The following is a 62,460-nucleotide window of genomic DNA, read 5'->3' on the forward strand; positions in this document are numbered from 1 at the left end:
CAACAAAAAAACCCACAAACCAAAAACCTAGAAATAATCTAAATACCATCACCAGGATGGTAGAAATATAAATTGTCATTTTAGGGGGTGGTGCTGGGGATCAAACCCAGAGCTCCAGATACTCTCTTTCCCAGAGCTATATCATTTACTCCCTAAACTATATTTCTTTTTTCTTTTTTTTTTTGCCAGATACACTTACTTTTTTATTTTTATTTTAATATATACATGACAATAGAGTGTTTTTGACATGTTATGCATACATGGAATATAACTTATTCTAATTAAGATCCCATTCTTGTGGTTATAAATAACGTGGAATTTCACTGGTCATATATTCGTATGTGAACATAGTAAATTTATGTTTAATTCCTTCTTTCTTTCCTACCTTAAACTATATTTCAAAACAATATGAGTTGAAAAGAAAAAACAATAGAGTTACAAGTAATAGGATACTTGAAACTAGAAATACAAAACTGAAACTAAATACAAGTTGCAGAAGACTCATTATCAAAAGCTGGAAAACACTAGCAAAACTAAGCAATGTATTATTCGGGAAAGCATACACTTATGACAACATTATTCTTTCTAAGTGAGGAATGTTCAGGAATGAGGTTTCTTTGGGCAACAGGATGGAGGAAGGGCAGGAAAGGCCACAGAGGCAGGCTGTCCTACAGCATTGTGACGTGCTGGCTCTCCAGCCGGAGGGCGTTCAGAGTCACTTTAAAAAATAGTGCATTCACTGGGTTCGATTCTCAGCACCGCATATAAATAAATAAAATATAGGCCTGTTGACAACTAAAAAAATATTTTTAAAAAATGGTGCATTCATTCTTTGGAATTTTACAAATACAAAATATGGGAGAGCAGGACTCACTCCTAGGAAGAAAAGGCAGACTATCAACAAAAAATCTTCCTAGTTGGAATACAAAAAGCCAAGGGAGCAACATTTTTTCAAAGCACTGAAGGAAACGAACTTTGAAACTAGAATTTTTATCTCTAGCTATCCCGTCACTTAAAAAGTGGAATAAATATTTATTCACGGCCGAAAGTGTTGCCACATAAAGACCTTTGGAATCACTGCTAATGATAAATACAGAATAAGGAAATCACTTAATCCTGGAGGAAGCGGGGAGATACCTGGGGAGCGAAGGTGAACAGACCTCATGCATTCTATTCGTCCTCAGTGAACAGCCAATTTTCCTTTTCCCCCAAGCCTTACAGACTCAGAGCCCAAACCATCAGCTCGCACCTGCAGTCAGAGAAATGAAAATAGACACAACAAAGACAATATTGAATATCCACAATACTGCCCCCAATTCAGATTGCTGAGGAGGATGTGGGAGAAGCAAGATCTTCCACAAGTTGCTAATGCAGACATAAATTACATGTGCTTTTTCCCTGCCAGGCCTGTCGGCTGTATTTATTCAGGTGAAGCGTGCTTGTCTAAGCCTCCTAAGTTGTAGACCATCCCCGACACTAACCACTGGAAAACACACATCCCTAAAACAACTAGTCTCACACAGGTTCAAGAAAGTCCATCTCACGTTGCGTATGTAGTTGGAGCTGGAGGCACACTGTGTATCCACCCACCTCGGGGATGGGGAGGAAAAATGTGGCCCATGATGGAATGCCATGCTTTGGGCAGAAAAAATGAACTGCATCCAGCAATATAGTTAGTTTTTCAAAATAATATGTTCAGTAAGAAACAGAATATGTATCATTTCATTTCCCATTTATGTTAAATTTATAGGAATTTACAATGAATATGTAAGTGGAGAGAGTGGCAGGCAAAAAGAACTGTAGGTGCAAAAGTCCTGGGGTAGGAGTGTGTTTGGCATATTCCAGGAACATCAAGGAGGCCAGTATGTGAATGCAGTGAGTTGAGAAGGGAATCCCATGACCTTCTCCCTTCCTATAAATGCTTAGGATTTTGCTTGGAATGAAACAAGACTCCATTAGAGGCTTTTTAGCCAAGGAATGAAATGACATAGCTTATTTTCAGAGGATCAGCATGGTCACTGGGTAGAGGCTGGGAGAGCTGATAGGAGGACATCACTGATCCAGGACAATGGTGCCAGATGAGAAGAGAACTTGGAAAAAATAAATAGATAGATAGATAAAAGAAATATCTTTAAGGCCTGGGGATAGGGACTCCTTTAGACAAGATATTTTTTTAAAGAACTGATAGAGAGAAAGTATTTCATTCTAAAACAGAGCAGATGGTGATCGGTGAGTGTCCATGTGAGGGAACAGAGGAGGTCAGGGTGTTGCTGGGTTTTTGTCCTTAACAACCAACTGGCCGAAAGACGGAGTTGTTTCTGGAGAGCAGGAGAGAGGTGAGCAGGAGAGCCGGAGGAGTAGGTTTGGGGGGAAAGGAAGATCCCCAGGTGGGGACTCCCGCGCCTGCTGGGCATCGGTGCCTGGAATTCGCCCTTGCTGGAGGCGGAACCCAGCCCTCAGCGGCTGGGCGAGCGCTCTGCCCCCAGCTGCACCTCAGCACGGGTCTAGGCTTTAGAGGAGAGGTCTGCCACCCGACTGGGACTGTAGGATGGCATTTAAGTCACAGTAGATGAGGTCACCAAGGGATGAGTGCAGATAGTCAGGGAGCCGGAGGCCACACTCAGGGAGGGTCAGGGTGGAGGGGAGCCAAGGAGGTGCTTCCAAGGAGGCAGGAGGGGAAGGCTGTGCCCAGGTCGAAGCAGATGGAGTGGGTCGGGGTTAGGTGGGGGGGCAAGCATGGCTCCGTGCACGGCGGGGTGACAGCCACGTGGAGAGGGCTCCAGAGAGACAGGAAGGGGAAGCGGGCGCAGCACGTAGAGACCAGGTTTCTGAACAAGGTCCCTGTCCAGGAAAGCACAGAGGTGGGCAGAGCCCCCGGCCCTTCCTGGTCCAGGGAGAGTTTTATTTGCTTGTTTTGAATGTGTCACATGTAATGAGTCACAGGGCACAAGAACAACCATGTACTACGGTGACGCAGCCACTTCAGTGTTCACAGCGGCCAAATGATGGAAGGAGCCCAGATGCCCCTCAACAGATGGATGGGTTCAAGAAATGTGGCACGTACACACAACGGCGTCTTCTTCAGCCACCAGGAAGGGTGGAATCATGGCATTTGCCAGTAAATGGATGGAACCGGAGAACACCCAGTTAAGTGAAATAAGCCAGACTCAGAAAATCACTTGCAGAAGCTACAACAAAGTAAGGGGACAAGACGGGGGTGGAGTAACAGAGACACAGGGGGGATCAGCGGAGTAGAAGGGGACTGAGAGGGAGGGACTGGAGGGGAGGAAATGCGGAATGAACTGAACAAAATCACCCTGTGTGCACACAGAAATACGCCACAGGAGCCCCACTGGTATGTGCCTGTGCAGAGCACTGATCAAAATCAAATAAGTGGGGGCTGGGTGGTGGCTCAGGGGCAGAGCGCTTGCCTAGCACGGGTGAGGCTCTGGGTTCGATCCTCAGTACCGCATATAATAAATAAAATAAATATCCATCAACAACTAAAAAACATTATAAATAAATAATTAAATAGGTGGCCCCACCTGGTGGCGAACACATGTAATCCCAGCAGCTCAGGAGGCTGAGGCAGGAGGAGAGTCCTAAATTCAGAGTCAGCCTCAGCAACTTAGTGAGACCCTGTCTCAAAATAAAAATAAAAAGGGCTGGGGATGTGGCTCAGTGGTTAAGCACCCCTCAGTTCAATCCCTGGTACCATAAATAAATAAATAAATAGATGTAAGAGAGAAGGGAGGATCAACAGAGGGAGGAGAAGTGGGAGGAGGGGATGGGAGTGGGGGTGCTGGGGACAGAAAGCAGATCAAATTCCAGACAGAAAGCAGATCAAATTTCGTCAGGAGGAACCCCGCTATTACACTATTACTTGTAGCCATAAGGCTCTCACACAAAGACTTTAAAAATAGCCCATTTAGAAAACACAACTATAAAAGAAATCAGAGGGGTGTGTAGATGGTGGAGAAGGAGAGTGAGGGTTAAGGATGAGGTGGGAAATAATAAACCAAGAGAGGCACCACATGTCAAGGGGCCGGTGGGCCATGAACTGAAGACACTGGAAGAAACATCTCCCCCAGGGGCTGGGGAGTGGGTGGTGCACAACCCAGGGAGGAGATCCTTCCTTCTTATCATGCAGAGCAGCCTTCAAGGACCCTTCAATTCAAAGTTGAAAATACTCATATGTTAATCTCCTCCTCCTCCTCCCCCCCCCTCCTCCTCTTCCTCCTCCTCCTCCTCCTCCTCCTTCTCTTTCATTACCGTGCACCTCCGAGGGCAAGAATGGAAAACTTGGAAAAAATGAATTAATTGTTGTATTTCTCTGAGCCCCATGGAGGCAGGGTCGCATCCCATAAGAGCATCAGGGGCCCAGGTGAAATTCACCCAAGAGAAGGTCTCAGGGCCAGGGAGGGCCCCAGAGAGGGACCCTCCCCCTCCCTGATCATGCACAGAGGGGCTCAAGACACCAGAGACCCAAAGGCCAGCCTCGTTTCTACCTGCTGCTTACAAATGAGGACAGACTGTCACACCAGGACAGGAGTATCTTCGGAAAACCACAAGTTCGCTTCTCCACCAGGAAATTTTTTTTGTGGAGGGAATGGGTGTCCTGGGACAAAGGGCCATAGAGCAGAGACAATGGCCCCGCTGTGTGCCCCCTTCCAGTGGGCCCAAGAGGATTTCTGGAGACATTTTTGTTGGGTTACTGTACACCCACAAATAGCTACTTAGAAAAAGGAAAAGAACAAAACTTAACAATTAGAGGGCTATTTCCAACAGGCGTTCACAAACCAACAGATCCACGGATGAGCCTGTTACTTCTTGCAATAGACCCTCACTTGTTCTCCCTCCTCCGGCCTCTCCCACTCCAAGCCAGTCTGCACATTGTGTGATGGGACTGACCTCCTGAAAGCACAGATCTGATCTAGTCACTCCCCTGCTGAAGCACTTTCCGTGGCTCCCTATTACCTTTAAAACAGTCAAGCTTTGAAGGTCTTTCATACTGGAGTCTATTTTCCCAGCCCATTTCCCATTATCTCCTTCAAACTTGTGTCAAACTGAAGTTTCTCTGTCCTTCACTCTTCCTATGACTCACTCCTGCTCAATCATTTACTCTTAGTTTACTTGTTAGGTTTTGTTTGTTTGTTTGTTTGTTTTTGGTACCAGGCATTGAACTCAGGGGCACTCCACCACTGAGCCACATCCCCAGCCCTATTTTGTATTTTATTTAGAGACAGGCTCTCCTGAGTTGCTTAGTGCCTTGTTTTTGCTGAGGCTGGCTTTGAACTTGCGATCCTCCTGCCTCAGCCTCCTGAGCCGCTGGGATTATAGGCATGCTCCACCACATCCAGCTTTATTTGTTAGTTCTGAGGAGCTTTGCCTACTGTCCCCTCCCTTCCCATGACCCTCCAGGCGGAGCTAGATGCTTTAGCACTTATCACAAAAAGCTTGGTCTGTGTTGTACTGTTCATCTCTGTCCCTTCCTAGGTGGTAAGTTCAGAAGGGCCAGAGACCACGCTGTCCTGCCCCCTGTCTAACTCTGAGGCCTGGCTGCGGTTGGGAAGAAGGACCTCGCACAGGGAGCGTTTCTCCTTGACGCTGAGGACTTCCTCTACCTTCTCTTTCCCCATCTCTGCTGTAATTCCGGTCAGCGTGACTTCTTCCTAAACCGCACATCTACAGTCACTCCATTATGATACGATGACATTGCAGCACAGTCGGGGAAGGACACTGTTTTCAACAAGTGGTGCCGAGTCAAATGGATATCTACGTGGGAAAAAAAAGAAAAGAAACCATAACCCTCCCTCCCACACATACCAGGATCAATTTCATATGGATCATATATCCAGAGAGAAGAAAGGAAACAATGTGACTTTTGGGAGAAAACTTGGGAAAAGGGTGTGGTGGGGCGCACCTATAATCCCAGTGCCTCAGGAGGCTGAGGCAGGAGGATCTCAAGTTCCAGGCCAGCCTCGCAACTTAGCAAGACCCTGTCTCAAAAAAAAAAAAAAAATTAAAAGGGCTGGAGATATAGCACAGTGGTAGAGCTGCTCATATCTGAGTTCAATTTCTAGGACTGACCAAAAAAAAAAAAAAAAAGAAGACAAAGAAGAAGAAAGAAAACAGCAGAAAAATCTTCATAACCTTTAAGTAGGCAAAGATTTCTTAAGCAGGATACAAAGAGCATGGATGATAAAGAAAAACATGGATAAAACAACATTTAGATTGAAAACTTGTTTAAAAATGCCCTCAAAGGGCTGGGATTGTAGCTCGGTGGCAGAGTGGTTGCCTAGCATGTGTCAGGCTCTGGGTTCGATTCTCAGCAGCATATAAATAAATAAAAAGTAATAAAGATCCATCATCAAGTAAAAAAAATAATAAATAAATAAATAAAAATGCAGTTAGAAATTTAGAAAGTCAGACACAGTGTTAAAAAAAAAAGTAAAGAAAAATCAACAAAAAACAAAGTTGGGTCTTTGTAACAATAAAAAATATTTGACAGACCATTACGTGAATTAAACAAGGAAAATAAAACAGAATGAAAAGACTCAAATTACTAAAATCAGGAGTGAAAGTGGGAACATCACTACTGGCCTTTCAGAAATAAAAAGGATTGTAAAGGACTACTATGAAAATTGTATGTCAATGAACAAGGTAACTAAATAAAATGGACAGGTTCTTAAAAAGACATAAATTAACCAAACTGGCTTATGAAGAAATACAAAATCTGAATAGACCTATAAAACAGAGATTAAATTAGTATTTGGTGGGTTTTTTTGTTTTTTTGGTACTGGGGATTGAACTCAGGGGCACTTGACCACTGAGCCACATCCCCAGCCCCATTTTGTATTTTATTTAGAGACAGGTCTCACTGAGTTGCTTAGCACCTTGCAGTTGCTGAGGCTGGCTTTGAACTCTGGATGGTCCTGTCTCAGCCTCCCAAACTGGTGGGATTACAGGCATGCACCACCGCACCCAGCTTAAGTTAGTATTTGTAATTAAAACAAAAACAAAACAAACGAAAGAACCCCCCCCACCAAATTTCTCATAAAGAAAAGTCCAGACCCAGGGCTGGGATTGTGGCTCAGTGGTAGACTTTTTCACTGGTAAATTCTGCCAAATATTTAAAGACAAATTAACATCAGCTCTTAAAAAAAAAAAATAGAAAATGATGGAAACTTCCTAATTTATTGAAGTCAGTGTTACTCTGATATCAAACCAAAGATGTCAGAAGAGAATAAAGCTACAAACCAATGTATCTTCTGAATACAGATGTAAAAATCCTAAATATAATATAGCAAACAGAGTCCAGCAACATATAAAAGAAAATTTGCACCAGGAGTGAGTGAGATTTATCCCAGAAAAGCAAGGTTAATTTAACCTATGAAAATCAATCAGTGTAATATACCATTTCAAATGAATACAGGATAAAAGCCACATGATTATCTAGCAGATCAGAAGAACCATTTGACAAAACCCAGTACTGTTTCCTGATAAAAACACTTAAATGAGGAATAGAAATGAACATCCTGAATCCACTAAAAGCCATCTACGAGAAATTCAAACCTATCATTACATTTTATGGTGCATGATTGGTTGCTTCCCCCTGAAATCAGGAAGAAGACGAGATTGTCTGCTCTCCCAGCTTCTATTCAACAGAATACTAAAAGTTCTAACCAGAGAAAGCAGGCAAGAAAAAGAAATCAAGGGTATCTGGATTACAAAAGAAGAAACAAGACCATCCCCATGTGCAGAAGATGTGATCTTATATGTAGAAACTCTAAAGCGTCCAACAAACAAACAACAACAACAACAATAAACTCATCAAAACTGCAGGCCAGCCAGGCATAGTAGTGCATGTGTATAATCTCAGCGGCTCGGGAGGCTGAGGCAGGAGGATCCCTTGAGCCCTTAAGTTTGAGACCAGCCTGGGCAACATAGTGAGGCCCTGCCTTAAAAAAAAAGAGGTGAAGAGAAAAATCACAGTGAGATGCCACTTCATACCCATATAAGGGCTGTAATAAAAAGGATGGGTGATAACAGTGTTGTGAGGACATGGAGAAACTGGGACCCTCAGACATGACGGGCGGGGGTGTTCAATGGCGCAGCTGTTGGCACTTCCTCAAAAGGTTCTGCAGCTCAGAGTGTGCAGTTGGGCTCTTTGTCTGATGAACTTGAAGAATGAAATCCACAGACACAAGGTGACAACCAAGTAACAGGATTTATTACAGTGACAGAAAGGAAGAAAGCAGAGCTCCCAGAAAGGAGGGGTCCCCAGGGACGGATACCACAGTGGCTCTTGTCTGGGGCTTAGAGGAACCTACAGAGTTAAGGGACCCCACACACAACACCACCACCCAGCCCTGCTCAACCCGGGGTGAGTGGCTCAGTGTCCACCACCTCTTCATGAGTTCTTTGTCCACTCAGGTTACAGGGCCCCCTTTCTTTGACGGGGGTCCCCCAGGCAGCAGATGTCTCACTCTCAGTTTTTTCTGCTTACACAGGAGTCAGCCTGACCTTGATGAGGCCCTGCTTGTGTAGGTAGCTTCTCAGCCCCCTGTGAGCAGAAATCTGACCTTGAAAGACCAGAATTCCCTGCTGTCCTTTTTTTTGGTATCGGGGATTGGGCACTCAACCACTGAGCCACATCCCCAGCCCTATTTTGTATTTTATTTAGAGACAGCATCTCACTGAGTTGCTTAGTGCCTTGCTTTTGCTGAGGCTAGCTTTGAACTTGCAATCCTCCTGCCTCAGCCTCCCAAGCCACTGGGATTACAGGCACGTGCCATCACGCCCAGCCTCCTACCTGTCCATTTTAACCTTTTTCTCCTGTCTCAGTTTGACAAAGAATTATGTGGTGCAGCACGCCCAGGAGACTTCAAAATAAATGTTTAAAACTCATAATGTTCACAGCATCAGAATTCCTAATAGCCCTGCAAGTCAGAAAAAACCCAAATATCCTCCAACTGGTGAATGGATAAAAAAAAATGTGGTATGTCTATATAATGGAATATTATTCAGTCCTATAAAGGAAAGAAATACTGATTCACGCTGAAAATGTGCTAAACACAAGAAGCCAGTTACAAAATGTGACATTTGGTATGATTCCTTTTATATAGCATGTCCAGAATAGGTAAATCCACACAGAGCAAAGCGGACTAGTGGTTACCAAGGGCTGGGGAGGGGGCAATGGGAACTGATCGCTAATGGACGTGGGGTTCCTTTTTGGGATGATGCATTTGATTCTGGAGATGGTTTCACAATTCTTTGATGACATATACTAAACACCACTGAATTGTGCACTTTATTTATTTATTTATTTATTTGGCACTAGGAATTGAACTCAGGGGTACTTAGTCACTGAGCCACATTCCCAGCCCTTTTTAATATTTTATTTAGAGATAGGGTCTTGCGAAGTTTCTTAGGGCCTTGCTAAATTGCTAAGGTTGGCTTCAAACTTGCAATCCTCCTGCCTCAGCCTCCCAAGCCACTAGTATGACAGGCGTGCACTACCACACTTGGCTGAATTGTGTATTTTTAAAAAACTTTAAAATATTTTAAGTTGTAGATGGATCTTTTTTATTTATCCATTTGCATGTGGTGCTGAGAATCAAACCCAGTGCCTCGTACTTGCTAGGCAAGTGCTGTACCACTGAGCCACAACCCCAGCCCTGAATTGTGTACTTTAAAAGGTAAACTTTAGGGCTGGGGTTGTGACTCAATGGTAGAGTGCTCCCCTAGCATGCACGAGGCACTAGGTTCTATCCTCAGCATCACATAAATGTAAAATGAAGATATTGTGTCCACCTAAAACTTAAAAAATAAATATTAAAAAAGGTAAACTTTATGGATATGAATTATAGCTTACGCTGCTGTTCTTCAAAAGGCAAGCCATAGGATGACAAAGAACTTGCTTTATATACTTTGTGTATAAAACTCTTCCAAATCTATAATGAAAAGGGAAGACAGCAATATTTTAAAAACTGGGCTGAAAGATTGAAAAGTAACTGCACAAAAGAGGACATTAGTTCAATCCCCAGCCCTGCAAAGAAACCAAAGGAAACCAAAACAAAAGAAAAAGATGACATCCAGATGGCCAATAAACATATGGAAAAGCGATCAATTCAATTACGTATCAGGCTACACAAAGCCACAAGAAGCAATCATTGCACCCACTTCAGAAAGGCTCAAATTAAATATTCTGACAGTTCTCTAGCACTGGAGTGTTCTGCACATGTACCAATTGTGGGAATGTAAGTTAGCGAGGCTCCTTGGCACTGCTGATGAAGGCTGAATATACCCACACCCTACGACCCAGAAATTCCTCTACCTGAAATGTTCACGCATGCACGAGAGAGAGAGAGAGAGAGAGAGAGAGAGAGAGAGAGAGAGAGAGAGACTCTCTGTGTGTACATGATGAGAACCAAACCACCAAGTTGTTCACAATAGCACCTCTTGCTGTATGGACCCTCAACTGGAAACAACAATCTCTGTGTGTGCTTATTTGTGTCGTATTTCAATTAAAAAAAAAAACCAAAAAACAAAAAACCTGGGCACAGTGGTGCATGCCTGTAATCCCAGTGGCTTGGGAGGCTGAGGCAGGAGGATCATGAGTTAAAAGCCAGCCTCAGCAATTTAGTGAGGTGCTCAGCCACTTAATGAGACCCTGTCTCTAAATAAGATACAAAAAGGGCTGGGGATGTGGGTCCGTGGTTAAGTGCTCCTGGATTCAATCCCTGGTACCAAAACAACCAACAACAATTTTACTTACCAAAAAAATCCTACTATTCTTTCAGCCTCAGTGGTGCTGAGGATCGAACCCAGTGCCTCAGGCATGCCAGGCGAACGCTCTTCCACTGAGTCCCTGCCTCAGCCCTATTTTTAAATTTTTATTTGTTTCAACTAGTTATACATGACAGCAGAATGCAGCATAAATTTTCATTCTCTGGTTGTTCATGATGAGGAGTCACACCACTCGTGCAATCATACACCAACCAAGGGTAACGATGTCTGTCTCGTTCTACTATCTTTCCTACCCCTTGACCCCCTCTTCTCCCTTCACTCCCCTCTGTACAATCCAATGTTCCTCCACTCTTCCCTAGACACCCCCTCTCACATTGTGGGTCAGCATCCACATATCAGAGAAAATATTTGGCCTTTGGTTTTTTGGGATTGGCTTATTTCACTTAGCATGATAGTCTCCAGCTCCATCCATTTACCTGCAAATGCCATAATTTTTATCATCTTTTAAGGCTGAGTAATATTTCAGTGTGTGTGTGTTTGTGTGTGAGAGTGTGTGACATTTTCTTTTTTTTAATATTTATTTTTTAGTTGTAGTTGAACACAATACCTTTATTTTATTTATTTATGTTTATGTGGTGCTGAGAATTGTGCGAGGCGAGCCCTCTACTGCTGAGCCACAACCCCAGCCCCTATATGCCACAATTTCTTTATCCATTCATCTGTTAAAGGCATCTAGGTGGGTTCCACAGTTTAGCTATTATGAATTGAGCTGCTATAAACATTGATGTGGCTGTGTCACTGTAGTATGATGATTTTAAGTCCTTTGGGTATAAACCGAGGAGTGGGGGTTCCACGCCAAGTTTCTAAGGAATCTCCAGACTGCTTTCCACAGTGATTGTACCAATTTGCTGTCCCACCAGCAAAGAATGAGTGTCCCTTTTCCCCCACATCCTCGCCAACACTTATTGTTGTTTGTATTCATAATAGCTGCCATTCTGACTGGAGTGAGACGAAATCTTAGAGCAATTGTTTTGATTTGCATTTCTCTAATTACCTAGAGATGGTGAACACTTTTCCATATGTTTGTAGATTGACTGGATTTCTTCTTCTGTGAAGTGTCTGTTCAGTTCATTAGCCCATTTATTGATTGGGTTATTTGTGGGTTGTTGTTTTTTTGTGTGTGTGTGTATGTGTGTGTGTGTTTTGAGTTCTTTGTATATCCTGGAGATCGGTGCTGTATCTGATGTGAGTGTGATGAAGATTTTCTCCCACTCTGTAGGCTCTCTCTTCATGTTATTGATGGTTTCCTTTATTCAGGTTCTTTTAAAATGCCCTTTTATTAACATTCACAAAATCACAAGGTCTCTGGGATACCCGTAATCGAAGGTAACTCTATTTTTCTCTGATTTCACTTCCCTCTTTGGAATCAATCTTTCTTTCTTTCTCTCTCTCTCTCTCTCTCTCTCTCTCTCTCTGTCTCTCTTGTACTGGGGGTTGAACCTAGGATGCTCTACTCTGTGTTAGTCAGCTTTTTCACTGCTACGACTAAAAGACCCGACCTGCACAACTGTAGAGGAGTACAGTGTATTTAGCGGCTCACCGTTTCACAGGTCTCAGTTCATATTCAGCTGGCTCCATTCCATGGGGCCCAAGATGAGGCAGAACATCATGGTGGGTGAGCGTGGCAGAGGGAAGTGGCCCATGGGATGACCAGGATGCAGCGAGAGACACCACTTATCAGATACAAAATATATACCCCTAAGCCACGCCCCAATGCCCACCTCCTCCAGCCACACCCCACCCACCTTCAGTTACCACTCAGTTAACCCCCAGGGATTAATTCACTGATTGTATTAATGCTCTCATAACCCAATCATTTCTCCTCTATAGAAACCCTCTTGCATTGTCTCACACATGAGCTTTTGGGGGACACCTCCCATCCAAACCATAACAACCCCTGAGCTGCATCCCCAGCCCTTTCTATTTTTTAAATTTTGAGACAGGGTCTTGCTCAGATACTGAGGCTGTCCTTGAACTTTGATCCTCCTGCCTCAGTTTCCTGAGTCCCTGGGGTTATAGACCAGCTCCACGGGGCCTGGCTTTTGTGGACTCTTTTGATGACTTGACCTGGTTTAGGAACATCTATATGGGAAGAGCAAGAGATTGGAGACCAGCCACTTCCCAGGTGGGTGACCACGAACAGGTGTCCCCCAGTGATAGGGTTATTAGCTACATGCAGCAGGAATTGATTGTGTTGATTTAAGCAGAACCGGAGACCAGAGACCAGAGAAAAGCTTCAGAGCTCAGAGCCAGGTGTTGATGCCTAAACTCACTCTAAGGCACCGTCAGTACCTGCACCATTGCTGCTCTTGCTGGGCCCAGCCCACAGAGCCACCCCATGGACACGGGGTCTGGACCCTTGATAATGCTGCAGTGCGGCCACTGGAACTCCTGAAATAGTGCCACAAACCTGCCACCAGGGCAGATTCTGCACAGTTCCTGTCCCTTTGTGTGACCAGCTTTTAGATTCAACACTAGGACAGGAGTCCGGTTGGCAGAGCCTGTGCTACAGACCTCCTCTCTAGCTGGGAAAGTGAGTATCCGACCGTCTCAGCTTTTTTTTTTTTTTTTTTTTAGCAGAAGGTGACCTTGATGCGTAGAGGATTCCCCAAACAGGACAGTGGTCACCAAAGGCATGATAAGTGCCCACTGCATCACCCAAGGACAAGTTACCGCCCTAAGCCTGTTTCCTCATCCATAAATGGGGCTAATGGCGGATCCTACGGGTGGGACTGATAAAGGGGCAAAGGAACTGTTGGGTGTGAAAGGCCTCCCCTGTGTTTGGCACACAGCGGGACGTTATTTTATGGTAAATATCATTATTGGTGATTTGATTTTCTTTTCCTAATGTCCTATAGTCCCTGAGGTCCCCAAACTTTGGCATCTCGATGCCTCTGGTTTCTATCTGCAGGCTGTGAAATGGGGTTCCACTTGTCATATCTGAGCACATCGACACGTTTTGTGACTCACAGAAAGGTCTGTTGAAGGGGACTGCCTTTCCCCTCAGTGGTCAGAAGTCTGTGAAAGAGTCCAGAAGTTCCCCAAAAACCTGATTTACATTGTCAGGGAAAGGCGGTTTTTGGAAGAGACACTTGTTAGCTCTAAATATCATTGGAATTAACTCAACACATGTTGGATTTAAACTTTTTATTTATTTTTAATTTTTTTCTTTCAGCATTTAATACCTTTTCTTGACTCAGTAGCCAAATAAGGGAACATCTACTCAGTCAAGCAAGGCACCTCGTCAGAAAGGAAATCCAGAACGGTGATGCAGGGTCCCGGGTGACAGGGTGCTCCTAGCACCTGCAGAGCAGGGACCCCGCCTTTATGTACATGGTGGTACCTCAGCCTGTCCTCAGGAGCCCTTAAAGGATGCTTCCTGAGTCATTTGCATGAGTTAAAAACAAGACCCTCAAATCCTTTTATTTGCTTCCTCTTCACCACCCTGTCCCCCTTCTCTCCTCCATGTCCAAACCTCCATTTAGCGAAACACAGCGGGGTGCAGCTCAGGGGGAGCACTTGCCTAGCCTGTGCAGGCGCTGGTTCCACCCCAGGTGGCAATAACAGCAAAACCAGACCTGGAGGAGCCTGGCCCCAGGGAGACCCCACTGGGGAGAAGAGTAGGGTTTAGGCCTCAAACATTCCAAACCTTTTTTTTTTTTAGCAGAAAATGTTGAAGGGAGCATACCTGTTTGGGACTTGAGCCCTCCAAGAAATGACTTTGTCCTGGCTGGGTGTCCTTCCCCCCTGACCCTAGGGTCTCAGCAGTGAATGAAGCAGGAGGCCTGAGAGCTGGACGGCCTCAGAAAGGCTGTTGCCAAAACGGCTTTGCCCCTGCCTTCAGCTTGGAAGCTAGGCCCTGGGCTCCATGTAACCACAGACAAGCCTGTCCCCCGTTCAGCTTACAGAGGGATCTGTGCTTCTTTGGGTCGGGATGGCAGGTCAGAGTGCTATCACAGAGAGGGACCTGGTTTTGAGTCCTGTCTTTGCAACTCCGGCTGTGTGACTTTGGACAAATACTGATTATTTTTGAGTTGGAAATGTTCACGTGCAAATGGACAAAATAATACCTTCCAGGGCTTTTGGGAAAACTAAACCATATGGGCTGATTCATGTGAAAGCACATTACAGAGTACTTGGTACTGACAGATGTTGTGACATAGAAGGAAGAAAAGATGGTGGATAGTCTCCAGAGCTATTCAAAGGAGTATTTTTATAGGGAGATAAATGACCTGTGTGACCTGGGCCAGTCCTCTTACCCCATTGCCAGTCAATTTCAAAAGATAATTCTAACCCCAAGAGGGAGAGGAGACTCCTAGATCTTGAGGGTAAATGTCACACTATGTCACTTTGTATGACACAATATTTATTACCTTGTTTCCAAGATGTCATCAATTATAAGATGTATAATTGAGTCAAAAGGACAGAAAGAATAAAAAAAGAAATGGGGGACCCACCCACTGTAAGACATGTTCTGATTTCAGGATCATTAAAACATAACCAAACCTATGTTCGTACATCATTACCCAACACCATCAGTAATTATGCTGGTTCCCATTTGCTAATTGTCTACTGGGGGCCAGGCGCTGTACTCAGGCTGCTTTACTGGGTCTTTGACTCCCACCAGGCAATTATTTCCATTTCCACCCCGTTGAACAGAGAAAGGTGGTCACTTTTCCAAGGTCACCCACCCTAAAGTAGGACTTCTCAATCCCAAAATGTTGTCCCTAATATGCAGATTGTTCTCCCAGCTCAGGGTGAGAGATGAGCTCTCTACAGAGAAATGCTGTGTGAATGTGGAGCTCTGGATGTCTCAGTTCTCTGCAAGGTGACCAAGAAGGACGGAAGTAACAGAGTTGGAATCTAGTCCATCTCCAAATAAGGGTCGCTGGAGGGAAGGGGTTAACAGGACTGTCAGGGCTGTTTAGAATCCAGAGAAATGAGACAGTGTCGGGCCAGTCCCCCTGGAGCCCGAGGAAGAACCCTGACCAGCCACCAGGCTCATCCCAAGCCCAGGGACAATGGGACAACATTCACCTCTAATATTCCTCGAGGTCACCCTACTCCTTCTGCTGACGCTTTAATAACAAAGCAAAACTTTTGAGAAGAATTCTGTTTTCTTTTTAACTTTAAAGGGGGAAAATGTGCTGACCAATCATCATGAGCTAGCAGGCTAGCGGTCACCCAGTCCTGGAACAGGTTATAAATTAACAAGTTGGTTTTCTGGTTAGTTAGTCCAGGTTAGTTCCCCTGTGCCTGATGAGGGGATTCAGTGTTTTGCTCTGCAAAGCTGTGCCCAGGGCACTTCATCTGAGAAGACTCCGGGACACTCTCAGAAGCACTCCTTGACCCATAACTCCTGACCAGAAGAGTCAGGACTACATGTCTGCCTGTCTGTCTGTCTGTCTGTTTAGCTAACGTGTTTGTGGGCAGAACGCCAAACCCACATCCATGGGTTCTCAGTGTAGCGCCACCTCATCAGATGACACAAAAACGTTGCACAGCTTTTGGGAGAGCGGCAGTGGGGACGTGGGCGCAGGTGGGCTGGGTCAGGCCAGAATGAGGTTAAGGACCCCCTGAAGCCACAGGGATGCGTGGAAGATGCCTCTGTCCACCCGACCGGAGGGACTCGTGGCAAAGCCGCCGGAGAAGTGTGCTGCTGGGTCTCCACTCTGCAGAGAGCTCCCTGGGCAGGGGCAGAGACAGCGCAGGGCAGGGGTCACCGGGTCTCCACGTGGACATCAGCCGGGCCGAAGGTCACCGCTGTAGGCTGCTGGCTGCTGTTGCTGTGTGGGTCCAGGGCAGAAGGGGCAGCCGGCTTGGGGCCCTTGGGCTCCAGCTCCCGCCTGATCCTCATTTTCCTGTAAAGACAGGGGCACGTGTGGCAGGGTCTTCTCCCTCCTGCGGCGGGGAATGGGCTGTGACTAGGGTGCTGGTGAAAAGGTTAGTGCAGATCATCACGAAGTCACGCGGCTTAATTGCTGACCACAGAATTTCACAACTGGAAAGGACCTCAGACATCAGCTAGTCTGAACCTTCAATTTTTTTGTTCAACTTACTTATTTAGTTTTATTGGCTTATGTTAATGAATGAGTAAGGTGTCAGACGAGTGGCTATATTCACAACAAAATGAAGATGTTACCTGTCTTTTGTTCAGAGGTGTAGTGTGAATTAAACTCTGCAGCCTCATAGGCTTGCTAAGTTTATTGCTAGAAATATGTAAATGCTTATTTTTTTTTTGTATTAGAATTGAACCTGGAGTGCTTTACCACTGAGCTAAGTCTCTAGCCCTTTTTTTAATTTTTAATTTTGAGATGGGGTCTTACTAAGTTGCTGAGGCTAGCCTCCAATTTGCAATCCTCCTGCCTCAGCCTCCCGAGTTGCTGAGATAACAGGCAAGTGCCATTCACTGTTGGGCCAAACTTAAAAGCTTTTTATGTCATTGGGAATGTATTTAAGAGGTATATCCTATCTTCGCTTCCTATGCCATAAAAGTCAATAATTAACAATTAGGAATTCTAACATTTACATGATATTTTATCTTGTTGACATAAGTGTTTTTTAAAAGTTTATATCCTCAGTGAAGTTGCACAAATATTCTAATTAGTACCCCAATGCACTTCACTGATTTACCAATTGTTAAAAAGTTATCCCATTTGGTTTCTTCTCTGATCAGTCTTTTTTCTCTCTCTCTTTGCATGTGCTCAGAGTTCTTAAAAATCATGAGCCCGAGGTAGACTGATCACATGACTTCGGTCCTTTAGGCTCCTATAAAGAACAAGGGCCTTCTCCAATATGTTCCCAACTCAACCATCCCACTCTGAGATCCTTCCATTTTAAAGATCATGGAGTGGAGACACAGGTTTTGACAGCACGAAGATGCACCCAAGCCTCCATTTCCAGCCCACACAGCAGCAGGTGGGCAGCAGGTGGTGAGTTGGGGTGTCCAACCAATGTCAATCTGGGAGAGGGACCCAGAGCTCCAGCCACAAAGGAGAGGAAGGGAGGTCGACATCGGGGTTTGACTTGATGCCACTTCTTGGTTTGGGATAGACCCGATTTCTTCACTTCCTGTTATCGTTGCTATCGTTATGGTTTGGATATGAGGTGTCCCCCCAGAGTTCCTCTGTTGCTGCAGGAATCCCCAGAGGTGACACGGCTGGATCATGAGAGCTGAAGCTAATCGGTTCGCCCTGGTGTGACTAAACGGTGTGGTGGCTGTAGGCTGGCAGAGGCAGGTCACTGGACTGTGCCCTGGAAGGGTCATCATCCCTGCAGACCCTTCCCCCTGCTCTGCCTCCCAACTGCCAGGGGGTGAGCAGCTTCCCTCTGCCACGCCCCATGGACCCAGCTGACCACGCACTGGACTTCTGAAATTTATAAACTTGAAATAAACTTTTCCTGCTCTAAGTTGTCAGGTGTTTTGGTCACAGCAACAAAAAGCTAACAGTGGTTACCACATGTAACGGTGGGCACGTTCTCTCCAAAACCAGAAGGACAGGTTTGAATCCCCCCTGGGCCCCTGAGGGCTGAGCCACCTTGAGCATGTGATGGAGCCCAGCGCCTGTTCCCACACTGAAGGGGACAAAGCCCAGGGCCCCCGTACCTGTTGTACATCTTCAGCAGGATCAGAACCACGGTGAAGATGACGATGACAACCACCACAATGGCGGCCACAATGGCTCCAGAACCTGCAGAGGGGAGAGGAGCCAAGGGGGCCACTGGCGCTCAGTCAGACGAGCAGAGGGGGAGGCGCCCTCTGCGCCAGGGAAGGGGGACACGGTCCTTCAAACCCTGTTGGTGGGGAGGTGTGTGGCCACTCTCCATGTGGCTCTGCCCTGGGATCAACAGGGAGGGACCCCGACATCCCCCTCTCGCCTCCTTGCCTAGGACACCAATTTATATTTGAATTTAATGTAAACAAAGATAATATTTTAGTGTAGGTCTTTGCCAGGCAAAATTGGAGACTTACTTATACCAAATATTTGCTTATTATTTGTCCAAAGGTCTCATTTAAATGCGAATTCCAAAGTTTATCCAGTAACCCTACCACCAAAGGTCAGTTGGCAATGTTGGGCAGCTGTCACAACTTGGGAGCAGGGGACAGACGAAGGAATTGTGACTAGCACCTAGAGGGTGGAGGTCAGGAATAATGAGAACCATCTTACGAAGCACAAGACAGCTCCTCACAGCAGAGACTATCCAGCAGAGGTTGAAAACCTTAATGAAAGTCTCCACACGAGACTCCACAGGGAGGGGAGGGCCACGTTGTCCTGTGGAGGGTGGCTGGCCTGCTCCTCCTCAGTCCCCTTCTGCTCTTTCTTCCTATGAATATTTGTACATGATTTTTGCTTTGTTTTGACTTTAGTAAACCTTTTGGAAAAGCATGATGTACATTCACAAAAGTACAAATCATAAGCTGGGGGAATTTTCAGAGTACACACACGTGTGAAAAGAGCCACCCTGTCAAGACAGACCAGGATCCTGGGAGGCCTGGCGGATAGATTTTTCAGATATAGGATTACCAAGTTATTTTTAAAAATTAATGGAGATTTAATATGCACATACATGGTCTCATTGGTAATGTAGACACAGGGAGATGACCCGTGGTTCTTAGGTCAATGAGGTCTTTTTCCTCCTCCATTTTAGCTTGTATTTATAATTTCAAAATTATCTACAAAAAAAATCACATTACTTTTGTATTATTGAAACAAGGAGAGGGTGTTTTGCTGTCCGTATCACAGGAAATGTTTGAAGCTGTGCTGGGGCTTCTAAGAATACACTAAGGGGCTGGGGTTGTGGCTTAGAGTGTCAGAGCGCTTGCCTAGCATGTGTGAGGCGCTGGGTTCGATCCTCAGCACCACATAAAAATAAACAATAAAGGTATTGTGTCCACCTGCAACTAAAATATATATATTAACAACAACAACAACAAAAGAATAGACTTGGCTTTGGCAGAGTTTGGAGAAGAGACAGTGACGTTCTGGATCACTCCTTGGTGACCCCAGGGCAGAGTCATATTGCGAGTGGCCATGCCCCAATCCCCCCAGCCCCAACAAGGCTTGAAGGACCACGTCCTTTTAGTTAAGAAAAAACAGGAGCATGCCCATCTGACCTAGTGTCACTCTCTCTACTTCCCTTAGGGATTGTAGAGAGGGCTCGGCAGGCCTGCCCACCCAGCAAGTAGCAGGATAACTTGGGGGACCCCACCCTGAGAGCGACTCCTTCTGGGTCTCCAAGGAAGAGACGCAGCCTGTCATTCATCCAGCCGCCTGCAGGTACCACAGCCTGAAGCTGTCACTGGGGAAAACTGTACTTTTGTGTGGGGAAGGTTGTCCCTTAGGTGGAGGTGTGAACAGTTATACACACAGCCAACTGAGGTGGCTGAGAGGGTCCCCTGCTTCTCCTTATATAATCAGTTGGTTTTCTGAAAGAGCTATCTTCAAATTTTTCATTCTGGGGACCCCTTGTTCCTGGCAAGTATCTCCCCAAGTATGTCCTCCTCCATTAATTTACTCCCTTATGAGTTGATGGGATTTTTTGGTGGGGGTACCAGGGATTGTACTCAGGTTCATTCGATCACTGAGCCACATCCTAGCCCTATTTTGTAATTATTTAGAGACAAGGCCTCCTGAATTGCTTAGTGCCTTGCTTTTGCTGAGGCTGGCTTTGAACTTGCAATCCTCCTGTCTCAGCCTCCCGAGCTGTGGGGATTATAGGTGTATGCTATTGCACCAGAGGCTGTTCTAAACTTTTATGTGGATTATCTGTTTGAGTCCTTATAACACCCGTGTGTGGCAGCTTCATTAATATCCCCATCTTACTGATGAAACTAAGGCCCCAGTCAGAGGTTGTGTGCCCAGGTCACACAGCCGGCCAGGGGTAGGCAGGGACTGAGACCCGGCACTCCATCTCCAGAGCCCATGCTCTGGACTTCTGCACCAGGAGCTGGCCTGGCACTGGCCACCCAGCCCTCCCCAGCCTTCATGCCAAGGTGGCCTTACTCTTGTACAGGAAGTCTTCTCCCCTGGTGGTCATGTTCAAGAAGAAGGTGGCATCTCCCAGAGTGGTGGCTGTGGTCATCTCGATCCTGGTGAGAACAAAGAAGAAATTTTGCTTAAAACCCGAATAAGCCATATTATTTCTTTTAGTCTTTATCTGGGCGACTGTAGAATATTCCAGCATGCAGATTCTTTTTTGACAGCCAATGAACCCAGGGCACATCACTAGACACCCCCTGGGGGTGTTGAAAATGATACATAGGATTCCTAAAGAGTTTCATTCTTCCAAGAAGTTTCAATTCACTCAATGATGTTCATTCAACTCCTTCTGTGCTTCAAAATATCTAAATTGATCTTCTAGAAACCCTGTGAGGTAAATTATTGTTGCTATTTTACTGATGAAACTGAAGCCCTCATAGTTATATGGAGCCCAAATTTACCCAGTGGTATTGAACCTGGGGTGTCGACCTCCATTCCATCAGGCCTTTCTTCACCCCACAATAAGGACTGAAATGGTGCTTTTGCATTTAGGTTTTTTTTTTTTTTTTTTTTTTGGTACCAGGTTTTGAACCCAGGGTTGCTTAACCATTGAGCCACATCCTCAAAGTCCCCCCCTCCAACACACACTTTTTTTAACTTTTTATTTTTGTGATAGTATTGTGTTGGGTTGCTTAGGGCAATTAACTTGCTAAATTGCTGAAGCTGGCTTTGAACTTGAGATCCTCCTGCCTCAGCCTCTCGAGTCTCTGGATTATAGGTGTGTACCACCAGGCCTGACAGAAGTTTTAATACCTAAGGAAGAATAAAAGAAGAGAGGAAGAAAGGTGAAAACTTTAGCTCCGGTTAAGTTGTCAGTCATATAAACCATTGGCAGTGGAAAGCAATTTACTGGACAAGATGTATTTGAACAAGCCTTGAAGGCTGGCATAATTTGAGGACCAGAGGAGAAAGAATAAAGGTGAGAAAACCCTTAATGGGAAGAGAGAGATTGAATTTTGACCATCTGCCCTGCAAGAGTGTCTCTGTCTTCAGCACCTCTGAACACTCACTTACCCTCTCCATCACTGGGAAGCGGCTGTCCTCCACGTTTGGCTATGGAGCAAGGGGAGGCTCAGAGTGGTAAAATGATTTTGCCAAAGTCACACAGCGAGGAAGAGACAGAACTCAGACTTAAACATACTCTTGGAGTGTACAATGTATATTGTCCCCCCTCCCCCCCTTGACACCACAATGAATCAAAATTCACAATACTAAACCGGGCGTGGTGTTTGTGCATGTAACCTTACCACTCAGGGGGCTGCGGCTGCAGGGTCACTTGAGTCCAGGAGCTTGAGATCAGCCTGGACAACACAGAGAGGCCCTGTCTCAAAAATACGAACAAAGACTCATAATCCTGTCACACTGGAGGGGTGAATCCAGAGTGTGCAGTTAATTCGATGTAACGCCACCAGAAGAAGCAGGTGAGATTCTTGACCATGAAATACAGAGCCCACAATGATAATTACAAATAATTGCTCTGAACTATAGGAATTTTAAAAAAGGGGAGGAAATAAACCAGGGTTCTTCTTTTTTTTTTTTTTTGAGACAGGGTCCTGCTACGTTTCCCAAGCTGACCTTGAACTCCTGGGCTGAACCCCTTCCTGCCTCAGCCTCCTGAGTGGCTGAAACTGCAGGCGTATATCACTGTGCCCAGGTACACATCAGTTTGGTGTTTGTTTGTTTGTTTGTTTTTTTGGTACTGGGGATTGAACTCAACCACTGAACCACATCCCCAGTCTTATTTTGTATTTTATTTAGAGACAGGGTCTCTTGAGTTGCTTAGCACCTTGCTTTTGCTGAGGCTGGCTTTGAACTTGCAATCCTCCTGCCTCAGCCTCCTGAGCCACTGAGATTACAGGTGTGTGCAGCTGCACCCGGCTACAAATCAGTTTTTTTGTTTTATTTTTAAATATTTTTAGTTGTAGATGGACACAAAACCTTTATTTTATGTGTTTAGTTTTATGTGCTGCTGAGGCTCAAACCCAGTGCTCACATGTGCCAGGCAAATGCTCTACCACTGAGCCACAACCCCAGCTCCCCCATCTCTTTTTAAAAATTTTTATTTTGAGACAGGCTGGTGCCCACCTGGAGCTCCTCCTGCCTGGGAGTACAGATATGTGCCTCCACGCTGAGCAGAAGTATTTTCTAAATTACAAAGATTAATATAATAGGATCCCATGTACTCACCATTCAGATTTAACAAATATTTATAGTTCCCATTTTCTTCAGTTCTTTTCAGATTTCAACAAAATTGAGATGAAGTTGAAGTACCTTTTCTATCTCAATCTCATTTTCTCCTTTCCCCAAGAAACTGTGACCTTGACCATTAGGGATATTCCCATCAAAAAAGCATAGTGTTTTCCACCTACGTATCTATCCTTCACCATTCTGCACAGCAGGGCTCTGCACACTTACTAGATGAAGGTCAAGCACAGAAGCCACCATCTGAGCACCTCCACCTGCCGCTATGCCAGGAGCTGGGGAGACGCTAGTGAAATCCACTCCTTGCCTTGGGAAATTCAATCCTGGGCTGGGTGGGGAAGAGAGTGTCCGTTGGGTTTGCTTGGATCACTCTGGGCCTCAAGAAAAGACCTTCTGGTGGGGGGCTGTGGCTGTGGCTCAGTGGCAGAGCGCTTCCCTAGCACGCGTGAGGCCCTGGATTCGATCCTCAGCACCACATAGAAATAAATAAATAAAATAAAGGCATTGTGTCCAACTACAACTAAAAAATAAATATTAAAACAAAAAAAGGAAAGACCTTCCCACCTGCGCATGCACCTACACCTGGCACAGAAAGCACTTCTGGGCTTCCCATCCTATTTCCAGCTTCTTGGCTCTGACACCAGGCTCTGCTGAAGGGCTGTGACGGTGGAGATGCCATCAGTCACTGTGACAATGGACCACGCCATCTCCCTGGCATGGCTGGGCTGCTGTCCGGGGCTGGGCACCTCCGGCTCCCCCCATGCCCCACAGTGGGCCTCCCTGAGAATCCCGGCCACTGGGTGCCAGCTCCCCACTCTCCCAGCTCTGATGGAAACAGGGGTCAGCCTTCTACTGCCCGCATCCACTGGGTCAGGCCATTTGCTCCCAGCCTGGGGACTCTGGTGACTGTGGCCTGCCCTGGGGGCCTGGCAGCTTCACAATGGCCCCCTGCTGCCAGGCCCCCCAGATCCACAGGAAGGGTTCTGCCTTCACCTGCAAGTCCAGTCTGTCTGTCTGTCCCTCTCCTCGAGGACCTAATCCTCAGATGCCCACCAGGAAACCCCGAGGGGCTCTGCCTGGGCCCCACACCCACCAACCTGTCTTCCCACCTGGCCTTCTGGTCTCCCAGTGCCTTAAACAGGCCCAGCCAGCCATGCCCCGGGGCCAGCGCCCTGGGAGGACGCCCACCCCCAGAGCTGAGCAGCCCTGTCCTCTCCTCCCACAGCTGCGCTGCTCTGCGAGAACCACCTCCAAGCCTGTGTCGCAGTCGCTCGTCTTGCATCGCAGTGGACATTAGTAAATATCTGCTGAGCTAATTAAGATGGGGATCTGGAGCCCACCTCAGGGAGAGACCCGCTCTCACCGACAGCCGTCCACCCCAGCGGGCAAAGGGTGTTAGCGCGCATGTGCTAAACCTTCTGCTTCTACCCTCCACAGCATCAAGCAGAGAAGACTCGCCATTGATGCTTTCTTACAATTCCTTCCAAAAACAGAAATGCAAACAGGTGGCCCCTGATCAAGGGTCACTCTGGGAGAGAGACGTGGCACAATCACTGGATAACCCAAACTGTGCCTGTGGAAACATCCACGGGAAAACCAACACGCCACAAAGGACAGAAGCCACCACCTGAGCACCTGCCACAGCCAAGACCTTGTGCCAGGTGTTTCTTATCCATGCAGTAATTGTGAGAGCTGGGGATGGAGCCCCGGGCATCTACCACCAAGCTACACCCCTGGCCCTTTTAATTGTTTTTGAGATAGGGTCTCTCTAAGCTGTCCAGTCTGGCCATGGACTTGTGATCCTCCTGCCTCAGCATCTGGAGTTGCTGGAATTACAGGTGTGTACTACCACCCCTGGCCTTTCCCCTTGTTTCAGCTGAGGACCCCAAGACCCAGGGCTATAAAGCTTACTCTCCATGCTTATATAGTTTGGAAGCTGCAGAGCTGGGGTATGAACCTGGCCTTGCAAAGCCTGGGTCCCCCCACCACCCTGCCCCTGATATGCACACAGCGGGGTCCATTAGTAGTCACTGAATACACACACACACACACACACACACACACTGACCCGCAATGCAGCCTCCTAGGCCACAGGACAGAGACTCCTTTGCAGGTCCTTTAGGGGCGACCTCCTGGGCACCAACTTCCAGGTGCAGACTCTCTCTCGAATGGGCCCAGTTCCTCCTCTTTCTGGGAGAACAGTGAGCAATCCCGGAGCAGATCTTGCCTCATCTCGGGACCTAAGGCTCTCAATTACATCTCTGTTCCTGCCACATCAGAGAAGGTGGGAGGGGGGTGGTGGAACATCCATGGCCAAGGACGTGGGTGTTTTCATGTGTGGGACCTCAGCGACTGTTGCCAACCAAGTTAAGTCCAGCAGGGGAATTTTAGAATCAAGTGTGGCTGAGATCAGGGTCCATGGTCACAGAAAACAGGGAGGGGGAGGCCGTTTTCACTGACAGAGGCTAAGTTAATGATAATAATGTATTTATTATGTGACAGGTGCTACACCTTACATGCAAACTCTCATTTAATGCTCAAACCTATCCAGTAACGAGGGCACAATCATTGTGTTCCTGCTACAGATGGGGGCACTGAGGCTCAGTGCAGAGAAGATATCCCCCTAAGTCCACAAGGCTAATATGAAAGCCCTGGTGGGACTCAGGTGGGGTCTGATTTCGCAGCATCTTCTCCATCGATCCTCACTGGGCTGCCTCCGGGGAATGCATGAGGTAGAGATGCCCTGAATCAACGTGGGGCCTTGGCAAGAAAACCCCACTCAGGTTAGAGTTCAGCCAAGAGTCATGGCCCTTGTCCTGGGCCCCTGACCTTGACTATGACCTGACTGGAGCTGGTACTTGGCCACACTCTGGACTCTGCCTTCAGCTGAGCCTTAAGCACATTTACAGAATCTGCAAGGAACTCTTGTTCCGGGGGTTGTTGACAAATGGCCTTGTGTGGGAGGTCAGTTTGGGAAGCAGTGGAGGGTCATGAATGTTTACTTGTTGACTCATTCCTCGAGTACAAGAGCCATCTGGGAAATCAATGCTGCCAGACCCCCTCTCCAAAGTACCTTGCTAGGGCTCCCCTCTCACTTTGGCTTGCCTTACAAGTTCCTGTCTGGGTATGACAACAAGGACATTGCCAACCCCAGCAGACACCCCCACAAAGTACCAACTGCAATTCAAGAGCAGGTGACCCATGAAGGCCCTCGACCTGCCAGAACATTGGGGTGGACTTCTGCTAGTCACCTGAGAGATGCGAGGTACCTGCCTTGATCTTCCCCATACACCAGATCCTCACTGCTCCCCAAGTGGCCCCTTGAGCTGTTGGATGCTTCATCAGAAAACTGACCTTCATGTTGGCACCTCGTGATTTTTAAAAATTCAACAGTGACATTTTATTTTTCTGAAGTTTATCACTTTTACAAAGCAAAAAGCAGGTATTAATCCAGCAGAACTGATAAAAGTTCTGTGCCAGCGTTCACAGAAGTCAGTGATTAGGACACTGGTAACCAGTGTAAACACTAAACACTTTGATGCCTTATGATTTTCACCCATTGGTCCCAATTCTCTTTTTCCATCTCTTCTACATGACAACCTGTCAGTCTCCAGAGCACTTCTCTGTGGGGAAGGTTGAACTTGCTTGGATGTTAATTAGGACGGCTGATATCAGCCCGGCAATTCTACCTCCCACCAGTAGGTGGCGGAAGCAGTTGGTTGTAGGGTGGTAAATGTCCTGTTGAGCCCAAGCTTGCTAAAGTGAGGGGTTTTCTGTCTCTTCAAAAACAGCAATTGTAGTTTTTCTTCTCTGTCATAAATAGTCCCAGCTCCTCAAACAACTCATTGACAATAGTGTCCTTCAGGGGTCCCTCATTCTTCTATTCAACATCTCCCTTAAATACGGTAAACGGTACGCATGACGTCAGAGGGAGCCTGACATGTTCAGAATGACATTTCTCTTGAGACTTCTCAGACCTGAGTGTGAACTCTGCTGCTTACTAGCTGCATGTCCTAGGTCAGCTTTTTTCATCTCTCGATTTTCTGATCTGTAAAATAGGAATTACAATAGTCACAACCCCACAGGGACATCATCTGTGGCTGTCACACTGGGTTAATATGAATAGCCCATCAGCCACCCCAGAGCACTGCTCATCTGCGCCCCGTTGACCACCCTGAAACCCTTTTTCAGACTTACACTTGCTTATGAGCAAACAAAGCCCTAAGGTCTGCAAGTAAAGGGAGCTTCTTAGACGGCAAAGTGCTCTGGAAATTCAAGGCAAAGAGCAGCATCATGGGTGGTGACAGTATTATGAGGAGCTGTTGTCCGGTGACCAGGACTCCATTCTATACTTGTGGAAATGGCTTTGGGAAGTCTAAGTGCAGGACTTTCCATTGGCCTTCGTTGGCCTTCGCCTTGCTGATTTGGTCCCTCTGGAGTGAAATTCCAGCTCCTCCTGGGAGGCTCTTGAGAACAGTGTGGTGGCAGTTCCCATGTGGCAGTGTGGTCACAGAACACATTGTGGAGGAGCTTGTGACCCAGTGAGGGCTTTGGGGTCAGGAAGACCTGGGTTCTAATCTTGGCCTGACCAGTGACCAGCTCCATGAGCCTCTTCTCCAGGACTCCGGTTTTCATCTGGAAACTGGGTTAACGTGCCCTGCCTCCTCCTGGGGTGCTGAGAACCCATGAGCGGCCACCACTGGCCAGCACAGTGCCTGGGGGGTAGTGGCTGACGGGTCAGGGTCTGTTGCCTGTGCCCCTTCTCCTCTGACTCCCGTCTGAGTGCTCCCTGCTCTTCCTGGGAGCTCCCTGTTCTCCATCTGGTTATGCACATAAACAGGTATAGACCTGTTTTGGTGAGGTGTCCCGGGAGGGGCTCTGAGGCAGCGTTCACCAGGGCTTCCAGAAGCTCTGAATTTCCTCTCTTCCACTGAGGACAGAGGCAGAGCCAATCGTGACGCTCCCCCAGGGAGGCAGGAAATCCCACGGGGAGTTGCAGGGCCCAGGAGCTGCTGGCTGGCGGGGGAGGAGCAAGCAGCAGATTTATGACTTGGGATGAGACTCAGGTGGCCAGGATTCCGTTTGCCACCCACCTGCCATGTGACCCTGAAAGGCCTCCTCCTCCTGGACCTTGGGTTTGCTGTCTGCAGAATGGCCCAGTGTAGAGATAATCTTGAAGGACCTTTCCAATCTGTGGTTCTCTGGCTCAGAGCCGCCATTCATAGCTTAACTCGAGAACCACTGTTTCCCAAGAGTTATGCTTCTGTGTGTCGACCCCGGCTGCTAAGAGAGGGGAGCCAGCGGGAGCAGATCAACCTGGAAGGCAGGAAACCTTCCCGGAAGGCAGTGGACACTAGAGCAACCTGAGCACTTCCCAGGGGGTTTTGAGTAGGCAACAGAGTGCCTTGGAGTCCTTAGGAATGAATCTCCAAGTCTACTGGGGGCAGAGTACCACGCTGCCCAAATCCGACACGCCATTCCCTGTCCATAGCTGTGGGGTCTCACACCACCTCATCCACACCCCCATCTGTCCTGTTTGTTTGGGGCTCTGTCCCAATGTGTGTCAGAACTTTCAAAGTTGAAGTCTGAATTCTGCTGACTGCCCTTGAACTTGAGTCAAGCCAGACACAACTGGATGCAGAATAATGTTCCTATGGCTGGTTCTCAGAAATCAGGCAGCACATGTTACGCTCCATGTACCCACCGTGCTTTCCTCCTCCCATCCTGATGCCCCACCCACCACCGTCCATCCTCCCACCTGTCCTGCCTTGTCATTCATTCAGCCGGTGTCCGCCACATGCTCAGCACCACGAGGATTGGGGGGCTCAGTCAGAGAGGAGGAGCAAGGGAGCAGTTTCCTTCCAGAATCTTTCCCTCCGTCAGTCTTTACCGGACATCTTCCTCCCCATGCCGGCCCAGCTCTGATCACGGAGATGGGACGATTAATATTCTAGTGAAGAACTGTGGGAAGGAGAAGGGGTTCTGGAAGTCTCGGTTCCAGGCCCGCCTCATCTCAGAGGACTTGTTGACTTGCTCGGTTTTAGATGATGCTTGAATATCCTTCGTTTCTCTGATTTTGTGGCTCACGTCGTGAGGAGAGGGAATGACAAGGCAGGACAGGTGGGAGGATGGACGGGATCTTGGTTGGCTCCTGCTCTCAGGTTCTCTCCTGATACAGCCAGTGCCAGCCGCCCCTGCTGATGTCAGATCCAACTCAGTGGCTGAGAGCTTGTCTAGGTGGGCAAGGCCCTGGGTTTCTTCCCCAGCACCAGGAAAAGAATGAAGCAGGGGTCCACAAATCTCAGGTTCAGAGAAGACCCCAAGTCCTACACAGTAGGCCAAAGGTGTCCACGTCCCCGTCCCTGCAGCCTGGGAATACGTTAGTTTATAAGGCAGAAGGGACTTTGCAGATGTGATTCATTTAAGCATTTGAGATGGGGACATGACCCTGGATTGATAGAATCACAAAGGTCCTTGTAAGAGGGTGGTCTGAGCGTCCGAGAGACGAGATGTGATGGTGGAAGCCGCGTTCAGACAGAGGGGAAGGTGTTTTCCTGCTGGTCGGACGCGACCGAGGAAGGAGCAGAGTGGGGCAGGCAGGAAACAGGTTGTCCCCCAGAGCCTCCTGAAGAGGGGACCCAACCCTAACCCGCCCTGTGGACCCTGACTTTAGCCCACTGAGACTGCCTTTAGACATACGACCTCTAACTATACTGTACAAAAAAAAAAGTGTGTTGTTTTAAGCCACTAAATTTGGAGGCCTTTGTTAGAGCAGCAATAGGAAGTTGATTTATCCTAGCTTTGGCATAGGTTAGCACACACACTTCAGGCAAGTTACCTAACTGTCTGAGCATCCGTTCCTTATCTGTAAAATAAGGAAATATCTGTGGAAAAATATATATATATTTATATATATAAATATATATAAGCTCTGAATTTCCTCTCTTCCACTGAGGACAGAGGCAGAGCCAATCGTGACGCTCCCGGAGCAGTTTCCTTCCAGAATCTTTCCCTCCGTCAGATCCCGGGCCCTGGCCAGCTGGGGCAGGGTGTGGGCACGGCTCGGGAGGCCCCTGGGCAGGCAAACTTCTTCTGGGCCCGGTACCTGTCCTGTAACCTAACTTCACATACCCCACCCCCACCCCCGTTCCTCTGCCCTGAGGTTGGGATCCCCTCCCCTCCCTGGTCCCTGACAGGACCTTCCCCCTTTGCTGAGGGGAAGACACTTCCTTTCCTAGAGGTGGCCTCCACCTGGATGAAACCTTTCGCACCAGGGACGGCATTTGGGGCCTTGCTGTCTGCAACGCCCTGTGCGTCTTTTCCCAGGAAGCTCCGGAGGGTGTACTCCCTACAGGAGGGAGCAGAGAGAGGCGCCGGGGATGGGGGACTGGGGCCCCAACAGGAAGGAGGGACGTGGTGCCCCGGGCTGCCCACCTGGGGGCAGTCACTCTGAGGGAGGGGCGGGATCCGGGAACTCCACCAGGCAAGAAAGAGGAGAGCGGTGGATTTGCGTGTCTGTGCAGACGGAGAAGTGACCTGCCTTCCTGTTGGCATGTGTGTGTGTGGGGGGGACCACTCAGACAGAAAAACAAGCTCCCCAAGGACTTGGGGGACAAAATTCCTCCCTCCTACTAGAGCCTCACCCCTGGTTCTCTTCACCACTCCCACCTCCATCATGGCCCCAGGATGCAGCTCCTGGTCATCACAGTGTGTGGTACCCAGTCTGAAAACCAGAGTCCACTGCCCTCTGCCTACTAATGGGGACACCGAGGGTCAGTGATGCACCCAGGGCCACGCAGGGAGGAGGTTTATCTGCGACATTTTTGAGAGTTCCTTCTGATTAATTTAAAACAAGATCAGTGGGAGGCTGAGGCAGGAGGGTCACCATTTTGAGGCCAACCTCAGCGACTTAGCAGGACCCTATCTCAACAGGCCGGGAGGTGTAGCTCCGAGGTCGAGTGCTCACCTGGCGTGTGCAAGGCCCAGGGTTCAAGCCTTGGCACTGAGGTTTCTGAGTTACTCTGTCACCTATTACGGAGATGTAATTGAGTTTTCCCAGACGACGGCCAGCAAGCTCCTTGGGGAGCTTTTATTTATCTATTTTTAAATAACCAAGGTCAAGTCGGACGTGGTGGACCACATCTGTAATCCCAGTGACTCAGGAGGCTGAGGCAGGAGCATCCCAAGTTCAAAGCCAGCCTCAGCCTGGCTGAGGCCCTAAGCAACTCAGTGAGACCCTGTCTCAAAATAAAAACACAATACAATAAATTAAAAAGTAAAAATAAAAACAGGCTGGGGATGTAACTCAGTGGTAAAGCACCCCTGAGTTTAATCCCCAGACCCCCCCCCCTCACAAAAAAAAACCAAGGCCAATGTCCTCTTGCAAGTTCAAAAACCCTAAGTTTTTCCTGTAACAGACTTTCCAGTGGTCTCGCTTTTGATTTTTCTGCCTTCCCACTGCCTTCTCCAAGGGCCAGGCCAACCTCCAAGTGTTTGTTATTCAGGGTTAAGGATAAAGATGCCCCCTGGAGTATCTGCATCGGAATCAGGAATTCTAGGAAACCCACAGTCCACAACCTTGAGGTGACAGTCCTTCTTGGAGCCCGAGTGTCCTGGTCTCCGGACCTCATCACCTTCCTGATGAACAGGGCGGCCTTGGAAGCTCAATGGAGAGACCTGATGGGGGCGAGAACCCTGGCCTGGAAGTGAGGAGCCCTGGACTTGAGTCTCATGCCTGTGCCTTGATTGCTGTGTGACCTTGTGCAACTTACTCATTCTCTCTGGTCTGCAGCTTGCTCTCTGCAAAACCGACAGCTGGGACCCAGTGACCTCCCTCTTAGACTCCTTTCATCCTGTGACCTGGAGCCTCCGGTGTGACTCAGGATGGCCCGGCCCTCCGTGCCACGTGCTCGGCCCCGAGGCCCTCCATCCCTCCATCCTTCCATCCCTCCATCCCGGCAGGCGCTCCCCTCCCTCGTCCTGCCCACGGCGGGGCCTGGCAGGCGCGGGGCTGCTGTGGCAGGAGCCGGGGTGAGGAACAATCCCAGCCCTTCAGGCTGCGTGGCAGGAGCTGGCAGCCGGCCAGGCACAATAGCCCCGAGGTACAGAGGGGCGTTTGTCTGGGGACCCACAGCTTCATGGAACCCTGCCCTCAGCCTCCCCTTCCCCCCACCCTCTCAGACGGCAGTGCCGCCCCAGCCTGGTCGTGAGATGGGACAGGGCCGCTGCTCAGCCCTGAGCAGCCTGCGGTGGCCTGGGAGCTGGGAGGCCGGAAAAGACAAGGGGGTGGCAGGAAGGCAGGGAGCCCCGAGTGGGGCCAGGGGGACCCCAGACAGGGGGGAGGGGCAGACGCTGCAGGGACAGGGCAGGGGCTGTAGAGAGAGGGACAGGGACGGGCCCTGAGCCCTCACTGACTAGTGAAGAGACTGTGGGCCGGGGCTTCCTCCTCGCTGGGCCTCAGTTTCCTCAGCTGTAAAATGGGGTGACTGTCCTGCCCTGATGTTCTGAGGACTCCACTAAATAAAATCGGGGCTCGTGACGGCCGTGGGGCGTCAGGGAGAGCAAGGGTGGACCCAGGAGTCGGGTCCAAAGGCACCTCGACACCCCTGAACTCACTCTTGGGGACAGACCATTCACACTCCTCGTTGTCCTCTGGACTGAGTAAGAAAGGCTGGAGGCGCCCTGCCTGGTGCCTGGCGAAGGCCGGAGGACTCGGCCACGGCCACACCCTGATCCTCGTGGACCCTCTATTACCATACATTTTTGTGGTCTCTATTTTTTTCCAATATGAGGGAAAAAGAACTGAAACATTTTCTTCCACCTTCAAAGGACCCCTCTCCCCAATTTTAAGAGCCGCCAAACCCTCCTTGGGGTCCTCCAGAGTAAGCCTTGTCTGCTGTGCCCAGGGGCTCTGGCCTTGCTTCGGAGTTCTCTGGGTCCTCACCGGCCCTGGGCAGTGTCGCCAAGTTCCGCTGGACGCCAGGAACCTCGTCTCTGAGGAATCCACCTTGGGCTCAGGGTCCCGCGACGCCGGTGCCCCCCACTGCACAGAGCTGAGCTCAGGGGCCCTGTTAGTGCCACCCCTCCTAGTTTCAATGTGGCTGAGCCCTGTCCCCAGAGGCAGGTGGGACCCCAGAGAACCTCGGGTCTGGGAGAGTCCAGGTGAGCCCCATGGCGAGGGGCGGGTGTGTGGCTGGGCCGGACTCTTCAGGAACCAGGGTGGTGGGTGGTGAGCCTCTGGCGCCCTGCTGTGCTTGTCCCTTTGTCACGGCCTCTGTGCCAGCAGAGGTGCTTGGGCCTTCACGCTCGTGGTCCCAGTGAATCCTCATGGCACACCATTCTGCTTCACACCCAAGGAGACAGGCCCAGAGAGGCTGGGTAACCCGTCCAGAGTCACAGAGCCACCAGGGCAGGATGGGACCCGTCTCCTGTTCCCCACAGCCCTCCCTCCCCCCTCCTTAAAGTGTTGGGGGAGGGTGGGGGGACTTTCAGGGCCAGTAGACACCGAGGAAAGTGAGGGGCGGGTGCAGGAAGGAGGTTCTGGAGGACGTGCAGGTGCGCAAGGCGCCGTGCTCCCGGGGCCACCCTTGTCCTCCCAGGTGAGGGTCTGAGCAGCGGCAGGGCCGCTGCTGGTATGTGGGCCTCCCTGTCTGGGGGACGTGCCAGGTGGGGCTGTCGCTGAACAGGCGAGAGGTCCTCTCCCCCTTGCCAAGCTGCTCAGAGCCAGTTCTGTTTACCCAGAAACCAGAGCGGGCGCAGGGCTCAGCCCAAACCGGCCCCCTTCAGGGCCCACAGAGGAAGGAGTGGCGGAGGCCAGGCCGGGCCTCAGGCTCAGAGGGAGGAGGGGGAGTGCTAGTTCCAGCCCATCTCTGTCCCCAGATCACTCACTGGCTGGGTGGGTGCTGCACCCTCCGTGTGACCCATCCGCCCAGGGGAGGACGGAGAAGGACCCACTGCAAACCTACCAGCTGCGCCGAGCCCACCCTGAGAGCCCTTAGGTGAGAAGAGTGGCCGGGGTTAATCGAAACACCCAAACTCAGCCTGTTCCTTTTTGCTTTGGGAATGTGGTCCCGAGAGCTTTTAAGTGGCACCTGTGGCCCATATTATGCAGAAGGGCACTGACGGACACTCTGCCCTTCCTCGGCTGCCTCCCCACCAACACGCACACATTCATTTGTTCAGTGCGCTCAGGGAATATTCATGAGCTGGAGAGCGTTAAACACGGGAGACAGAAGGAAAGGATCCCTGTGGCCTTTGAGCCACAGGAGCTTCTGAACTCTGCCTCAAAGATCCCTCGCGGCTTGTGTCGCGCACACCCACATCCTGAAACGCTGCCCTGCTTACTTTCACACTTACTTCTGGAAGGGCTTCCTAACCCTGTCTGCCTGGCAAACTTCTATTTATGCTTCAAAGCCCCAAAACCTTCACCCACTTCAAACACTTACGTCATCTAGGCCTTCACTAATTTTTTTTTTTAAAAGCCACTTCTTGAGGACTCCACCATCACCTCCACTCTCTCCGAGGACTCTTCCCTACTAATTTTGGGATGTCTGCAGTTTGACGATGTCATCAAGGTCATTGTCACCTCCCATCTTCCTTCCCCTCCTCCCAGGAACTCTGCCTCACTTACCCTCTTTAACTTTTTCCGCAGAAGAGCCACCGTCTGAAACCACCTAGGTTGTGACCTGTCTGTCCTCTACAGAAGCGAGGTTCTCTGCAAGGGCTCTGGTCTTCCTCCTCCCAGGGCGAGGTCCAGTGCCTGCCGCGGTTCTTGGGGCCCTGAAGGCACCTGGGATGTGCAGATGGTGGACGCTGGCAGCCGAGGGCAGGATGTGAACCACAGGCCCTGGAGCTGGATTGCGGGGTTCTAATCCCGGCCTTTTCTCAGACCCCATTGACGGTCATGGTCATCATCAAATCATGCAGTTCGCTACGGTGATCATCACAGACCTGTCCCCAGCTGCTCCAGCAGTGGCCTGAGCGCCCAGGCTGTGTCTGGGTCCTGCCATGCCCAGCACGTCTCAGAATCTGTCTTCCCATTGCAGAAATGACACTGACACCCACCTGCAGCTTCTGAAGCCAGAAACCTAAGGTCACCACTGTCACCGGCGCATCACCCCATCACCAAGCTCTTTCAGATGGATCTTCGTTTCCTACAGATGCCCTTGTCTCCCCGTCTTCCCCACCTGTCCAGTCCAGGCCTCTCAAGATCTGCACCTGGTAGCTCCCTGCAGGAGCTCAGTCTATCAGTCACTCCTGCCCCAGCCCCAGGGCCTTTGCATGTGCCAGGCCACTCTTTCCTCCCCCACTGATTTCTCTGATGCTTTAGTCACATCAAATCTCCACACCGTGCCCTGTCACAGGGCTGTTTCCCCTGCTGGCCACTGGTGGTAGTCAGCATCTTCCACCAGTGACAGAGCCCCACCCAGGACTCTGAAGCAGGAGCGTCAAGGGTGCTATTAAGCCCTCCAGCCCCAGTGCCTTGAGCACCACGTGGCACATCATGGGGGGTTGCTCTGTGTCCCACGAACGAAATGAATTCCCAGCTACGCGAGTGAGCGGAGGGTGCTCAAAAATGGACCTGCAGCCCGGGCAAGGGTGGAGCCTGGGCCAGGTGTGTGCTTTCCCCTCCACACATGGCTGCCATGGTGACACCCGTGTGACACTGAGCACAAGTCAGCCCGGGGGCTGTGGACCTGGGGGGCGGCTGCCTGGGGAGCTGGAATCTGAGGGCACCGTGGTCACTGTGCTCCTGGGCTACGGGGTCACAGCGACCTGGGTCTGAGTCCCAGGGAGAAAGTAGAAGCCGCACCTGCCCAGTTCCCAGGGCCCAGCCCTGCCGAGGACTGGACTGTCCCCCCAGCAGATGCCTATTAGCGTCTAAAACTTACATGTGAGGACGCAGAGGCACCAGGGGCTAAGCTCCTATCCAAGACGACCAGCTGGGAGAGGACGTTCCTTTTCTCCAAGACCCACCTGAAGTCCCTGCCTATGTCAAGTGGCCAGCCTCCCCGAGGCCCCGCCCATCCTCCCCCAGCAGGTGCCTGGTCAGCACCGGCCCACACTCTGCTGTCCGTGGCCGCCAGACCCATCTCCTTCCTTCCTCCCTTCTTTCCTTTCCGACTGGCATTGAACCCAGGGGCGCTTGACCACAGAGCCACATCCTGGCCCTTTTCATATTTCTATTTAGAGACAGGGTCTGAGTTTCTCAGGGCCTTGCTGAGTTGCTGAGGCTGGCTTTGAACTCACGATCTTCCTGCCTCAGGATCTGACTTCAGAGTCTGGCCCACATTTTGGGGACTCGATAATCCCAGCAGCTAGGGAGGCTGAGGCAGGAGGATCGTGAGTTCACAGCCAGCCTCAGCAAAAGTGAGGCCCTAAGCAACTCAGTGAGACCCTGTCTCTAAATAAAATACAAAATAGGGCTGGGGAGGTGGCTCCGTGGTTGAGTGTCCCTGAGTTCAATCCCTGGCACCAAATAAATAAATAAAACAGACATAACGAGCACTTACTATGTGCCAAGCACCTCTCTAAAAACTTCACAAATGATTTTTATTTGAATAGTTTGTAACCCACCTCATTCCAAAAGAACTCTGTGAGGTGAGTATCAGGGTCTTCATCTTAGGGGTGAAGAAACCGAGTTTTAGAGAAGCCAAGTAACTTGTCTGGGGTCACACAGCCAGTGAAGGTGGCAGACTTGGGTGGAAATGAGGCTGAATACTCCAGAATTCAAGCTGTCACCTGTCTGCCTCACTGCCTCGGCTCAGTGAGTGAGAATCACTATTATTTACCGAGATTTTGTAGGGGGGGAAGGGAGGAGTGCCGTCCTAGCCAGGAGGACAGTGGGGAGAACACAGTCAGGAGGGGAGTGTAGGATTGGGGGGGGAGGGACAGTGAGGTCTCAGCACCGTGGAGCTGAGGGCCCAGGGAAGGCCAGAGTGTAGATGAGACCTGAGGGATAGAGTGGGAATTCAACCTCCATGGAAGGAACCAGCATGCGCTGCTCTCAAGAATCCCTACGGGATGGATTCCATGGGAGGTAGGAGTGTGAAAAGTAGGAGTGTCAGAACCTGACAGCTCTGCTGGGTGGCCTTTGGAAAGTTACTTAACCTCTCTGTGCCTCCATTTCCTGTTCCATAAAATGGAGGTAGTAACAGGCCCCCCCCCCTTCACTGGATCGTTGTCTGGGAGAAATAAAATAATAAATGTCAAGCCCCTGATGGTGTCTGGCAGAAAGCCACCATTTAACATAGTTCATTTCCCTCCCTTCCCCAAGACCTCTCCAGCTGTGCCAGAATCAAGAGTAAACTACGGTTTCAAAGCGTGTCTGAGACTGAGAAGAAAGAAGAGTTGATTTCCGTGTCGCCTCTGCGTTATATAACTGAACTTCCCAGCTCGGTGCCCGGAGAGGGGGGTGCTCAGGAGGCAGGCTGGCAGCAACAAAAATAAAGAGTTCTGCCCTCGCTGTCCCGGGCCGCGGCCGGGCAGAAGCTGGTGAGGCCTGAACTTGGCGCTGCAGGGCAGGGGACCTGGGATCCAGGCCCAACCCTTCCTGGGACATGGACATGTCACAAGCCAGCACCTGGTTAGGCACTGGGTGCCCTGGGAGGCTAGCTTCCAGCATGGCGGGGAGCCGGGGTGGGGGGGGCCTGCAATCCCCACCCCCTGCCTCCCACGCCTGTGCCCCCCAGTCCTGCCTCCTGCCTCCTCCAGACCTTGGATTTTTAAAAAAATTCTCTTGATGGGATTTGTCCCCTCTTGTGAGATGCCCTCCTTCCCTCAGCCCCTCGACCCAGGAGTAGACAGAGGGCGGGCTTTGGAATTAGACCGGGTTTGAATTCTGACAGTCTGGTCACCTTGGGCTCATGACCCCTCTAGGCCCATTTCCTCCACTGTAAACTGGGCTTTGTGACTCCTGTCTCCTTCCTTTATGTGACCACCAATGGTGCCAAATATTTAGCCTTACTGTATACACCAGGCACTGGGAGAGGATTTGCGGGCCTAAGTCCCATTCCTTTTCCTCCAAGACCCACCTGAAGTCCCTGCCTATGTCAAGTGGCCAGTCTCCCCGAGACCCCGCCCATCCTCCCACAGCAGGTGCCTGGTCAGCACCCGCCTAGGCTGTGGTGTCCGTGGCCGCCAGGTCATCTCCTTCCTCCCTCCCTCCCTTCCTTTCATACTGGCATTGAACCCAGGGGGGCTTAACCACGGAGCCACATCCGGGGCCTTTTAATATTTTAATTTAGAGACAGGGTCTGCCTGAGTTGCTTAGCGCCTTTTTTTAGAACCACACAAGCCAAACAAAACAGCCTCTCAGGAAAAACCCTCAGAGCCTCAACTGCCACCACCGGCTTCCCACAAGCCTCTCTCTCCCACACAAGCTTCTCTCCACCTCCCACAATCCTCCTGCTCTTGAGGCCGATTGGCTGGGTCACGTGGGCGGAGCCAAAAAAGTCCCCCAATGAGCAGCTCCGTGGTCTGAAAGGGCAGGGACTTCCAGCTGCCAGCAAACTTCCAGCTGCCGGCTGGTGATTGGCTCACAGCGCGCCTTGCTGTTGCTGAGGCTGGCTTTGAACTCCCGGTCCTCCTGCCTCAGCCTCCCATCCACTGGGATTTCAGGGCGTGGGCTGCCAAGCCCGGTGCCTGGCCTCTTTCCGTTGGAGGAGCTCCCTGGGGACAAACCTGCCTCAGTTACAGCCAGGCTGCCGGCACCCAGCAGGGGAAGGGGTGAGTGAAAGCTGCGGGGCGGGGGAGGGTGCGCCAACAGAGGGCGCGGTGGGCACTGGCACTGCCTGGTCCTCTGCTCTGACTCCCTGAGCTCAGGCCGCCAGCCCCCCTCAGCTCTCTGGAGCCTCCTCTGGGCCCCCGTAGCTCCTGGACCTGGATCAGGCTTTTCTAACCCAAAACTAGGATGTTCACCCTGAGGGACGGCGGCCGTGGGGACCATGCAGTGGCCAAGTGGGGAAGCTACAGGGTGACACAGTGGAGCAGCTCTGGACTTCCTAGGTTGTCCCGGTCGTGGGCTCCCTGGCCTGGCCATGCATGCAGGCTGCAGGAATCATCTCCCAAGGGCTCAGGAGGTGACGTGCTTTCTCTGCTGCGATGGGGCGGGGACATGGTCCTGTGCAGGATCAGAGGCCGAAGCAGGAGCCACTTACGGAAACGGAATCGGAATTGTTCAATTTTACCTCCCAACCAAGTCTCCCCCATGTCATAGATCGCTTCAAACGGGCTACAGAATAGAGCCCAATTCTGTCTCGGCAACCAAGGTCTCCTGAGGCTGCTGTGCCTTCTCCTTCGCTGACTTCCTCCCTCGCCCACCCAGGGCAGAACGGGGGACTTCCTGTCCCCTGGTCTCACCAGCACTTCCCCCTGCGGCCAGCTGTGGTTTCAAAAGGGCCCCACGGTGCGCCAGACCACTCCCCCAATGAGTGGCAGCGCCATCTCCCCCTCCCCTGACCTGGGTGGGCCCTGGCTGCTCAGAGCACCAGCACATGTTGGAAGTGGCGTTGGCTTTCTGGATATTGTCCCCAAGTGGCAGCCTCTGCTTCCTGCCTCAGGGGAGGTACCTGCTCTAGGTGACAGCCCCCGCGGAGCTCCCAAGTGCCCAGCGTGGTGCAAAGTCCTGGGAGGGAGCCATCATCGACCCCCAAGCTGCTGAGCCTTCAGAACATCAGGCCACAACCACAGAACCCCCTGAGCACCCCCCAGCGGATCCCAGTCAGCTGAAGGTGGCAGAGAACAGGTACCAGTCTGCACCCACCCACCCACTCCACCATGGCACCCACCACTCCTGTCAGGGCCTCTCACACCTCTGCCCTCTCCTAAAAATGGTTTGCAACAGTCACGATGGCTTTGTATTGAGATCCCTTGTTCCTTTTAAGACAGGCTTAAACTTATTCCAAAACAGAGATTTTCCTTCTTTCTCCGCCGACCCCTGCCCCTCCTCCCATTTGGGATTGAACTTGGCCTCGCACACCGAGCTGCATTCCCCAGCTCCCTAAACAGAAAATTCCTATCACTTCTCAAAATGGAAACCAGTGTCACTTGCCATTAATAGAAAGTAACAAAAGAAATCAGATGAAACAATGTCATTAAATTCCAGCCAGACAGGGCCACCTTCCAAAGTGTCTGAGCCCAGGGCTCACCGTTTCCTCTTAGAAAGCTAAGGAACAGTGCTGCAGGGACACTGGTGACACAGTCAACCAGGCCCTGAGTTCCAGGACCCGGGGTGACACACATCAGCTTTGGGATCCCCGGGTCTGGAACTGAGCCAGGTGGCCTTGGATGCAGCAGAGCTGGGCAGCCTGTGACCCCTGCTGGACTGACTTTGGCGCTCACTGGTCCCCGGATCAAGGTTCCCCGGATCAAGGTTCCCCCGGATCTGGCCGGCTCTCAGGATTTAGGAAGGCCCCCGACTTTCCAATACTGTTTTTCAAAAACTAGGTGTGTGTGTGTGTGTGTAAAATACTCTTCTTCCCAAAGTGGCGAACTCCGTTCCTGCTTCTGGCACTGAACTTGGACTTGCCACCCTACCCGTCCCCAGCTCTCGCAGCACCTCCCGGGGCTGTTTCTGTCGTTATTTCCGTATTTCCTCTGGGAGCACTCTCAATGTGGCCTTTGTGTGTCCACCTTCTGAGGCTTTATTTGCCCAAGAATATTTTTTTAATGACCTCATGTTTAAGTGACAGTTTGGCTGCCTTGGAGATGCTGGATTGAAAGGTTCTTTTCTTTCAGTCCTTTATGACATTACCTCCCCGGCTTCCTTTGTGGGGTCTTGTTAGGGAGAACTCTGTCCGTCTGAGCCTTGCTGCTGGGTCCGTGATCTGCTGTTTCTGCTCCTCCTCCTTCTCCTTCACGTTTCTAACTTTGCCATTGTGTCTCTGGGTCTTTCTTCCTCTGTTGGCTCTTGCATGGGTCCTTTCAATCTACCTTCATTCACATCCCTGTCATTTTGGAATATTTAATCTCCATTATTTCTGCAGAGCGCCAGCCAGGACAAGCGGCTTCTTCACCTTTAGGTTCCCAGGGAGAAGTGGACAGTGAGGAGGAGACACTCTCGTGAGATTCACCTGCAGGGAGGGGGTGGGGTGGAGTGGAGGAAGCTTGATGGGTGGGGGGGACGGCTGAGCTGGTGCCAGCTTTTCTCAATGGCTCAGTCCAGCAGGTCTCAGCTGACCCAGAGGACTCCGGGTCCCCAGGACCCGTTTCTCCATGAAAGAGGCAGACGGTGATGGGCTCAAGACAAGGAGCAGGGACCCAGGCAGGGAGCTTCCCTAAAGGGCAGGGAGTCAGACTCCATCAAGTTTCCACTCCTTCCATACTGACAGCTTGGGCGGGAGACCCTCTGCGCCGGCGGGTTCTGCCTCCGTGGGTTCAACCGGGGCGGATCGAAAATATTTAAAAAGTATTGCATCTGGCCAGCTGCAAAGGCAAACGCCCGTGTCAGCCTCCTGAACTGCTGGGATTCCCGTTGGCGCAGGTGTTCCAGCAGCTCAGGAGGCTGAGGCAGGAGGATCGTGAATTCTAAGCCAGCCTCAGCAAAAGCGAGGCACTAAGCAACTCAGCGAGACCCTGTCTCTAAGTAAAATACAAAATAGGGCTGGGGATGTGGCTCAGGGGTCGAGTGACCTGAGTTCAATCCCTGGTACCAAAAAAAAAAAAAAAAAAAGAATTGCATCTGAACTGAACAGACTTGTTACTTGTCACAAATCCGACACCATTTTATGTCAGGGACTTGGCAAGCTGGGGGAGGCTCTGGAGCCAATCTCCCAGGGAGGCAGAGCGTCACCTGTATGACCGAGGTACTCTGCTGGATTGGGGGGGAGTCCATGGGAAACTGGGCACAGTCCTTGCCTCCATGGAGGTCACACTCTGACAACAAACAGGACTCGACCCAAGTCCTGGCACTGCCACCTGGGAAACGGTCTTTCCAGCCTGGGTTTCTGCTGCCGATGGGCAGGGCACCTAACCGCAGGGCTCCTGAGGCTTTGGGGTGGGGACAGGGGCTGCAGGAGAAGCCCCCATGTGATTAGCATGATGCTCAGAGCCCTGAAAGCTCTTGAAAATGGGAAGCATTGTTGTTATTATGACCAGTGGCGTTATTGGGGAGGATCAGGTAGATAGGAACTTGGAGTTCTTTCTACAGGTAAATAAATTCCCTTTGATCCTAAAGGCAAACGAGTTACCCTTACGGTTCATAACTGGAGAGAAGGCTGAGGTGGGGCACCCAAAATTTCAGAGAAAGAAGACCAAATGGGCTTGGCTCACAAGAAGGTTATGATCAAAAAGCTGTAAGATCTGGGCACAGTAGTGGCACGTGCCTGTCATCCCAGCGGCTCGGGAGGCTGAGGCAGGAGGATCACGTGTTCAAAGCCAGCCTCAGCAACTTAGCAAAAAGCCTTAAGCAACTCAGTGAGACCCTGTCTCTAAATAAAATATAAAAAGGGCTGGGGCTTGTTCATTGAGCATCCCTGGGTCCAATCCCTAGTACCAAAAAATAAGATAAAATAAAAAAGCAGGGTGGGGCTGGAGACGTGGCTCAGTGTTAGAGCACTGGCCTGGTGTGCATGAGACCCTGGGTTGATTCCCAGTGGGGAGGAAAACAGAATAAGCAGCAAGGGTTGGGGGGTGCAAACCAACCAAATTCCACTTTCTAGAACAAACTATCCATACCATTAAAGGTGCTGAGATTCAGATAACCAGTCCTTTCCCAGCTCTTCTCTTTTTTCTTTCTTCCTGCCTTCCTTGCTCACAGGCAGCAGGGTGAGGGGTCAGAGCTCCTACAGTGCTGGGCGTGGGCTGGAGTCCCAGCCTGGCGCCTGGCTTGCTGCTACAGGACCAACGTCTCCATTAGGACAGGGGCACCCTGCCTAAGGCCCACAAAATGTTTTCATTTCTTTCAAAATACTAAGGAAAAATTGTCTTTCGGGTTGAACAAAATGCTCTGATATACTGATAGGATCATAAACTGAACTGTAAATATGTTTATGGGGGGAGGGGCCCACAAAGGGTAATTGCTTCAGGCAGGGAAGTCAGAACAGACCCCTGCCGACTCTGATGCCCCATCCCTCTGAACTTAGCAGGGGACTGAGGAGTGACCACACCTCCCAGGATGCCGTGGGTGTCACGGGGGACTGAGGCATGCGGAGCATCTGGCCCTGTGTGGGCAACGGGAAGTGCTCACCAACAAGGCCGACCATTCGTTTCCTCTGTGAACTTCAGGCTAAAGCCTTGGGAATCTTCAGGAGGGAGTGGGACTGGGCACAGCCGTGGGGACACAGGCACCCAGCTGCTTTTTGCACAACACACTAAGGAGACACCCCCAGACACCGGTGGAGGAACAGGGAGAAACTTCAAAGCAAGCTCAGTGGGTCCCGGGGGTCTGCAGAACCCACACGTGCTGCAGAGAGAGCTCCCCGCAGAGCCAGGGCTGGGCCTGGGGAGGGAGGTCCTGCCACTGAGGACTCACGGGCTGAACGCAGGGGAATTGTGACAGGAATTTCATTTCACTTCATTCATTCATTTATTTATTGGGAGGAAAAGTTTATTTCCACTCACTATGTCAGAGGGGTATTTTTTTTTTTTTTTTTTGGATACCAGGAACTGAACTCAGGGACACTCAACCACTGAGCCACATCCCCAGCCCTATTTCATATTTTATTTAGAGACAGGGTCTCACTGAGTTGCTTAGTGTCTCGCTTTTTGCTGAGGCTGGTTTTGAACCTGTGATCCTCCTGCCTCAGCCTCCCAGGCTGCTGGGATTACAGGCCTGTGCCACCATACCTGGCCACAGTTTCAGGGGTTTAGTTTACAGCTGGCTGCGTCCCTGGCTGTGGGCCCGAGGGGAGGCAGAGCACTGTGGCAGAGGAGCGGAGAAGGACTGGCACCTCAAGGTGGCAGGAGAGCAGAGGGAGCTCGTGACTGGAATTTTAAGACCCTGAGTCTGTTTATCCTAAAAGTTGGCTCAGCAGGCCCCAGACACAAGGTTTTCCACAGAAAACCGATACTTATTCAGCAGTTGCTGTGGAGTCATCGATTCTGGTTAAGAAATCAGGAAGCGGAGGCTCAGAGAGGCGGTGGGCTTGAGCCCAGGGCGGGGTGCAGGGAAAGGTCCCCGCGGCTCTGCGCCTCTTTGCCGCTGTGCTGCTGCTTGGAGCAAGGCCTGCAGCCCTTCCGCAGCTCTGCCAGCCCCTCCGAGGGCCCCCGAGTCTCAGGTGTGCCTGTTTTGGGCAAGAGGCCCTCAGATCAGGCCTCGGGGCAGGCCGCAGAACAGACCTCTCTGTCTCAGACACTGGCACACCCTCTTTTCCATCCTCAGGCCAAACTACAGCCACCCCCAGTGGGAGTTTCCAACCACATGAGAGGCTCCAGCCCCGTCCCCCAGCTTCCCTGACACCCCGGCCTCCTCAGGAATCCAAGTTGGGTCTGGGACTCCTTCCCGTCCTCCTGCCCATCTAGGGTCTATACTTCAGATCAGCAGCTCACTTCAGGGCAAACAAGGGCTCCATTCTACCGCACCCCGAAGCAAAGAGTGGGAGGCCAGGGGCTGAGAAGCCTCCTCTCCGGGTCCCAGTCCCCTGGCCTTTGAGATGAGGGGCACCCTCTATTATCTTCAGGTTCCCGCTAGCTCCAACTCTGACTCAGGTGCCAGGAGCAGTGGGCGGGTCAGCACGATGCTGCTTGCTTTCCCTCAGAGACCCAGGGGCCGTCACAGAGGGGCCTGTCCTCCTCAATTGTGCAAATGTCTAGTAGTGGCTCCTTTTCTGATGTGGTGGGAGAGAGAGTGGAGGCAATCAACATGGGAGAGGGGGGATACACCCCTCAAGTTGGAGGTGGGTGGGGACTGGACAATGAAAACAGAAGCTCGAGGTCAGTTTTGTCAGGATGGCCTCTCTCAGAGCCAAGAGCCCAGAACTCAGCCTGGATGTGTTCATTCCACAAATACTCATTAAACCCCTAATATGTGCCAACCCCCAGGCTGGGCGGGGCAAGATGAGGATGCTTTCTGTGCCCCAGAGTTCACCGCCAGCCGCGGATAGCAGACAAATGACCACGGACAAGGATGGATACAGGTAGAAGAAGCCTCAAGCTCTTTGTGGGGTGGTGTCTCCTGTTGATAGCCTCCTCTGAATCTGTCCAAAAAATTGCTTCCTTTAAGGGACATGTGAACTGAACCCCAGAGAAAAGAAGGGGCTTGTCCAAAGTTAGGATAGACAGCCAGGAGGTAGGAGCCACCGGATTCCCACACCTGCACCGTTAACTGATTCTAAGGCTTGGCTGGGACCCTGGTATTACCTTCCCAGCTCCACCCAAATCCTGCCTCTTCCAAAAAGTCCTCCAGAATCTTCCTCCTAGACTCCAGGGCTTCCTTGGTCTTGCTAATCTTGTCCTGTATTTGACACAGTCACCTCCTCCTCCCGCAGAGGTACCCAGAGGAGGGGATTCCTCTGCATCTTTCCCCTGGAGGGGGTGGTTCGGTGACGGCCTGTTAAATCTCCTGATCCGATCGGACCCTGGGTTCCTTCCCCGGCTGCGGGTTTTCATCTCAACAAACTGCAAACCTTCCAGAGGGGCCTGTGCTTGGGCCTGACCCATCAAGACGCCCATTTCACAGAGGAGGCAAACTCCGGCCCCCAGCGAGTCAAAGCCCTTTCTACCTCTCCATTTCTGTTCCAGGAGTCTAGGTCTCTCACCCCTGAAGGCTGGGGTGGCCGATGGGAGGAGGAAACGATTTCTAGACGCCCCAAAGATCATCCCCCCCAAGGCTGACTCTAGGACGCTCCTCTGAGCTGGGTGGGGTTCAGTTTGCATTCCGGACACCTTTATGCGCTCACTCCAAATCCACCTGAGATGATCAGGGTCCCTCCCGGCGCTCCCGACCACCCCCCAAAGGGCCAGACACCGGGCACTTACTCCCACAAAGGTGGGGGCGAGACTGGGGCCCTCGAACGCACCCTCGGACTCTCCCTGCCCAGCGCGCGGGCAGGTGACAGGGAGCCGCAGGCCTGAACCCGACCGCGGCTTGCTCGGGACAGATCGGGACCGCACGGCCCCTCCTACCTGTTCGGGCGACCCTGCTCGGCCTCTCGCCCGCCCTGCCGCGGTCCCAGCGCGTGGTGGCCGCCGCCGTCGGCTCCCGGCGCCGCTGCCCGAGGATCCCGCCCCCGCCCGGGGGTCCCGCCCCGGCCCCGCCCCGCACAGGTGATCCTCGGAGCCTCGGGGGCCGCCCTGGGGGCGCCAGTGTCCCGCGCGCGCTGGAGTGGCGGCGCCTCCCCGCGGTGTCCCCACGCTGTTCTTGGGCCTGGCTCTCTTTTGGGGCTTGGTTTTGGCATCCCCCTGGGCGCTCGGTCCCCGGCCACATCTGTCAGGTGAGACTCCTCAGAGGACCACAGGACAAATTACGGGGCGGTGAGCTCCGAGAACCCGTGGAGGTGTCGTGAAAGCAGGACGTCGCTAATCTGGCTGAAGGGTTTGCGGGCAGGTTGAGATTTGGGCCATCGCAGAATGTTAGACGCCAGCAACCAGGATTGACAGCTGGAACCAGACCCCTCTGTCAGGCCGTCTGGCCTCCGCCGTCTCCTGGGAGCCCCGAACTCTCTCCCTGGCACACAGGTGGCCTCGACGGGTATTATGGAGAGGGAAGAGATGTTAGAGGGGGAGGGAATCTCAATCCCCTCCTGGAACAAGCAGGGAAACGGAGGTCTGGGAAGCAGAGATGATTGCTCCAGGTCGCATAGCAGGTGAGTGACAGGCAAGGATAGACCCATATTTCCAGATATAATTTGAAAATTATATCCAGAAAATAATTGGTTATGGATTAAGTGCTGGGGAGACACCTTCAAGCTCTGATCGCTTCCTCCCTGTTGACTTAAGAACTGAGTTTCCTTCATAGGAAACTCCAAGGTGGTATACATTAACAAGCATTGATTAAGAAGTATAATTCATTAAGAAATATAATTCTGTCATTTTAATTCTTTACTAAAGATGTGGGACACGAGGCTGCAAGAGCTTTCTTGCGGTCAGGGCAAATCTGGCCACTAGCAGGGACCATGACCAGAGTCAGGAGCAAAACTATATATAGGGCCACTTTTGGATATTTCTAGAAGCTCTTCCTGGTGTTTTGTCAGGGCAAAGGCAGGGCCATAAGATAGTCCAGGCTCAAATCCTGGCTCAGAGTTTACTAATTCAAGGTGGGCGAAGTTTTTCAAAGATCTCTGAGACTCAGTTCTTTTCTGGAAAGTGAAGATAATATACTGTGCTCACCTTGGTATGGTTATGGTGAGGAATGCAAATGAGGCACTTGTAAGTGCTGGGCAAGTCGGTGAATTATCAGGCTAAGTGGTAGGAACTGGGGAGGGGAAGGTGCTGGCACAGAGGAGCCTTGGCGTCTCTGAGGACGTCCTCCTCTATAAGACTTGACAATCCTTCTGTTCTCCATGGCTGTACCCTGTGGTCTCCTCCTAACTCAAGCCCAAGCCTGCATAACGACTGGCCTGTCAGAATGACCTGGGGGGTCTTGGGAGCAGAGTTTTCCCTCACTAACCCTCCCCATAACCAGAGTCAGGCACAGGGAGTCACCCCCCTGAGGCCCAAGAATAAGAAGGCTCAAGGTGAGCGTTATCTCTCAGCTTATTCATTCATTAAGCACTGCGGAGTGACCAGGAAGGGTTGGGCACTTAGAGAGGCCGGGCTGAGTCAACAGCAGCCCCTCCCAGCCCTGTAACCTCACCTTCCAGTGGGGGCAGCGCAGGGCCAGTTGGTACCCAGCCTCGAAGGATGGTAAGGCAAACAAAGGTAATCCGCTGAAAATTCTGTGAAGGAAGTAATAATGTGCTGTCAGTGGTCAGTCAGGCGGAGGGCAGGGGAGCCTTCAGAAAAAGTGGGAAGAGCAACCACTGTCTGCAAGGAGAAGACAGATGGGCTGAGACTGGCAGGACAGGCATGGGAGGGAAGGGCCGTGGGCTGTGTGTGCGGAGTCCGTGAGGCCAGGGCAGCCACCAGAGTGGGAGGCGGAGGGAAGAGTGGACAGAATGAGGGCACAGGAGGCAGAGGTCAGATGCTGCAAGGTCTTACAGGTCAGAGTGAGGAGTTCAGATGTTATTCCAAGGCCTGCAGAAAGCCGTGGGAGGGTGAGAAGGAAAGCAACAACTTGCTTTTGCCTAAGGTTTTCTTTTTTTGTGGGGGGGATGGGGTACTGGGGATTGAACTCAGGGGCACTTGACCACTAAGACACATCCTCAGCCCTAGTATTTTATTTAGAGACAGGGACTCACTGAGTTGCTTAGTGCCTCGCCATTGCTGAGGCTGGCTTTGAACTTGCGATCCTCCTGCCTCAGCCTCCTGAGCTGCTGGGATTACAGGCGTGTGCCACCGTGCCTGGATTTTGCCTACATTTTTAGCAGATCAACCAACTGGCTGAGTGAGTCCAGGTGGGAGGGTGGTGTGGACGAGAGGTGGCAGTGGAAACTCTGTGATGTGCGGTGTGTTCTGCCGGAAGGGCAGATAGGATCCGCTGAAGGCTCAAAAAAATGAAAGCCATGAGGTGGCTTGGCTGTCAGTGAGTCAGTTCATGCCCTGAGCATCTGAGGCTTCCATTGTGCAGGAGGCAATTCAGGGACCTTCTTGTCTTCCTTATACCAAGAGTCTGAGCCCAGAAATGCAAGGACCGTGCCCGTGTCTCATGCATGTTGTATGAAGTCTGCACACGCTCACAATTCCAAGGGACAGAGTGTAGCCACACTACTGTGCTTATCAGGGAGACGCCACACACACAAATGCTAAAGGTGTGCAGCACATGGAGATGCACGCATCAACAGAAAAGGGAACACATGTGAACTCTGACACCTGTACAAAGCGTATGCCTGGGTGCGGATGAAGATTCGAGGGACATTTGGTGGAATGTAAATAAAGTGTGCTAATTTTCCTTGTCCTTTTCCCTAAAAAAGATGATGTTTACATAAAACAGTTTTGTACGTCAATGAAAATTGCTTTTAGAATTGGTTTCAGATGTACCATGTAGGTTCTATGCGCTGGGAGATTTAGAAATAGGAGAAAGGGGTTGGGAGTGTAGCTTGGTGGTAGAGTGTTGGCCTAGTGTGCCCGGGGTCCTGTGTTCAATCCCCAGACCCAACCATAGAAAGGGAAAAAGAAAGAAATTGAACAAATGTTGCTCCCGCATGGAGAACATCCAATGCAGCGAGGGACCCTTTCCTTCCTTATTAGCAGAGGTTACTGCTGTGGAGCAGCCTTCTAGCGCCTGGGTCTTTATCTCGGCCAGGATTGTCCATTCTCTTGCTTCTTCCCTCAAAGACTTAATCTGCTGTTTATGGCTTCCAAGATGGTTGCCGGGGAAACCAGCCAGGTGTCATATAGGATTAAAATGCAATTTCAGTGGGGAGATGAAGCCCAGGGAATCAGGAATCCAGAGAAACCCCAGTCTACCTTGATTCATCCAATATGGAAAAAATGGAAATAAAGGTAAGAAGGACAATAGCTTTTGAAATCAGTTCTTTGCCTCTCAACCAAGGGGTGGGGGAACTGCAAAGGCCAAAAGGTTCGGGTCATGGCTCTTAATTATTTAGAGGGCCCACAGCGCTGTTTGTCCTAGGCCGTTCCCAGATAGACACCTACTGCATGGTGCCTGGGGGTGGGACCCAGAAGAGGGCAGGGCTCTTGTCCTGTGTGCCGACAACTCCCATTTCACCTCTGGGAGTGTCTGAGGATGGAGGGTGAGGAGAGAAGAGTCAGGGACCAGAGTTGGGGTCTGGAACCCCCAGCAAGCCACGTGATTTCTCTGGGCCCCTGTCTTCTTACTTGTAAAATGACCTGTGCACCGTGTGGTCCCTGAGGCCTCTCCCAGCTCTGTGTGTGCTAAGTCTGATTCTCACAGCGGCCTCTTTAAACAGGCAGCTCTGGTAATTCCCCAGCAGCTTCCTCATTTTAGGAATCAGTACAAACCACTTACAGGCAACTATAAAGAGGAAAAATTCCATTCCTGGAGTGAAAATGAGACGCTATAAATTAAGTTAAGCTCTTAGCCATCAGCAGAAGCCACTTTCCACCTTGAACCAGGAAGATAGGTTTATGTCTAGAGAATCCCGAGAGCACTTCCTGGCCGCAGGTAGCCCATTCACAGCCACCTCCGGGCTGAATCTGCCACCTCTGTACCTGCTGGTCCATCACTATCAAGGTCACCGTAGCAATCCCAGAGCAGAGCCAGAGAACAATGGTGAGAAGAACATAATTCAATAGCTACTCCATTTGTTTCTTTGTGTGACCTCAGCCATGTCTCCTAACCTCTGGGTCTCTTCATCGCCTCCAAAATCCATTCATTCATTCCCTGCGTATTTACTGGTGCCTCTACACGTCAGCAATGAATAAAGAGACCAGTAATCCCTGTCTTGACGAAGATAGCATTTGAAGGATGAACCAACAAAAATGAATAAATCAAGCCAGCCATAGTGGCACCTGCCTATAATCCCAGCGGCTCAGGAGACTGAGGCAGGAGGATCAACCTCAGCAATTTAACGAGGCCCTAAGCGACTTAGTGAGACTTGTCCCAAAAAATAAAAATGTCTGGGAATGTGATTATAGTGTTCTAAATGGATAGTTAGTGCAATGAGAACTCTCTAGCAGTTCTAGAGGCCTAGAACACGCAGTAACCAGGAGGAGAGGACCCCAGTTTGGGCAGACACGAGCATCCTTCAGCCCAGGGGGGTCTCAGTGCTGGTTGCCCCTTAGAATCCCCGGGGCACTCTGGAGGACTTCTGCAGGACCCAGCCTCGGAACTGGGTTGTTGACGAGGGACCCAGGTGATGCTAGTGTGACTCTGGTTGAAGCCATAGAGACAGTGGCCTGATGAGGCCTGGCAGCCAAGAACTCTGGTACCCAGCCCTGAATTTCTCATCTCCCAGGCTGAATGTGTCACTGTGTGCCATTAGGGACCCCACCAGGATGTCCCGGTGTCTGGCCCTCCTCCCACCTGCTGGCAGCTGACTCTCTTATTGAGGACAAATCACTGAGGGCTGTTTGACTCTTCCCACCATGACTGGGCTGTCAATCATTCCAGGTTGCTATCTGGTATGGGGGACCTGTGTCCCCCCAGATTCATATGCTGAAGTTCTAATCTCCAGAATAGACAGTCCTTGATGGTTGAATTATGATTTTCAATGTTATAATGCAGTCAGTAGGAACCGTACTTCGAATTGAGGATTTTGAATGTTTTGGGGGCTAGTGATATTTGAGCTACTCATCTCTTGAGACATTGGGTGGCAGCAGTGCAGTGCAGTGCCCAGGTAGCTCTGTAATCACTAGGGGACACTTTTTAGTGTATGTGTTGCTAAGCTAGGATGTGCAATATGTTAGTCATATTAAATCCAACTTTTGACTTTTAAAATATTCATTAATTCTATTTTTTTTTTTTACTAGGGATTGAAGCCAGGGGCACTTTCCCACTGAGTCACATCCCCAGCCCTTTTTATTTTGAGATAGAGTCTCCTTCTCACTAAGTTGCTGAGGCTGGCCTTGAACTTGTGATCCTCCTTCCTTGGCCTCCTGAGTTGTTAGGATTGCAGTGTGCACCACTGTGCCCAGCCATTTCCTTTTCTTTTGATCATTTTCCCTCTTCTACTAAATTGTGAGCGTCTCAGTTCATCTTCGTCTTGGCATCCTCTGAAGCACCAAGCACGGATCTCTAGAAACATACTAGAAATCCAGCAAACCATCAGGTGGAGTAGATTAAACAGGCTTTGGCCATCACAAAGGTCAGTAATAAAAATTACAGGTCCCATCTGGGTAACGTGGGCTAGATACACAATCCACTTAATTGTCTAGACAGTTACCTAAGGTGAGTGCCGCTGTTGCATTTTACACATGAAGGAACTGAGACTTGAACGGGTCATCCACCTTGCCCACGGTTACCCGGAAGAGGCGCTGGATCTTCAGGGGACCTAAGCCCCGGGCAGACCCTTCATTAACACTCAACATTGACCATGTGCGACTCTTGCCCAGGTCTCCGTGGCATCACTGCTGGTCACCATCATCCCCACCTTCCCCGAGCTCCTCCCTCCCCACCCACATCCTTGTGGGCCACACCTGTTCCTCCAACGAGCCTGCACCGGGCCACTCCTCCCAGAGGCCAGCACCCTGCGCCCCCAGCTCCTCCTGCCCACGACGGCCTTCCTTCACCATCCCACCGTGAAGTCCCATCTAACCTCAAGAATTGTTGCTGAAAACTCGTCCTTGTCCCCAAAGCCAAGCCAATAATAAGGACATGGTTTGGAGAAAAAGGGAAAGGAAGGTTGATTGCTTTGCTGGTGAAGGAGAAGCACAGGGGACTTCTGTCCCGGAGGCTGTCATTCTGCCCATCAGCAGGAAGAGGTGACTCAGTGGCTACATTCTCCGTGTTCTCTGCTGGAGTCGTCATTCCATTGTCAATCTGGGAAAGAGTCATTTCTGAGGTCTTCTGGTGCCATCTCCAAAGTCTGGATTCCTTCCATCCTGTGGTGCGTGTGTGATCAAGGTCAGAGAACTGTCTAGATGGGGAAGAAAGGTGATCCTGTTTCCCCTGAGATTAGGGAGGGGAGAGATTCCGGAGGAGAAGGGGGAGAGAAAGAGAAAGAAACACGCCCGTTTAAAAAATAAGTTGCAGTGGCTGAGCAGCCAGGGCCACATCCAAAATATAAAGTAGACACTTTACAAAATAACGTCCCCCTTCTTGAAGGCTCTAGGAGGGCAGGGGCTGAAGTTTATGTTATATTTCCTGCAGTATTTAATGCTTAATGGATTTTTAAAATAAGTTTGAATTGCAAAATGCACTCATTTGCCTTTGTCTTGCATGGACTCTGTCCTTCTTGCTAGCTGTGGCCGTGGCAGGCAGAGGTGGCTAGCTGGGCATTTATACAAGAGATGCTTGTGCAGGGTGCTTGTTGGGGCTATGAGACATTTGGGACCAGATGTGGTCATTGGCTTTTTTTTTTTTTTTTTTTTTAATTTTGCCTAGAGCTGTTGCGTCTCGGGACATCACTCCTGTGAGAGGAAAGAGTGTCTATGTGGGGTGTTCAAAGCTCCCAGAATCTAAGACTTGGCTTTCTGTCCTAAGATCTACACTCAGGGAAACTGGAGGTGGGGGTGATCAGTCCCCCTCCCTTTATCATCCAAAGCTGCTAAACAGAATCCTGGCTGCCCACCAGCCTGGACACTGTGGGATTTTTTTTTTTTTTCCGAAAAGACGAATATGCCTAGAGATTTGCTTTTAAGATTGGCAGATTAAGGCCAAGCATTTTTATCCTTCCCTTAGTCTCTCTACGAGGTGAACCGAGTTCCAGTATAGGGAGAACTCGTCTGTGCAGCCTGGTGCTGTTCAAATGACAGTTCTTTGGGTCTAGGGAGCTGGGGAGGCTCACCTGTTCCAATCCAACGTCACGAAAGGCCAAGGATTTGGAAGTGACAAGTTCTGGCATCTTTGACACCCAACACCTGTGCTTGCCGGGTGTTTTCTCACACCTGCTGGATGGGGTTATTACCTGCATAACACACCAGAAAGGGAGCCACAAAATTGTTGCCAAAAGTTTGGTCCTTGTCCCTGATGCCAGTCCAATAATGGGGACTGAAGGGAAAGCGAGGAGCGAGAGATGAGAGACGGAGACCAGGCGGAGATCACACGAGAGTTTATTTGTCAGAGCTGACAGATAAAGGCCACCTCTCCACAGGAGACAGAGGCCACACAGGCTGGGGTTCTGGGACTTTTATGGGGGAGTCTCAGGAACCAGAGCCAGGGGGTCCTAATGCAGGGGGTTAGGGGTGGGGCTGGTATGAGGGGGTGGGGAGCCTTTCTCAGAAAGGCCCTTCGACGGGAAAGTGAAACTTTTTCCTTAAAATGGAGGCTGTCATTTAAGGTGGCCATCCAGATGCTAAGCAAGGACCTTATAGGCACAGCGAGAAAGTGGGCCCTCTCCAGACGCTGAATCTCCTGGCACCTCATCTTGAACTTCCTCAGCCTCTAGCATGTGATTATAAATAAATTTCTGTTGTTTTTAAGTATTTATACCCATTTTATCTTTGTTGTAGCGATCCAAATGGACTTTGACAGTTTTATTTACATGAGCATACATACATACATACATATGTGTAATATGCACAGTCTGTAATATAAAATAGGTCCCATAGTTCTGTGTCATGATACGAGATGATATTATCATATAACATATACTTTATATAATATATTACATATAATCTATATTAACACTGTTTATCATTTATTTATTCATTTTGTGGTTCTGGGGATGGAACCCAGGGTCTTGTGCATGCAAGATGAGTGTTCCACCCCTGACTTCACCCCCAGTCCTGACTTGTTATTTAAATTTCTGTTATCTGCACTTATTTTTTGTCCACCTGATCTCTCAGGATAGCTAGTCGAATCTCCCCTTCCTGTTCATATTTCCTCTACTCTGTAAAATTTTTCAAAATGCTGCCAACAGGCTCTCTCCCCAAGCCAACTACAGTCTGAGATGAACCCCTGTCCTAAACTTGACCCTTCCTGTGTCTCTTTTCCTCCAAGCCTGGAGTGCCGGCCTCCCCTTACCCGCAGGTGCCCACCTCATCTCCAAGCCCAGTCGTGTCCTGCTTTGCTTTCTTGCCTGCCAGGCACTTCCTGGGCTTCCTGTGGCTCCCAACTGGGTTTTCGTCTATAACATAACAATAGATGCCCAGCTTACCTCCTGGGTTCCTGTAAAGACCAAATATGATGCGTGTGACAACTACTTTGAAAACAGTGAGGTGCAAATGTCAAATGAATGGCAATAACTAAATTGGTAATTGGACCCACAGCGATTGGGATGCGAACATCAAGACTGTGCTGCGGCCCAGAGGAGAAGCGGTGTCTGGGCACCAGTGTCGGGAGCGGGAACCGTATCAGGAACAGAGCGGCCACTGAGTCAGGCTGCAGATTGTGCAGAAAAGAAAGCAGAGTGTCCCTTGGAGCTCTTTGAATACACTTGATCACAGAAGGGCATTTTGTCACCTGAAACCGCTCCCAGAAAGCGCCCTTGGGAAGGGTGTGACTTCAGGGCTTGGAGCTCTTCTGTGAAGCTTGGTGGCTCTTGGTTTAGGTTTCAATTGAAGATCTTGTTCTCCCCACGGGGATCCTAGCGGTTTCTATACTGCAAGGAAAGGCAACGCCTTCTAGTAAAAGTCTTTTCTTTCCAAGTTAAAGACAGGGATTGTAACTCTCCCTCAGTGGCACGTAAGAAGGTCAGTCTCATTTTTTCCCTTCCACCAGGACAGCCACCAGATATTCCTAATGACAATATGTTATTACTTATGTAGAGCATCCGTGGAACTAGAACCCTGCTAGGTGATTTACAGGTGCCTCAGTAACCCTTACTGCAAGGTGTTCTATTATTCACATTTTACAGATGAGAAAACGGAGGCTCACCAAAGTGAGGGTTAGGGACCTTGCCCCATGCTGCACAGTGCTGGGTCACCCTCTGACCCCAGGCCTGGTCTGACTCCAAATCTGGGACACTGCCCCCCTGCAGAGATCCTTGCCACCCAGACTCCATCAGAAGCCTCCTCCCCAGGCCTTTTGCCTGCTCCCTCTCATGCCGCAGGGTGCCCCACCTCCACTCTGCCACAGCACGTGTCCTGAAGCCCCACCTGCACAGTCCTCCTTCACTTCACCCCTCCCGCAGGCCCTGTAACCCACAGCGGGATCCCGTGTCTCGGCCTCACTGCCCACTCCTGCATCACGCGACGCTCAGCTGGCCCACTGGAGTCTGCTTTTGGGCTGTCTCAGGAGCCTCCTGCTTCCTCCCTCTCTGGGACTCACTCTTGTCCTACTGTCCTGCTCATCCCTTCTCTTTCAGGAGGACTTTCTTGCTGAGTTCAGCTCGCTGAGATGGCTCAACCTGAAGAATTTCTTTCTTTCTTTTTTTTAACCTTTATTTTGTTTGTTTTTATGTGGTGCTGGGGATTGAACCCAGGGCCTTACACATGCCAGGCAAGCGCTCTACCACTGAGCCACATCCCTGGCTCTCAAACCGAAGAATTTCTATAGCATCCACCCATCCATCCTTCCATCCTTCCATCCTTCCATCCATCCATCCATCCATCCTTCCATCCACCCATCCTTCCATCCTTCCTTCCATGCATCCATCCTTCCACCCTCATTCCATCCATCCATCCTTCCACCTATCCTTCCATCCTTCCTTCCATCCATCCATACTTCCACCCTCATTCTGAGAAACTAATGTAACTCCATTTTTGAGAAACCAGCCTCTACCTCAGAGAAAAGCCTGTCCAAGGAAGGGGGAGTGACCCTTGTCCTTGGAAAAACCCACAGGGCACTCCTAGGCCCATACCCACCCTGCTGAGTTGTTTGTCTGTAAATAACTGGAGAGGTCTGAGGCGCCAGGTGTCCCTGACTCAGTTAGACTAGGTGAGGACCCATAGCAACCCCCCTAGCAACCTCCAATCAGCATGAGACAGGGAAAATACCTGGAATGCCAGATGACCCCCAAATATTTTATGGTGGTTGAAAACAAGTTGGGAAACCATGTAGTTCAGCATGTACACCCCTCGTGGCCTAAACCAATCAGTTTAAAAGAATCCCCCTCTTGTACTAGCCAATCACTCCTACCTAACTTGTTCCCGCCACTGAATGTGCTAATCAATGTTAAGAGTTGTTTGATTTTCCTGCGGTGTGTAATGATTTGCTGTGTGATGTAGTGATGCATAGAGTATCCCCCCAAAACCTATAAAATCTCACTCCTTGGGACCGCTGCATCGGGAACGGTCGTGAATCAGGCTCAAGCTTGCAATAAAGACTCTTGTGTGATTGCATCAGATTCGGCTCCTGGAGGTCTATTGGGGGTCCCACGAATCTGGCATAACAATTCCATCCATCCATCCATCCTTCCATCCATCCTTCCATCCATTCATCCGTCCTTCCTTCCATCCATCCTTCTATCCTTCCACCCTCCAGAGCTGAGCTTTGTCAGGCACAGCCCAGGCATTAAGAATGAGGCACGTCTGACTCCAGGCTTATGAACAGACAATTACAATCTGATCCAGTCACACAGGGTGATTTCCAAGCACCACAGGAACATGCTGATGAACAAGAGGAGCATGACCCCTGACCCGGAGGAGCTCGCACCCCTTGGGGAGACTTCCAGTGTCAGGATGGAAGGTGCACAGGCTGGAGAGCAGGTAGAGAGAAGGAGCAAAGGAGGAGTGGCAGCAGGGCTGGAGCAGGGACACCAGAGAGGGTGGTGCCCAAGGCAAGACTTCCCCATGGAGTGAGAAGAGCTAACTGCTTACTCCTGCGCTGTGGGTGGGCAGTGAATTCATGTTCTAGGGCTGCTGGAGCAAAGTACCATAAGCTGGGTGGTTTAGATAACAGAAGTGTATTGTTTCATAGTTCTGGAGGCTACAAGTTCAAGGTCAAGTTGTCCGCAGGGTGGGCTCCTCCTGAGGACTGCCCTCTAGTGGTTTGCTGGCAATCTTCAGTTCCCTTGGCCTATAGGAGAATCACATGCGCCCTCCCTCCGTGTGTGTGTGTGTGTGTGTGTGTGTGTGTGTGTGTGTACGCACATGAGTGTTGGTCTGTCCAAATCCCCCATCCCCACTTTTTTTTTTTAGAAGTACATTCACATCAAATCAGGGCTCACCCTAATGACCATGTCTCCAATACTCTATCTCCAAGTAGGGTCATTGGATGAAATACTGTGAGGTAGGACTTCAACTTCTTTTATGAAATGCCGCAGCCTGGCTGGGCACAATTCAGGAGCCACTTATCAAGCAGAAACTAACTTTATTTTTAGAACACAGGCTGGGCCAGAGCAATTAGACAGACGAAAGAAATTAAAGGCATAAAAATAGGAAAAGAAGAACTTAAATTATCACTATTTGCAGATGACATGATTCTATACCTAGCAGACCCAAAAGGGTCTACAAAGAAACTATTAGAGCTAATAAATGAATTCAGCAAAGTGGCAGGATATAAAATCAACACACATAAATCAAAGGCATTCCTGTATATCAGCGACAAATCCTCTGAAATGGAAATGAGGACAACCACTCCATTCACAATATCCTCAAAAAAAATAAAATACTTGGGAATCAACCTAACAAAAGAGGTGAAAGACTTATACAATGAAAACTACAGAACCCTAAAGAGAGAAATAGAAGAAGATCTTAGAAGATGGAAAAACATACCCTGTTCATGGATAGGCAGAACTAACATCATCAAAATGGCGATATCACCAAAAGTTCTCTATAGGTTTAATGCAATGCCAATCAAAATCCCAACGGCATTTCTTGTGGAAATAGAGAAAGCAATCATGAAATTCATATGGAAAAATAAAAGACCCAGAATAGCAAAAACAATGCTAAGCAGGAAGTGTGAATCAGGCGGTATAGCGATACCAGACTTCAAACTATACTACAGAGCAATAGTAACAAAAACAGCATGGTACTGGTACCAAAACAGGCGGGTGGACCAATGGTACAGAATAGAGGACCCAGAAACCAATCCACAAAACTACAACTATCTTATATTTGATAAAGGGGCTAAAAGCATGCAATGGAGGAAGGATAGCATCTTCAACAAATGGTGCTGGGAAAACTGGAAATCCATATGCAACAAAATGAAACTGAATCCCTTTCTCTCGCCATGCACAAAAGTTAATTCAAAATGGATCAAGGAGCTTGATATCAAATCAGAGACACGCCGTCTGATAGAAGAAAAAGTTGGCTACGATCTACATACTGTGGGGTCGGGCTCCAAATTCCTCAATAGGACATCCATAGCACAAAAGTTAATAACTAGAATCAACAAATGGGACTTACTCAAACTAAAAAGTTTTTTCTCAGCAAAAGAAACAATAAGAGAGGTAAATAGGGAGCCTACATCCTGGGAACAAATCTTTACTCCTCACACTTCAGATAGAGCCCTAATATCCAGAGTATACAAAGAACTCAAAAAATTAGACAATAAGATAACAAACAACCCAATCAACAAATGGGCCAAGGACCTGAACAGACACTTCTCAGAGGAGGACATACAATCAATCAACAAGTACATGAAAAAATGCTCACCATCTCTAGCAGTCAGAGAAATGCAAATCAAAACCACCCTAAGATACTATCTCACTCCAGTAAGATTGGCAGCCATTATGAAGTCAAACAACAACAAGTGCTGGCGAGGATGTGGGGAAAAGGGTACACTTGTACATTGCTGGTGGGACTGCAAATTGGTGCAGCCAATTTGGAAAGCAGTATGGAGATTTCTTGGAAAGCTGGGAATGGAACCGCCATTTGACCCAGCTATTCCCCTTCTCGGTCTATTCCCTAAAGACCTAAAAAGAGCATGCTACAGGGACACTGCTACATCGATGTTCATAGCAGCACAATTCACAATAGCAAGACTGTGGAACCAACCTAGATGCCCTTAAATAGACGAATGGATTAAAAAAATGTGGCATTTATATACAATGGAGTATTACTCTGCATTAAAAAATGACAAAATCATAGAATTTGCAGGGAAATGGATGGCATTAGAGCAGATTATGCTAAGTGAAGCTAGCCAATCCCTAAAAAACAAATGCCAAATGTCTTCTTTGATATAAGGAGAGTAACTAAGAACAGAGTAGGGACGAAGAGCATGAGAAGAAGATTAACATTAAACTGGGATGAGAGGTGGGAGGGAAAGGGAGAGAGAAGGGAAATTGCATGGAAATGGAAGGAGACCCTCAGGGTTATACAAAAGTACATACAAGAGGAAGTGAGGGGAAAGGGGAAAATAATACAAGGGGGAGAAATGAATGACAGTAGAGGGGGTAGAGAGAGAAGAGGGGAGGGGAGGGGAGGGGAGGGGGGATAGTAGAGGATAGGAAAGGCAGCAGAACACAACAGACACTAGTATGGCAATATGTAAATCAGTGGATGTGTAACTGATGTGATTCTGCAATCTGTATACGGGGTAAAAACGGGAGCTCATAACCCACTTGAATCAAAGTGTGAAATATGATATATCAAGAACTATGTAATGTTGTGAACAACCAACATAAAAAATTAAAAAATAAATAAATAAACAAACAAACAAACAAAAAAGAACACAGGCTGCACCACAGGAGCTCTTCAGGAATTCCCTGAGAGCCCAACTGCCACCACCGGCTTCCAGGGAGCCTCTCAACCCCCCACTCCTCCCGCTCTTGAGGCCGATTGGCTGGGTCGCATGGGCAGAGCTAAAAGAGTCCCCCAATGAGCAGCTCCATGGTCTGAAAAGGCAAGGAAACAGCCCAATGAGCATCACTGCAGAGGAGCCAATCAGCTGGCAAACTGGAAGTTTGCTGGGGCCACGGTGAGCCAATCAGCTGGAAGTTTGCTGGGGCCCCTTGGGCTGTGCCTCTCAACAATGAAAGATAAAAATATGTTGATAAGCTAGACTAGTCATTCCAGCCACTCAGGAGGTTGAGGCAGGAAGATCACAAATTCGAGGTTAGTCTCAGCAATTTAGTAGATCCTAAGCAGCTTAGTGAGACCCTGTCTCAAAATAAAAAATAAATCCAGGCATGGTGGTGCACATCTGTAATCCCCGCTGCTCAGGAGGCTGAGGCAGGAGACTTGCAAGTTCAAAGCAGCCTCAGCAACTTAACAAGGCTCTAAGTAACTTAGCGAGACCCTGTCTCTAAATAAAAAGGGCTGGGGACGTGGCTCAGTGGTTAAGCACCCCCTGGGTTCAATTTCTAGTATCAAATAAATAAAATACAATAAAAAGAAAGGGCTGGGATGTGGCTCGGTGGGAAAGTATCACTGGGTTCAGTCCCTAAGGGAAAAACAAAAATGAAACTAGCAGGCCTCTAGAAAATTCTCTGCTGCCCAATGGCTGCTTCTCACTTCCAAGGAGACAAATCTCCATCCTAAAACTTCCATTTCTAATAAGATAGAATAAGTAGCCTGGGAAATGACTCAAGTTATCAAGGAAATAAGTAATAGAAGATGAGGAAATTTGAACCATTAAAGTCATTTAATCTTAGGGCTCAGCCAGGCAATCTCTGAGAAGTTATTTTTGGTCTAATTTCCTCCCTTGGTGGGAGGGGACCTGGCCAAATCTCCCAGCCCAGAAGACTGTATACTTTTCCATATTCAAGACACAAGAAAGACAGCACAGGGCCAACAATTAACGTGATTACTTCTTTGAACCCAAAAGAGATGGTGAACCTAGATTCAAACCACATACTGTGCCCAGACAAGAGTGAATGGCACCATTTATTTATGAATTTTCCTACCCGTGCAGGAGTAAATTCAATAAAAGATGAATGTAACTTTACTTGGAAAAAAATATTTGTATAAACACATTTAGCCACAAAACAGGTTGTACCTGGTATTTATCAGAAAGATTTATCCTAAAAGAAAAGGCAAAAATATCACCAATAAAAATCTGGGTTTGACCCAATCATAATCCAACAAGATATTTTCTTCTAGAGCAATAATACAGAAAATGACATGCTATTGTTAACTAGGAATGCAGAATCAAGGTAGGAAGGAAATAGAGTAATGACAGATTCCTAAAGTCTATGGAAAGGCTCTGAAAGGTTGGGGCCGTCGGACCTCTCAGTCTCCAGCTTGTTACCATCACAGGTCTGGGCGACGTGCCTCCTTCAGGGGTGTCTGTTGACTGTTTATCTGGTTAGTTGAGAAGGTTGTGTTTTGCTTTACATAATGGAAGTGACCCATGCACCTCACTTACTCTTGTGTCACTCGGCTGTTTTCAAGATCCATCTGTGTGCTGTGTTATGCCTGTTCTTTTTTGGGGGTACTGGGGATTGAACTCAGGGGCACTCAACCACTGAGTCACACCCCCAGCCCTATTTTGTATTTTATTTAGAGACAGGGTCTCACTGAGTTGCTTAGTGCCTCGCTTTTGCTGAGGCTGGTTTGGAACTCGTGATCTTCCTGCCTCAGCCTGCCAAGTTGCTGGGATTGCAGGCGGGTACCACTGTGTCTGGCACAAATCATTAATTTTTTTTTTTGCTTTATGCTTTGAAAATTTTATGAGGACTCCCCCTGCTCCTGGGTCACATGACATATATCCCTTTAATTTTGTAGTCATACATTCTGTACTTGTGTCTTTAACCCACTGTGTCCCATTGTCCTACATATAGGATGCCAACAAAATATTTAAAATGAGCAACAAACATACCACTTACGGATACTTTGAAATAAAAAATGCTTTGAGTTCTCTTCTTTGAGAAAATAGGAAATGATCAGAGCATTTGGAAAAATAAACGAAGAATAGATAAAGGACATTTAAAGTCTAGATTATGATTTCCAACCTATTTTAAGGCATTGTCATATTTACAGCTTTGAAAACTTGAGACTTATTATGCTAACTATCTGGAGTCCA

At 49.6% G+C, this 62,460-nt stretch overlaps 1 protein-coding gene and 2 long non-coding RNA genes across 11 annotated transcripts; 2 read left to right on the forward strand and 1 right to left on the reverse strand.

Moving 5' to 3' along the window:
* Positions 1 to 15,157: 15,157 nt before the first annotated feature.
* Ncmap (non-compact myelin associated protein) lies at positions 15,158 to 46,186 on the reverse strand. 7 transcript variants are annotated; one of them, XM_046468945.2, is made up of 5 exons: positions 24,395 to 24,510; positions 23,619 to 23,712; positions 20,817 to 20,902; positions 18,419 to 18,503; positions 15,158 to 16,673 (listed from the first exon to the last, which is right to left on the reverse strand). In XM_046468945.2, exons 2-5 carry the CDS (start codon positions 23,624 to 23,626, stop codon positions 16,532 to 16,534), a joined length of 321 nt encoding a protein of 106 aa, XP_046324901.1. In that variant the 5' UTR covers positions 23,627 to 23,712; positions 24,395 to 24,510; the 3' UTR covers positions 15,158 to 16,531. The 7 variants fall into 7 exon arrangements, with proteins under 7 accessions (XP_046324901.1, XP_058427033.1, XP_046324906.1 ...); XM_058571050.1 differs by having other exon boundaries at positions 24,418 to 24,502; XM_046468950.2 differs by lacking the exons at positions 23,619 to 23,712; positions 24,395 to 24,510 and adding an exon at positions 46,116 to 46,186.
* Positions 16,602 to 18,222, forward strand: LOC124109961 (uncharacterized). Its single transcript, XR_006857142.2, has 3 exons — positions 16,602 to 16,755; positions 17,521 to 17,744; positions 17,951 to 18,222. It is a non-coding gene; the product is annotated as an uncharacterized LOC124109961 (long non-coding RNA).
* LOC124109962 (uncharacterized) lies at positions 24,513 to 37,800 on the forward strand. Of its 3 annotated transcripts, XR_006857145.2 has the most exons (5): positions 24,513 to 24,892; positions 25,640 to 31,759; positions 31,846 to 33,215; positions 33,933 to 34,051; positions 34,535 to 37,800. It is a non-coding gene; the product is annotated as an uncharacterized LOC124109962 (long non-coding RNA). The 3 variants fall into 3 exon arrangements; XR_009224349.1 differs by having other exon boundaries at positions 31,846 to 34,051; XR_006857144.2 differs by lacking the exon at positions 25,640 to 31,759 and having other exon boundaries at positions 31,846 to 34,051.
* Positions 46,187 to 62,460: the final 16,274 nt, after the last annotated feature.

Source organism: Marmota monax, unplaced genomic scaffold (assembly GCF_021218885.2).
Source record: "Marmota monax isolate L192 unplaced genomic scaffold, Marmota_monax_Labrador192_F-V1.1 WCK01_AAM20220418_F8-fsc00008, whole genome shotgun sequence".
In the NCBI taxonomy this organism is placed as follows: Eukaryota; Metazoa; Chordata; class Mammalia; order Rodentia; family Sciuridae; genus Marmota; species Marmota monax.

Excerpts from the sequence above, each read along its gene's own strand:
- Ncmap (XM_046468945.2), bottom strand. Across the intron at positions 18,504-20,816 it reads AGAAGACTTCCTGTACAAGA|GTTCTGGAGCCATTGTGGCC; the intron begins GTAAGGCCACCT and ends TCCCCTCTGCAG. Across the intron at positions 16,674-18,418 it reads CTGCTGAAGATGTACAACAG|GAAAATGAGGATCAGGCGGG; the intron begins GTACGGGGGCCC and ends CTGTCTTTACAG.